Here is a 72,089-nt window from a genome sequence, read left to right on the forward strand (position 1 = left end):
AAAAATAATAATTAGGAGTCATTAACCAAGGATTTACTACATCAAGTAACTATTCAAAATGTTATTTATGTAATGAATGAAAATTTCATTATTATTTAAAATCTTTACCTATATTACTTACTGATTTAAAGAAGGGGACATGAGAGAGGGGTAAGAGACAAAAAAAATTTCTTTGAAATACTAAGGAATTAATATATAGGAAACTTTTTCAGTGATGTAACTGAAGCACTTGGTCATTCCAACAAGATTAAAATTACTTTACAATCCTTATTCATGATGTGAATAGCATTCACTCAGGAAATTCTATTAATTCAGTGATACTTCTTCAGTGTTAAGTACCAGCATAGATTGCAGTTTCGTGCCTTAAATGAAAAACTGAAGTGAGCTGTCATTCATTTATTCATTTGAAATACAATCCAGTGCACTGTACATTCTGTGGCCAAATAGAATTTGGTTTTGATATGTCAGGCTTTCTGTGTTGTTTTTTTGGTGGGGTTTTTAGTTGATTTTTTTTTTTTTTTTGGAGGGGGGAGTGTAGTAACTCTGTGGCTGAGATAATAAAAGAAAAATAAATTTTTCAGGCAGTTCAACACACACTTTTCTGGCCATTGCTTCCTTTTAAGCTCTCTGTTCCTCTGTTCACCTAAAACAGAGACTCACACCCTAAGTTCAAATGTGCTAAGAGCTTTAATGTACTTCACTCAAGTAAAAGGAAATTATTATCTCTATGGCAAGGGCAAGCAATCTTGAACATCCATGGAAGCCCTGGGTCACAGAAAGATTTAAGCACCTTTAGTAAGTTGAGTCTTTTAACCAGATCCTCTAGATGTGCTCTTTTATAACTAGAAAAGTAATTATGGACATTTTATATACTCCATTCTTTGTCAATAGTAGAATGAACAGGTATTTTTTTGTATTATTTCTCTGTACAAATATGTGTGCATAATTCTCTGATGCTTTTTGGTTTACACCACCCAATTTACCAGATGCAAAATATACATGAACCAATATTTACATTCAAGTTTACTTAAATCTTTCTACTATTGAGGACATAAGTATTGATAAAATGCAATCCTTCCACTCCACAAGCTATGAATCTGCTTGTATTCTCTCTTATATACATTCTTGATGTATGACCACCTTCTGCTTCCTATATGTGGGCAAAAAAAAGAACCAACATCCAAAACCTGTGCCAGGAACTGCAGATGGAAATGGTAGACTCAGAAAATCTCATCAGAGATGTTGTCCAGAATTGTGCAAGGCACAATGGTAGGGAAGTAAATTCAAATATGATAAATATGGAATAAATGCTTCCAAATCCTCAGATACAAGTATTATAGAGAATAATGTAAGATGGTGCTCACACTCCATGTACCCTTCTACAAGTTTTACATCTACTTCAGGACTTGGTCAGGAAATTAACTCTTTCTTTTCTGCATGCTGAAAAACCCTCATTTACTGAAGTCTTGTTAAAATCAATTATCATCAATTAGTGGAGCAAAACTTCAAACAAAATTTTAAGACTTTAAAACATTAATATGAAAAAGTCTTATTATTTGGTGATTTGCTAAAGGATATATATCTAATCAGAATTGTGATGTTCATCCCAAGAATGGAATAAATAGACCTATAATGCTGTTGAAAATCACAGTGGCAACTAATTGAGTCCTTTTGTTTTGATTAGGATATGGCTAACAGACCAGTGCTAATATTATTTGATAGCATGCCTCATTCCTACAATTAACTTGTAACTGACCAAACAAGTCATATGACTGTTTAGTCCATAATATACTGAAATATATCTATTTATTTGGCAGAATGTCTCCAATTATTATTTTCTTTATTACTAATTTAGCTACTCAAATTTACATGCTACCAGACTATCGATTTTCTAGTGAAGACTTACTTAAAAAACAACTTCCTCCATCACAGTCCTCAGGATCTGTAGGGTTTCCAGAAGTCTGCTTTTTCCACCTTTTCACAGAGAGGTAATGGACTCCAAGAAAGTATGCCTCAAAGTGCAGCTAGTTTTATTTCTGAAACACTAGATTTCTGTTCACTTTCTCCCATGCTTTTTTTCACCAGAAAAAAGTAACAAAGATTGAGAGGAACTATCAGTAATTGAACAACTATTATCCTTTTTTTCTGTGGTGTGTGTGTGGGGGGGGTTGTATTTCTGTGTTTGTTTTACTTTAGGTATCACCTGTGAAGCTGTAATGCAGATTAAACCAGCTAGGAGAAAATAGAAATACAAGTCGTCAGGATCTTACTGCATTTTTCTACTGTCTCAGTTTCTTATTTTTGATTCTGACAAGGAAAACAACTGACTGTTTCAATTTAACATAAATTTCACAATTAGTTCTTCTTTTACCTTACTTTGGGTTACAAAGACATCGAAGACAATTAAGAGGAGCCGTTCTAGAGAAACTTGTGTTTGCATTCTCAGTGACCTCTGCAGGGTGCATTTTTTCTGTTTGTATAAGCCTGACTGCTTCTAAACATGAGCTGATACAAATCTGTTTTGCAATAATCCGACATTTGAAAATCCAAATAAATTTATCTCTGTGAGCAACAAACCACAAGCTCTTTGGGATTTTTCCTTTCAAATGACAGAAAAAAAAATTTAAAAAATGAAGTAATTTATTTTGCCTCTATGTATAAAGTATATTTTAAGGTAAGATGAGGTTATATTTTCCAGAAATTTAGAAAACCCATGTAATTTTATTCACTTCATGCAAGCAAGTAGTAGTACTAAATTTGGTGTGATTTCTTTTAAAAAAGTGAATCAGAACAATGGGAGAAAGAAGAAAAGGGTAAAGTATCTCATCTAAATTATATTCATTTAGTATCTAAATTATATTCATTAAAATAGAAATAGTGATATCAGTGATGTCAAAATCTTCTCTGACACATGAAAGCCTAAAAAGAAATGTTTTTTAAAAAAATTTATATTACCTATGTGTCATATACCTATTTATTAGTTTATGACTGCTCTTCTTTGATATACATACAGATTTTTTACCTGTCAGCATCCATGTACTTACAACTTCATTTGTTCTCTAATTTTGATTACTTGTATTTTTCCCCTGTGTTGACCTATTAAATTTGAAATCTCTCTATCTAACTAATTTTTAACCACAACGAGAGTTGCACTTTTGTAATCCTACTTGCTCGTTCCTTCACCTAAAATTTTTTGTTAGGGTCATTGTCCATCAGTACAAGTTATTTGGACAGGATGATTCACTTAGCAGCCATTGATTTGCACATCTAATTTTGCATGTGTTCAGAATACTCTATGAGAACACAGAACCATACAGTGTTGTCATGTGAATGTCAACAAATCTTCCAACTCTTCCAGTTTATTAAAGGGAAAAAAAAACCCACCAAAAAAACCCAATGCACATAATAAAACCCCTCTGAGACCTAAAAATATATCCTTTTCTTTTTTTCGGTCATTTCTTTTGCCTTCTTTTGTAAATTGAACTAGTTTGATCCTGAGATAATACATGAAACAGAAAAAAACTATTTTAGTCCTAAAAGTCAGTCAGAACAGAAAAAAACCCAGTACCATCAGGTGGAAGCAACTCTGTAATGAAGTACTGAACATGCACATTCAAAATTCTATGCCAAAAATAATATAACCCATTTTGTAAATTAAATGAATCTTATTTCCCTCCAATTCACTTTTTAAAATTCTAATATATATTTCCCCTTTTATAAACATTCATTGTAAAAACATTTCATTTTAAAAAGTACTGAGGACAAACGAGTTACTGTGAAAAGCTTCCTATACCTTAAATATATTAAACAATATTAAATAAAAAATGGCTAGAATTCTGGGCTTTGTTTTGTTTTGTTTGTTTTGTTTCATGTAGAATTTGTTTTTCTGTGGGTTGTGTTTGTTTGGTTTGTTTTAAATCTTTTGCATTTCTCAGGTTTGTTGTTTTACCAGTGGACCAGCACCCGACTGGCACTGTCCACTTTAGCAAAGCCTCCATTGCTTTAGAATTATCAGATTATGAAAACTGTGTGGGTTGCTGTGCTGTTGTGCAGCTGTTTTGCAGCCAGAAATGATGATGTGGATGGAGGCCCAGGCAGCTGAAGGGCTGTCCAGCTTTGCCCAGATCCTATGGGAGCACAAGCTACCCCTGTAGAGCTAATGCAGCTGCCAGGATATCCCGGTACAGAGAGCTGTGATCTCTCAGCTGTGGATCTCAGTGTGGCAACACTCATGGCTCTTCTGCCCCCTCTGCTGAACAGCCCCAGCTCTTTCTCTGACTACCTGAAGATATTAGTTTGCATATTCCCATTGTATATTCCCATACTCCCTTTGGTTTGCATGTCCCTTGAGGACTTGACATTCCTGGAAAAAAATTAAGGGCATGATTTAGTTAAGGGTAGGAATGCCACAGAGGAGATAAACATTTAACTTGTCAGACAGGGTGTGAAGCAAAAAGTAAGATGGACAGAAATGTAACAATTTATAACCAAGAAGATTTAGTTAAAAAAAGTTAATTGATTCATTGATACACCTGCGATATCATGGAAATCACTTTTCCTGGTAAGTTACTCTTTTTTATTGCAGACTCTGGTAAAAGTTCTCTACTCTGGGGTGGAAAGACAAATACAGGAGAATCTTATTCAAATCACCATTTAGGTTACATGCACCATCATTATTAGAGAGGTCAGAAAGAGTCTATAAAATGGGTTGTCATGAGATTAATTTAGGAAGATGAGTAAAGGAATGAACTGATGAAACAGTACTATAAGACTGGGACTGAGTTATGGAGCAACTGAGAGATGTGCCAGATTTCTCCCACAGAGAGTATAGTACAAGGCTGCCAAAAAGTGTGTGGAAGCCAGTGGCTTCCTGCTGACTTCAAAGGCTTTAGATCAAATTCTGGACTCCATTCAAAGCTACTTTGGTTTTGCCTCACATTCCTCTTTCTGAACAATTATTACATTAAATTTTCTCATTATCAAATATTTAGTCAATTAATTTTTCCTCATTATTTATTATTAATTCATTTTTGCCAGTGTTTAGAAAACTCTTGCTCATTCATTTTCATAGAGATGTATATATATATATATATATATCAATCATTGTCACTTGAAAATTCAGTGTTCTATTTCCTTTCTTATTTTTAGGCATGCTGCTGACATATTTCCTTTATTCTTCTACAGCCTAAGGTCAAATTCTGTTCTTGAACTAATTACAAACTAGTTCATCTTTAGAACCAGTGCAAATAATATTGTCAGCAACACTTGATGACTTATTGTCATCATAAAAAACATAACAAAGAGCAGAAGTGGGGTTTTTTTGCCTATAAATTCAAGGACAGCATTGGTATCAAAATCTGTTCTGTCTCCTTTTTCTAGGATTTTTTAAGTTATTTTAATAATATTTTGTTGATATTTATTGCCATTCAAACCAGACTTTATTTTCTATGGATACATTGACGTTAGCAGCCTGCGCCAGTAATGCATGCCAGAAGAAAGTTCCACACATCCACACAGAGCAAAGAGCACGGTGGAACAGGAGCCATTCTGTGAAACTGGTTGCTGAGGACCCAACACAGTACAAACTGACCTTGAAATAGCTCTAGTCTGTTCTGAAGTTGCTATCTGTAAAGCACTTTTCAATTTAGTTTCATCTAAAAGGATACATTTTCTGCTTTCTAAGATTTCCCTGCAATAAGAAGAAAAGAGCAATGAGGGAAAGAGCAGGGGAATATTCATGCAAATTTATACCTGATCGGAAGGAAGATGTAGGTGTGATCTGTTGAGTTTTCATTCACATTATGGTGTGGTCTTAGACTATATTACCTGGAGGCTTTTCAACAGCAAATCTTCTGCAAAGTGTAATTTGGGATCTTGCCTGGTATGCTCAAAACAATTGCTAAAGGAAATTTTGACCATCAGCCCAGAAGTATTCTAAAGTAAAAAAAAAAACAACACATATAGACAGGGAGTTGTCAGGTCCTCAGCACTGCTTATTTGTCTCAACAGATCAACAAGCAATTCCCTGTGCTACCTGCTGATATGGGCATAGGCCACAGCACTGCAGTGGGCTATATCCCTTCTCATTTTATCTGTGATCTCTCTCTCTTCTCATTTTATTTTTAGTCTTGGATTTTATTTACTTAATTGACTCTTATCCAAATATTTTCCTGTTACCCACATCCTACATCCTTCTCCCTAAACTGGGGAGATTTGATAAGGGGACTATTAGATGGATAAGAAAGTGGTTGGATGGCCATATCCAGAGAGAAATGGTCAATGTCTCAGAGTCCAGATAGACAAGTGGTGTCCCTCAGGGGTCTGTATTGGGACCAGTATTATTTGTTGCCTTCATTAATTATGTAGATGAAGGAATTGATTGGGCCCTCAGCAAATTTGCAGATGACACCAAGCTGAGTGGTGCAGCTGACACAGCTGAAGGACAGGATGCCATCCAGAGGGACCTGGACAAGCTCAAGGAGTGGGCCCTTGGGAATCCCATGAAATTTAACAAGACCAAGTACAAGGTGCTGTACCTGGGTTGGGGCTTTCCCCTGCAGCAAGACTGGGAATCAACAGATCAAAAGCAGCCCTGCCAAGAAGGACTTGAGGGTGCTGATGGGTGAGAGGCAGGACATGAACTGGCCATGGGCACTCACAGCCCAGAAAGACAAACATGTCCTGGACTGCATCCAAAGCAGCAGGGCCAGGGAGGGGATTCTGCCCCTCTTCACTGCTGTGCTGAGACCCCACCTGCAGTGCTGCATCAGCTCTGGGGTCCCTAGAACAGGAATGACATGGACCTGTTGGAGAAAGTCCAGAGGAAAGGCACCATGATGATCAGAGGACTGGAGCACCTCTCCTGTGAGGAGAAGCAAAAATTATGTTTTCTCAGCTGGAGAGGAGAAGGCTCCGGAGTGACCTAATAGCAGCCTTCCAGTACCTAAAGGGAGCCTATAGGAAAGATGAAGTGGCACTTCTTACAAGAGCATGCAATTCTTTGAGGAAAGGAATATATCTGTATCTATAGGAATATATAGGACTGCACAAGCATGTATTTCTTGCAATATGTGTGTGTATGTATGCATATACAATTTTATTTTTTCTGTATTTGTATGAAGTGACCATGAGTGTATTCATCAATATCTAATAAGAGTACTTAAGGGCAGATAAGTAGGAGATGAGAGCACCAGATTTTTCTGTCTCCAAAATATATTCTTATATTTATCTTGGGACCAAAACAAGGAATATACATCCTCTTCCATAAGGACCTAACCCCCTAACCCTTCATTTCTCACCATCGGTTTTGGTGGATGCTTTTTATAGCAGGGAAAAAATCTTTATCCATCTCTCCAACACAAAATGCAGAGTGTAAAACAGTCACAGTACAGACTCTAAATAATTTTCACTTTAAGAACATTTTGTGTTCTAGCATCCAAGTCCCCAAAGAATACTAAATTTCATGTATCAAAATAATGAACATTTTCTTCAAATGATAAAGTTATATGTAGTCTGTGTATTAAATGAAGATAACTTTTCTATTCTGTTTCTATTTTCCCTTTGAGTTAAAACATATCCCAAACAAGATACTGAGATGTTACACAAAAAAAAGTGCAGTTGAAATGCACAGTGATAGTTCAAAGCAAGTTATAAAGTGGATGTAATTTCAGGAAAGTTAACAATATTTTCTGTACTCACTAGTTATTACTGGACAACATAAGCCACACAATTGAAGAATGAATATCTCAAATACATTTAAAGCCCCATGAAAGCGTTCAATGACTGTTGCATTAAGACTCAGCAAAATATGAGAAGGATTCTAATGGTGTGCTCAGAAACTGCCATTCCATGTAAATCCCTGAGTGGGCTGCATATTTCTTCTGACCTGCTTCCAACAACACCTTCTTAAGTTATGAAGGAACTCGAATGCATGTATCACACTTAGGAACATGAATATTCTGTACGGTTTTTTTAATTTACTTTTTTTAAAAAATATTATTAACATTAAGTTCATGGTACAATGTCTCTTCTGCAGAAAAAAAGGGATTTTTTAAAATTCTTTATTCATACAAAATAATACTTTAAAGTCTATGATTCTTGATACATGAAAATTTTAATTGCTCTCTATTAGACTTTAAGGTTCATGTTATCCAATGAATGAAGTATGATAACTTCACTCTCTCTACATAGTAACTCAAATATCAACAAGTTCAGATTTTACTCAGCAGTTAGCGTGACCATACCTTGATTTACTCTATCCTTTTTCTGCCAAATAAATTTTACAGGACTCAAATCTGAAAGAAAAAAGCATCAAAAACACTGCAGATTCAATCATAGCTCATCTTAAGATAATATTTTGTCTTAATATTGCTTCACTGATAAAGAAAGTTGCAAACTTAACTGAAGAAAACCCCAACAACAAACTAAATGGATAGTAATTTCAAATGTGATTGTCAATATTCTGCTATGCATTAATATACATATATATGCATTATATCTTACAATCAGTTATGTATTATCTATTCTATTTTATGTAAACCTTGGAGCAGACAAATAAATTACAAATATAGGTCTCATGTCAGGAAACATGCCCACAGTAAGTGCATCTATCTATTTTTTTCAAAATATTTTGGGTATTGATCTTTATCTTCTAAATATTGGAAAGAGATTTTAATTTATTTTTATAATCACTTTTAAGGAGATAAGGTCAAATGTTATGTTCCAGCTGATTCAAAATGTATCACAGCTGTTTAAAGTCTTTTAACTAGGAGAAATAATAAGATATTGAAAATAATCTCACTGGTCAAAAGGAAGAACATTCCAATTTCTTCTCTTTTATCATAACATTTTATAGAAAATGTGAGGTTTTGAATAGCACTTGAGAATTGTGTTATCTCACAGTAATTAATAAAAGTTATCCTGACGACTGTGGTGTGAGAACACTGTGTCAGCCCCACACTCTCCTACAGCCTCACAAGACTGTTTATAATGATCCCTATGATTTGGTGCTGTCAAGTGAGTTCTTCTAACAGCCTGATATTGTATCAACAAGGAGAGCAAATACTGTTTGTCAACAGTGGTCCTGAAAAACGACAGGTACCTCGAGGCACATTTGTCCTCTACAGTGGAGAACAGGGGTATTTAACACTCAGACTAACACAGAGTAAAGTCTTACTCATTCTAAGAAGGCCACACAGAAATCCAAGCTAGGAAGCACTGTACTTTTCAGCCTTTCCTGGTCAGGTCTGGTAGCTGGGTAATCAGCACAAAGTCCATGCAAAAGTACTGCAAGAGGTGGCTGTGTTGTTGCCTGTCATCACTGGCTACTTGTCTTTAAGCTCTGTGTTCTGTTCATTCCCCTCCTAGCTCAGCATGAGATGAGCTAGCTGAGGTGGCTCCATGTTACAGTGTACTTTAGCCAGGCTGACGGACATAATGCCATGAATTTTGCAAATATCCACCTTGGTCTGTCAGCTGGAAGAGAAAAAAAGCCAAAAACATCTTGCCAGCCAAAATTTCATCCTAGCAGCTGAAGTTTTGGTGCTCCCCAAATTGGTTTCTGTTTGGCCAGTTGATATCAAGACTCATAAACTCCATAGAATAAGATGTAGGCTCCATAAAGTATGAATCTCTATAATGTGATTATTATGGCAAGGCACCAAGTGATTCTAAAGCAAAATCAACATCTTTATACATTTCTGTGAACAAGAACCATTAAGACAAAACTTTAATTTTAGATTACAGTCACCACATGTCTACCCTTCACATGGGTGTAAGTGAGTTTTTACCAGTGCTGACCACTTTTTTGCTTTTCCTCAATCTCAAAAGGACTCCTTTGGACCCTGCAAGCCTCTCTGAGGCTATGGTGTCTCACACTGAATCAATTGCACAGCCAGGTCAAACATGAGAAAGCTTTGTCACAAAAAGATTCTGATAATATAAAACACAACAAAAACTTGGTTACTTTGTTTAGTTTTCTTCATATTAATGCCTTAGTTTGTGATTCTTTTGTCACGTACTAATTTTGCATGCAACACTTAATAATTGAAACTTTGCTAATAGTGTTTACTTTGTCTTAGCTATCTTACTGTCAGCCACCTGCAACCAATATGTCTATTGTATTCTCCAATTATGTATGGGTAATTATATGCCACTTTTCTTCAGTTTCTTTTCTCTGAGTCGTAAATTGTATTTTTTAAAAGAATAATTTCTATTATTTCAGACTGCAGCCAGGAATAACAAGTAACCGAAATTGAAAGAAAAAAAAAGTTAAGTCAACGTCTCAAAACCCCTATTTAAACACATGCGAGCACATTGTTTCTGTGGGAGTGATGAGGAAATGTTCCTTTTCATTTGGACAATGTACATATCATTAGTGATTTTGTGATTTCACAATTTTACAGCACTTTAGGAACTTCTAAAAGTATAAAGGAAGAAGCTATTTGCCTTCCTCATGGTGGTAAAAAATACATGCAGCTGTAACGACTACCATGTTGACACTTTCCCTGAAGAAGCAATTAGATGAAGTTACCTTGTAACATACCAGTGCAGGACTAATTACTTTATAAAGGCAAATCCTAAATTCTACTACCCAACACATGCCTTACTTGAGTGGAGAATGAACACGTTTTCCATATATGCTCCCATCTCACTTTCCACAGTACATGAGTTCATGAACTGAACACAACTTGACCAGCAGCCACCTCCCTGGGGACTCCAAGCTCCCATAAGGAAGCACCATCTTCAGCCCCCAGGGAGGGCACTAGTGCTGCCTGATGATTCTGCAGCAACCAGCTTGGTGTGGTCTCCATTCAGAGATGACTCGAGCACTCCCATGTGCCAGATGGCCTTTGGGAAGGGAGGGTTAAAAGCCTAAATTGTCTCTGTCAACATTGTACTGTCACTGATTTCCATGCAAAAGGATGTTAATAGTTGTGTTTTAAGCACAGCAACCTTTACCAATTAATTTCTCACATTTTTTTCAGAAATTTGCTGTTTTTACATGGAGTTCCATAAACTCTCTTTTCTTTCTAACCATGGTACATTTTATGTGAACAGAAAGAATCGGGAAAAAAGGTGTAAAATGTAAAATGTACTATTCTGCAGTGTCTTCAGGATTTATGATATGCAGATGCAGGTCTAATTTTTCAACAACTTTGGATGATCCAGGAAAGTTGAGTTTCCATTTCTACACAGCCTCGGTCTTCATTCAGCATAAAGCTCATGGCATCCCTAGTATTTACTGAACCACTATGGTTATCAGCAATGCAAATAAAGGTATTTTCTTCTTAAGCTTTCCTGAATCCTTATATATTTTTCTATATCCAAAAGCCACATATTGTCATGTAGCTATGCAATGGATGATAGCTTTGAATTTGCTACTCACCCCTATATAAGAGATTTTATTTCCAGTAATGAAAATATTTTGTTTTATTTGAGCTTGGCAATGTTTTTTGCTCAGGGGATATCTCTGTATATATCTTTACCATTTTGCTTAGCATGCAATGATGTTTGTAGAACGAACATTTCTGTAGCTTTACATACAATTTATCAATATTAGAAAATCAGAGACAGCAATTAACATGTAGTAAAAATATCTTGTTCTGGTCTGTTTCAAAAAGAAAATATTTTTACAAACTAGTAATGCCCTCTAATGTTACTTGTAATGTTCCCTAAACTATTTTTATTTGTCTAAAATTATTCTGAGAAAAAATCCTCCTAGGAGTTTCATCAAACCACACAACTTCCATTAAGTGGTTTTATGGCACTTTAAATAAAACAAACTTATAAAATCTGAGACATTTTGAAAACCAAATTTAGCTTATAATGTATTTACCAATGTATTTTGATGACTTTGTTGTAACCATTAATGCTTTCTTTCACAGTTCATATAATACTAATCTATTGGATAATTTTGGTCTACCTTTCTGTAAAACCATCTCTAGAACTTTAAAGTAGTGATTAATCCATAGTTATCAACATGTGAATTATTAAAACCAATAATAATATCTTTAGGGATGTATTAATGTATTGGCCATGGCTTAATTATATGTAGTGTGATTCATCAGACATGTAAAGTATTTAGAAATTTTCTGCTCAGAAGGACTCAGATGTATGCTTCAGCAATTTGCTATTGACCTCCATGGGATTCTTCTTATTTTCACCTTTTGAAATTTAACTCTTTGTTCTCTCATATCATTCATTAATGCATACAGTCATGTACACATTCACTCAAGGAAAACCAAAGTGTCAGCTCATGGAAAGCTGTATACCACTGCCCTGCCATATTCAAAAGGAGAAAAAAAATTCTAATCTCAGCATAGATATATCAGTTATTTGCTCTGTTTTCACACTTCGTTGGTAAATTTGCACTAAACGAAGATGTACCAAAAATATGTGAAGTGGTCATGTTAAAAATAAAGCTGTTTGGATGTGTCAGGCTTATTTCAACAAGTAATTTTTCATACAGGGAAGAAAATTGCTCTTAATCTTAAACTACATCACTAAAATATTTTAGAACACATTCAGATGTACTTAATATAATTTGGGAAAATGTGTGAGAGGGATACAGAGGTATAAACAATGATAGTATAATATATCTATATATAATTATATAGATACATATAAAAAAATCTGAGAGCTGGTATCTACTTTGCCCCTTAGGTGACAGGTACAATGCCAGAGAGATCCTTTCATTGCCCTTTCATTCATTGAACCATTCCACTGAGATTTAACATTTGTTAAATACATAGGAGAACCTCCTAGGACCAACAGAAACAAAGGAAAAAAAGAAAGGAAAGAAAAAGAAGTCCAACAAAGAAATCCAACAAAAAAACCCAACCCACCTTATCTTCTCTGATGCTGCATTAAAGAACAGTGTGCCAGTAGTTATTAACTACTCTCCATTCCACATAGCTTTCCTTTTAAAAAGCAGTTGCTTGAGAAAATCTTTTCTGTTCCACTGGATTGACTTTTTTTTTTCTTTTTTTTTTTCAGATCATTAACAATACTTTCTGACTTCTGAGTCTGGGATATTGATATTTGCAACTTTTTGACACTTTATTAGTAAAATACAACTAGTTTCTTTCTCACACTACTCTTGGAGTTGCAAATTTCATTGCCATTAAACAAGAGTTAACACAGCAATTTCATTCTGCTGCTGCCATCCCAAAAGGAGCAGTACTGGTAGGTGATGGAAGTTCCATCCTCACACTGTTGAGCCCAGGTGAGATGGGACTTGCATGCACTGCTGTGTGAGCATTGGCAGCTGTGCCTTCCCAGTCTGCACCAACAGAACGACTACTGTCAGTGCTGGAAGATGTAAAGTATTAATACTGACATGGCCTTCAATGTGCATGAGATAAAGCCAAAACTAATTAAGAAATATCAATAGAATAAAAGTTTACAACCTGGAATAGAACCAAAATGAAAGCTGAGCTCAGCTTATTGAATAGATTTCTAATAGGCCATCTTCTTCTAGATTTTCTCAAAACTCTCTTCAGCAAAGAGGACATAAGTTAAAACATTGATGAAACACACACTTTGAGGTGGTATTTCAAATGTTAAGACAAGTTTCATTTTAGCATCAATAGAGGCTCCTTTTGAGGCACATTACAATGAAAGGTTTAGGTGCTGTAAATCTTTTATTGGCCACAGAAGGAACCTAGTAGATCAGCCCACATCAGGTAATATTAACCCTTAATCTAGTGAAGTCTTAGCCATTTTATCTATTTTGCATGAACAAGCAGTTTGGGTTTAACAAGCATTTTTTAAAATCTTTTGGCTTTTTTAATGACAGTGATTCCATATGAAAACATGCTTAGTTAAATGTATCCTAGCATTATAGAGATCAAATCTGTACTATCATTCTAGTGTCTGTCAGCACAGGATTCCACTCTGCACTGTGGCTTTAGGAGAATTGAATACAGCAGGCAAACAATTGGCTGATTTTACACTTTCTTTTCAGTCCCTATTACATATCTAGAGATTGTGTTCACCTTCTAAACTGACTTATCTGATAAGACATTTATTGCAAATTAATTGTTTTTTTGGTAACAATGGCATTCCAAAGGCCTCAAAATACACAGCCAGATTAAAAAAAAAAAGAGAAGGAGAAAAATATTATTCTTTGCTGCAGCACCCATATCTTTTTGCAGTTGAAAACTACTGTATTTCTTACCTAATTTTCCTGATAAATATCAGCCAGAAACCATTTTAACAGTTTCAGTCCTCAAATTTCTGCAGCTGCAGTAAACATATCACCTGTAGTTTTTCCTCTCCTAGGATCCAGATGTCTATTTTCAGAAATCAATCACTAAATTCTCAAAAATCTGTTATGATAAAGCCATTTTATTGTTTAAATTTCCTCCTAGAAGGGCAGATACTTCATAAAAAGTGGTCTATTTTGCTACTAGATGCAGTAAAAAGGGAGATATTGCTTTCAAACATGACCAGTTTGCCCACAGTCATGGATAATTGGATGTGTAAAGTAAACACTTGTCTAAACACAGCTGGATTACAAGGACAGGTGTGCTGTCAACAGAAGTCTGTGATGTCACCTATTAATACTCAGTTCCTGTGTATTACAAAGAGGAGGAGACCCTCTTCTCTGTTCTCTCATATTAATGTGAGAAATCCTTCCTATGAATGCTGTCCAAGACAAAAGTGATGGATAATTTTAATGATTCATCCATTGTGTTCACAGTGGCTGTTATAGCACATGGTACTGATATTTTTCTGATATTCTTGATAGGTACATGAGTAGTTTGAGAGACAGGGGTAAGAAAGAGGGAAGAAAAGGGAAACAAAAATGTTCCTCAGGTAAAAATCACCATTTTCCATTTAAAAAGTCTTTAGTTTACCCAGAAGAACTAATTATCACTACATTTAACTTCTTATTATTGACATTTACCTATCTTTACAGTTCTGCCTAGAAAAGTAGTTGTCAGAATCCTCCACTAAGGTATTCTCTGACAAAAAGAACACACAGCATCTAACATCAGAGACAAGCTCTCAGAGCCATTTAGTGAAATAGAAAGTATTGTCACATCCTAATGAAGTTTCATGCATGATATGCAATGAGTTTTGTACATAGAATATATCAGTTCATTTTTGTTCCAGTTTCTTCTATGATGCAGACTTAGACCCCATGAGCATGATATCATAGAATCATGGAATGGTTTGGGTTGAAATTTGTACCATTTAGGCATACAAAGCATTTTTTTTTCGTTAATATATCCAATAGCCAGGACAAATGGTATGCTGAGTTTAACATTACATGTTCCCCATACCTGATGAAGACCCATAACTTCATAAATCTTTGCAAGCCAACCACTTTCCAGTCTGGTGGGGACAGATCAGCCCCTACTGATCCTTGGAGTATCTGACCTTTGAGATTTCTGGTCTACCATCTTCTTTATAACTTTGCAATGCAGAGCTTCTCCATCTTTGGTCCAGCTTTCCCTTCCACACAAGAGGGTGTGCTTCTTTTTGGGTTCTTAGCTGTCTTGCATTGATTGACCTCACATTTACCCCACATTTATTTCTCAAAAAATAAAAATATCCTCAGTGAAACTGAGCCAAGTGTGAACAGTCCTGTGGTACCTTGTGCCTGACCCTGAGGGTTCCCTGACAACTCTCTGTCCTTGTACACCCTCAGAGTTCCATGACACCTCTTTGTCCTTGCACACCCTCAGAGTTCTCCATACCCCAAGCACCCTGTGAGAGATCTAGAATTGTTCATTGGATGCAATGGCCCCTCAAGAAGCCAGTCAAAATACTTCCATTACCTTAAAGTATGATGAGTTCTTCATTGCATGTGGAATGATTTCCTAAACCTTTAAATGTCAGACACACAGGGGTGTATGGTAAATGAGGACATTCCTCAGAAACATTTTTGTCTAGCAGACGAGAAGCATCGAAAGCCCTGAGACAAAGAAGCATTTAAATTGTGTAATCAATACCCTGAGAGAAATCAATACCAAATGAAAACAATGATACCTCATGGTTAAGAGGAAAGAGCAAAATAATACACAAACAAATGCCAGCTGTCCCAAAATGGTAGGAGTACAAATGTATAAACATTTTCCTTCTGATAAAATTGATGCTATTTCTTTCTCTTACCTATAGTTTTATGATTCTGACTTAGAGTACAAGGAAGATGAAACTGTTCTGAATGTGCACTGCGCACAGCTCAGGCTCATCCTTATGTCCCCTTGGAACAGACACAAAAGGCTAAATAAAAGGTTTTATCTACACAATGAGCAAAAAAAGTTTAGAAACACCTCCTATTCCATATTTTAAAGCTTATTATTTTTGAGAAGGGTTAGAACTTTGATTCAACAGCTTATGGAAGGTTTTATCGCTTTTTATTTTAAAAAGCATATTTTTTTAAGGCAAAATATTACAAAATAAGAGAGAATAAATAAAATATTTGTTCCTGCCAGTGTGAAAATCAAAATAAAATTAAATTAAATTGAATCAAATTAATAAAAAGCTTTCCTGAATTTTCAACTCATCTATTCACAAAAAAAAGTCCATTATTCTCTTGGCTCTAATTAAGACCACATTTATATTTATGTCAGCATGTTTCCTGCTGGCTTGAACTCAAGGTTGCTCTTTGGTTTTAGAAAATGTTAAATGGACGTGGTAAGTGAGATCGTGGCCCTGATGAAGGCAGAGGAAGCTCTAATACTTGCTTTGATCAAGTCAAGGCTTCAATTTATGGGAATTATTTTTTTACCTTTTTTTCTGCCCATAATTTTTCTATTAAATGTTCCCATTCTCATCTGCCTTCAAAACTCATTAGTCCGTCAGAACATTACCTCATTTTTTGCATCTGTAGCTCACACATCCTTGCAATCTTGAAGTAAGACAAAGAACAAATCACATATTACACTGACATTAAACAATACTGGAAGGGGTAAGGATAGGAACTGGATAATGATAACGGAAAAAAGAATTTAGAATATGCTGTGATAACTTAGGGAGCAAATGAAATCCATGAAATACAATCAACGACGTGTTTTGAACTTAATGGAGTGGGAAAGCAGTAATTGCTTCACATGACTTTAGTTGTATACACTGCACTGGGTGAAAATTATTGCAGGAAGCTATAGGATGAGGCCACCTCTCTGCTTGACTTTCCATTTCACTTAGAAATCCTAACCAAAATAGTATTATTGAAACAAATAATGCAAAATTCTATCCTATTCTGACATCCATGCTTTAACTGAACTGCAATAATCAGAAAAAAAAGGACTCAAAAATAGCTACAAAATGCAGGAAAATTCATAGAACAATCCAGGTAGCTACATCTATTTTCATGAATTAAATTTGACACCTAGCACAGAATGGATTTGGTCTTTATGTTTAAAAAATTTTACAATCCAAAATTGAAAGTCTTAGGACAGTACAACATTCCTGTTGGGAATGGTACCAAGTTCATGCAAATTTTCAAATTATACAAGGGTATTAATTTGGAGCTTGATAATTTAAAAAGGATAGAATCATGTTTGGAATATATTTAACAAATAAAATGTAAACAGGTGAGTTCCAGTTCCTAATGGCATTTTATCACACTCATGAGTACATATGTAGCTAATGAAGCCTAAAGAGCTTTAGCTCATAAGACTTAAGGTGATTTGTTCAAGATCTGGAGAAGAAGCTTTAAGAATAGATTTTTGCATAAATGAAAAAAAAAGATTTTAATTTCTCATCAAAAAATTTCAAAAGTCGCTGTTAAATTGCAACACTGTTTGCTGCATGTTCAATAACCTGTGAGAGATGCAGGGATTGTTTCAGTTGCAATTCTGCACTGGACTACTCCTAAAAATTATAAACTTTTCTAAAAATCTCAGACTACTAATGTTCTGGACTAATAAGAATATTTCCAAAGGAAGGGCAGCACTCTATATTACAGAGACAAAGAATTTTATTAAAAAAATACAATGCAATAACGATTCCTAAAGTCACATACTTTCAAGAAACTAGTTCACCATCTTTTTTTCCACCACCTTTTCCTTCCCCTGGGTGAGAAACCCACTGGTTTTCATGATCCAAATCCAATTTGTGTCCTGTTTCAAATTGGCTATGGCATGAAGCACTAAATAATTTTTTTAAGGAAACATTTATTAGTTACATATAAGTATGTATCCCTGAAATTCAGTTTCTTTAGGGAAGAAAATTAAGGTTGCCCTTTTTTATATATAATTATCTCTGCTTTTCATCTCATGAAAAATTCTGTAGTGTGAATAAATCTTCCACTATTATGAACACTGAGTTATGATTCATTTTAGAAAACATTCATATTACAGTAAAATCAGGTTTGAAGATCCTTATTTTCTGCATTTCATCTAAGCGCCAATTTTTTTTTTCCATTAGTAATTGCAGAGGGTATTTATTTGGGTAGTATTCTGAAATAATTTTCTCTGATCTCTCCTGAAATTATAATTCCTTAAATTCTTAAAAAGGAAAGTACAGAACAGATGAAAGAGCAAGAAAGAACTAACTAATCCACAATATCTAAATATATGTAGTAACTTCTAAATCCTTTTATTTTCTCAGTTGATGAAATTGGTCTCTGTTTAAATAATATAATATATTCTTTATGGAAAAACAAAGAAATAAACAGAGAAGATCAGTAAAACTGTCAGATTAACAGTACTGGACTGTCAGGTGGCAAATGCATGTCAGAATTTCTAGCAGCACAAAAGCTTCAGTGCACATTATGATGATTCTTGTGTCAAGATGGAGTTGGGTCAGGACCAGAGACGCAGCAAATTAGTGTTAAAATGAAAGAAAAGTAGGTTTATAAATAATATGAACTGTAAATGCATATTAATATAAAAGCATAAATACATATCCATATAAAAGTATTCAATATACAGTAGATAATCATCTCAGTTAATTTATTATGTGGTGGGCTTCTCAATTGCTGATGCAATTCAAATAAATGGGTCATAACAGAAGCCCATTCTGAATTAGCTAGGTAGTTTTTTTTTTTTGATAAATAATTCTTATGTACTGTGATAAAACACAGTCAGTTCTTATTTATATGGCAATGACTATTGAATTGAAGAGACAAGAAACACAAAGAGGCTAATAATTATAACCGCAGGAAATAAGATTTTTTTTTCCAGGTCTACATCCTCATCAGAGTCAGTTTGATCTTATGGAAAAAAAAGGTCAGAATTTGCACATGTCAGCTTGTCCTACCATCACTTTCAGGAAACAAGTACAGTTTCTTGGTGTATGAATTAATTTTATTATTTTGCCAAAAAAATTGCAATTCCTGATCATTTAATAAACAACAAATTGTCAAAAATAATTTAACCTGGCTACTGGTGCGTAAGACTATTAAAATGTTTCTGTAAATGCATTAGCAACAAAAGGATGGCTAAGAACAATCTCCATCCTTTACTGGATGCAGAGGGGAAACACAGTGACTAAGAATGAGGAAAAGGCTGAGCTACTGACTGCTGCCTTACCTCATTTTTCTGGAGTAAGAACATGATCTTCAGGTTCTCACACCTCTGAGTTGGAAGACAGGGACAAAGAGAAGAATAAACCCCCTATAATCCAAGGGGAAATGGTTAACATTGTTCTATACTACTTAGTCCTACCATTTTTACAGATTCAAAATAACAAATGCTGGCTACTGAAAGCCAATGTTTTTCTAGATGACATCACAATGTTTTAAATTGAAAGATCAATTCAAAGACAAATATAATTTTCCTAATGTTACCTTCTTTGTTAAAATGCACACTTTATCTTAGAGAAAAAAACACCTTATATCAATCGTAATCAACCTCAAATCAAAATTTTTCACAGAAAAATTAATTTGATGCATTGCAATATATGACTACAGTGATATGGTTTTGTTTCTGAGGAAGATTTAAAATAAACAAGATACAAGAATACAAGATACAATAGGCTTATTTATTGCAACAACAGTAGCAGTGTGTCACTTTGCAAACCTCTATAGAAATAACCTAAAATCTGCAAAAAACAGAAGAGGAGAAAACATTGGCCATTGTTAATTTTCTCAGGGCCCTGCTGTGTCAGGCTTGGCTCTGTGGGTGAGCAATTTTGCATGTAAATCACCCTCTCTTTGTACACTTTTGTTATTTATATTGTTGCTGTTACTGTTCATTTCTTATCTCATGACTGTTTCCAGAAAATTGTTCTTATCTCAGCCTGCAATTTTCACCTTTTTGTTCCTTCAGTTCTCAGCTCCATTCCCAGAGTCAGAACGGGAGGAGTAATCAGAGTCTGTTTTTGGACTGCCACAGGGGGAAAGGGAGAGGGGCAGAAAAAAGGGGATGAGAGTACTAAATTGAAGGTATTAAATTGCCATTCCTAAACCACGGGCAAGGACATCTTGGTACCAGAACATGTATGGTCTCTACATAATTATGTCCCACAAAATGTAAATTAAAAATTGATTTCATTGCAAAATATTTAGCAATGAAAGTATCTAATTTCAGAAATAGAGTGCCTAATTGGCGCAGGAGGATAAGTTTTGAATAAAAGTAGTCCAAAATATAGTGTCCTTCACTTCTAAAGGTATATGCAACTTGTTCTGACACCAGAAGTAGCTGTGATAAAGTTGATTGTACAAAGTTGTCATTTATTGATTATAGCAATATTGACAACCTTCTCTACAAAGAGAATGAAAAATGCATTTCAGGTCTCACAGTTCAGCTTCAAGATGTTATTTTGGTTATTTCTGTGGTTTAAAGGGATTGTCTGTAGAATCATTTCAGATGATTCAAAGACAGGTTTCAGCTCCAGGCTGAAACATCATGGCTCATAACACAGTTAAAGGGAGCAACACACATAAACACATTCACTTCAAACAGTAAAATCCCCCGAGCTAATTAGATATTCAATAGAATTTTCATCTTTTATACAACAACAAACTTTTTTTTCAAATCCCAGAGTTAATACTTGATGTTTTTTTGCTTTTTTAGCATTATTTATTACCTGTATAGACTCGTTAAATTCTGCTGAAAATATGGCTAGCATGTATTAGGCTAGAATGTCTTTTTTTCCCCGTATGTAGAAAAAAACCTAAACAGACTATGTACCTAAATTGAAAAAAAAAAAAAAGAAAATCTTAAATATCAGAACTGAGATGCAAAGTCATTTTTTTTTTTTTTCTGTAAATTTTAATTTGTGGATGTTTACTAATCTCAATGGACAGAAGCTGCCATTCCATTACTGGAACAGTCATCATAATAGTTATTTGGCTATAGCTGCAGCATTTCTATAGTTATATATGTATTAAGACTTGGATATGGAAAGATGGAATTTGAAATAATTTTTTATATTATTATTTGAAAATTACTGGATACATAAGATCTGAAGAGTGAAATCTGTCTACTTATGGAAGTTAATTGTTCAATGAGAGATTTTTTCCCATGCCCTTTACTCCCTTCATTATAATATAATTCCAACCAAGGATCAATTTAGATGATCATGGGAAGCAGCTTAAAAATTATAATAACATTTTACATTAAAACCAAAGGCAATTGATAACACCAAAATCATCCTTTGGAGTCCTTTTTTTTTCAATTTAATATGTCTTATGACCAAAGTTCCAAAAATATTCTTTAGCTTATGATCTAAGCTAAAATATTCTTCTTAATTCTCAGTTAAGCATTATTTTTTGTTTTTGCAAAATAGAAATATTTGCCCTTAGCTTATTTGTAAGGACTCCTGTCCTTCAGCCTGGACAAAATGAATTTTCCTGGTTAAAACAAACTTTTTAATGGTAGAAAGTGTATTTTCCCCATCACTAGAAATATACAAAGTCAGATGGGATGGGCATTGAATAACCTGATCTAGTAAAATGTGTCCTTGCCCGTATTTGGAGTTTGGAGTTTGGGTTTGGAGTAGATGGTCTTTAAAAGAAGATTCCTTCCAGCCCAAACCATTTTATGATCTTATTAATTCAGTAATCATCTCAGCACAGGCTTTATTTTGTTGGACTATATTTTTTGATACTTATATAATTCACTATAATCATAGAGTCATTCCAATAAAGTTCCATTGGGGAAAGCATTCAAAATAGTTTTTAAACTTTTTTTCAGAAAATATAGGAGTTCATTATTCATTGCTTCTTGGTTATTCTTCATTTTCTCATTTATAAGCATTTCCTGCAAAGAGAAGCACAAACCTGTTTTTTACCTAGCTTTGGGTTTGTGTCTCTTTCTCATTGCTTTTAATATTTTCTGACAAAAAAAGCACTGGTCAGTTATAAGTAGAAAAAATATAGAATCATGAAATGTGCTTGGCTGGGAGGAACTTTAAAGATAATCTAGTACACCCACTCTGACAATGGATGTGGACACCTTTCACTAGATCAAGTTTTCAAAGTCCCATCCCACTTGGCCTTGAACGCTCCCAGGAATGGGCATCCACAGCTTCGCTGGGCAACCTGTTCTGATGTTCAACCTAACTACAGAGGAGAGATGCTCAAGACATCTGATAATTTTCATGGCACTTTAACAGTGCCCATGTCCTTCTTGCACTGGGGACCCCAGAGCTGGGCACAGTTCTCTACATGGTCTCATAAAATCAGAGTAGAGGGGCAGAATCATCTCCCTTGACCTGCTGGCCAAGCTTTTTTATGCAACCTAAGATACAATTGACTTTCCCAGCTGCAAGTGCACAACGTTTTCTCCTCTAGGAAGAGAAATAAAATACTGAACATAGAATATAATTAACTAAAAAGCAAAGCTTTTAGGCACTACAATTAATTTTTTGAAAGACTTACCTTATGAATATGACATTGTCACTCTTTTAACACAAGTGTTACATATTCATTACAAATATTTCATATATGATCCATGTGATTCTTTGTCTCAATTAATAAACAAACAAATAAATAGTTTTTAAGTGACCACTTGGATAATTATTTTTTTCCTTCAAACTGCTTACTCTTGAACAAGTTCAGTGTCTGCTATGGGCATAAGCAGGATGTTTAATCAAATTTGAAAGGAAATCCACTTAAATACATTCAACAAAAAATATGTATTTTTATAGTTTATGACAAAAATTGTTTTAATAATAATCTCTATATACTGTGAGCCTCTTCCATCCCATTGCTTCCTTCAGCCACATTTGTGGTAAGATTTTTTGGTACATGAGATTCTGAAAGCAATTAGCACACCCTTCTACACTGACACAAATCATGATAGTTTAAATTTATTTTCTACAGCAGACAAATAAATTTAAATATTTCTATTTTAACAACTCAGCATTCATTTATTTACGTAAGTACTGAGTTTGTCATACATATCGTACATGTCAAAAGCCTATCTATTTAAAACATTTCAGTCTGTCATTTGCTCATATTTCAGCTCTTTAGGATATCTGTTTGAGGATAATGTGCTAAGATTAGCAGGTCAAATACTAGCTCTGTGTAAAAACACTAAAGACATTTAGATTTTTTTTTCAGTCAAGACACTGGGGAAAATAAATTGAAAAGCAGCCAGTTGCTTGATTTAATTTCATAGTTTCTATCAGGAGCAGTCCAGCAAACTCCTAATAACTCCCATTTTTCACAAAATGACATGGCTTTCCTTCTAAACAAAACTAATGGGCAGTGGAAACATTCATGCATGGACCAAAATTTAAATGAATAATGTCATTATAAAAAATGTTGAAATGCTGAGTCCATAAATACCTATTATGAAATTAATGGTGGACGCTATATTTACTTAATTTTAATAATCAGTATAACTCCTTAAAGATATTATTTCTCTTTCATGCTATTATACAGCGGAATTTGCATCTGATTCTAATCATAAATGCATATTCTAGCCCTACATAATTATACTACTTTGTTGCTTGTTATGCTTCACCTACATTTTTCATATATTCCTCTAATTATAGTATCAATTTATTTAAGTGAATGTTCAGATTTTTGTGTTATATTAAAAATGATGCAAAGGGCTGCCCATATAGTGAAAAAATATATTCAACCATTATCCACCCGGCCAAAAATTTCAGAGCTTCAGAAAGTAGGTCATACCATAATAGTGACATTGAACTTTTCAACTGGGAGTAATTAGGTTTTATTTTCAGTGCTCAGTGACCTACTCTGAAAAATAAGATAATACAAGAAGGGTTCAGCTTTTTCTTTTCTTTTTTTTTTTTTTTCCTACTGTATGTACCTTAAGAATCCATAATTGTTACCTATCCAGAAAATAGTAGTTGACAGCTGTGCAGGGTATTTCTGCTGTTTAATATGTCATAAAGAATCTGTTGCAAGCAATGATGTTATCATTAGGGAACAAAGATAGCGTCTATTATTTCAGAAGCAAATAATTCAGCATTAAATCATTTCAACTGCAGTGTCACTTGCAGGGAAGAGAAAGCAGAAAAGTTGCCGTGTATGAAACAAGCTTTGCAGTAGTACCTACAGCACAGAGGGCATTTGAAGCACACTTCCATGTGTATTCCCTCTAGGGCACTTTAGAAAGCTTTGCTTTTTTTTAATGGCTGCTTCCTAATGCAAAGAGACATAATAAAATGCACTTGCATCTGTTAGCTCAGATAACAAGATACATTTTCCCTTTTTGGGGTTGGGGTGTTCTAAGAGCCTTTTGACACAATTCAGGCTACTGTGTTGTAACATGAACTTAATACTTCCCAAGAGTCTTAAATTTTTTATTTGTTACTGATGTCATTACAAGAAGAAATACCCTCCCAGCCCTTACTTTGCTCATGAATTTGTCTGTGTATCAGTGTGTGCGGCGGCCTTCTGCATCACGCCAATGCGTAGTGTAATGCAACGAGAAGTGTAACTTTGATAGAGTGTGTCAGATGCTAAACAACATGAAAAGGCACGCATGAAACTTTCACAGACAAGGGGCTGTGCTTGTTCAGAGGCAGACTGTTTCTCTGCCTCTTGCATAGCTGTGAACTGGGGGTGGGAAGTCTGCAATGCCTCTATCCTGTTACATGGAGCATACAAAGGACACTTTTTAACATAGTAAACCTGTTTCAGGCAGTGTTCCCTATTTTACTAAATATTACTATCCCCAGTGGGTGCAGAGATTACCAAGTGTAGTAGTAGATGTTCACCAAAGAGGAACAGAGTATCGTGCACCCAAGAACTACAAATTACTTTTAATTTTCTTTTTTTGCAGTCATTATATTTTTTCAGAGAGAAAAGTATTTTTAATTGGTATTTTAAAACATCATCTCCTTGAAATTCACAACACAAGACAAGTTATCAGTGGCAGAGTTTAGACTTGACCATTTTATCTCTGACTGTTTCCTGAAAAAATGTATTTTTTTTTTTTTCCAGAACCTTAGATTTCATCTTTTTTTTTCTATATATGAACATGAAAATAGTTCAAACTTTGCCAATTACCTAAGAGCACCCTCAGCTTCATATTCATTTAAGAACCTAGTTTAAAATATATGTTAATTGAAAAATTCTCTGCTGTTTGGTTACTGATGAAATTATAACAAAAAAAATATATATACAGTACCTTCATGCTCTGACAATATTTGTGACAAAACAGATCAAGTATCTTCAATGTACAAACAGGCAGCAACAGCTCAAATACCACCTCAATAATCTTCAATAAAACAGGGTCTGTATTCAGGAAAATAAGCTTTTTTATTTTTACAAGTTTTCAGAAAATTCAGTGGCAACTGACTGATTTTTATAATGTTGATACTTATTACCCAATATTTTTAAATAGATTAATTGTGAGTTGTGCTTCTGTAGGGGAGGTGGGGGGAATATGATGAAAACATTCCTATTGCTTCTTGAACCCTAGGTCATGTTTTTCCAAAAATTTTCAGTTTTATTGAATTGGGTGGAAAAAGAGATATTACTGGTCTTTTTGTCTAATTGCTACACTGTCCTGCTCTATTAGGCAGAAGAGTGGTAAGTTTTTTGCTTTAATTTCTCTGATATATCAAGAGAAACATGCATTTCAAATCAAAACCAACCAGCAGGTCATAAGAGTTTTGAGGCAGTAGGAGGAATTCTCCCTTACACTTCACTAATTTCTCATGCATTTGAGTTTATACCCATTCAGCAGAGTAAAGAATGCTATTAGGTATTTCAATGACTAACGACCTACAGGAACATACATAAAACAACATTTGGAAAAATCCTACGTGTTCAAATACAATGCTTAGGATTTTTTTGCAAGAAAATTGGTGAGTTTCTGTATTCCTGTCTAGCAATTTTTGTGGAAATGTGTCGGGTACCTACTGTGAATAATATTCTACAATAGCAAGTATTTTTTCATTTCAAGGCAGGTACGACAAAATTCTACCATTTTGATTTCAGTTCTGGCAAAAGATACAATTAACTCTGAAGGAGGAATTGTGTACAAGTTCCAGAAGAAACTGTTCTAGGAAGAGAACAGAGACCAAACCAACAGATGATATTTTACAATGGAAGTTTCTTTTTGTTTCTGTGAGAATGAACATATGCAGAATTTTGCAAGTGTCAAAGTTTTTATTTTGAAGAATGGCAGTACATGGAGTATATAATATTTTCTACTTAATTTGCAAGACCACAAAAGTCTGAGAGAAAAATCAGATATGAAAGGAATGTTAGAGTTAGGCTAAACTAAAACATGCATGAATTAAAACTCCTTTTTTTGACATTTAAAAATTATACAAAATTTCCCTTAAAATATTTCTGATTTAGGATTCAAGGACATCAGATAGCTATTTTCCATTATAAAAAGAAATTCTGTCACTTTTAAACAGGGAAATACTTTTAATGCTGAGTTTAGTAGCAGTTCACAGTATTCAGTAGCAATTACACAGGTGGTGAGGAGTCCACAACAGTCTGATACACCTTACAGAGAAGTATAAGTTTCAGCTTTAATGTACTTTAAAAGCATCCGTTAATCAGAGAACAAGCTATAAACAGACACCAAAGAGAGAATTAACACCACAGCCTGTACTTTATCAATACAAATCAATAGTCTTTGAGCTGAATAAAAAAGAATTTCATACCACAAAAGACATTGTCAGTTTAAATGCCTATTAAAACATATCCTTATACTGCACAACACGTGTCACACTTAAACAAGTTTTTGCAGCCATACTCTGAATAATATTTACTTGTATGAAACCCTTACTAGTATGAGCAGGACTAAGGATCAGGTAAGACATTGTGAGTGTAGGAAGGGAAGAAACAGTAGACACGATTTTAAGATGAAAAGCACTTTTAAAAAACAAATTACAGTGAGTTAAAAGTGTCCCCAGTAAAAATCTTGTAAATAACCACTCTTTTTAAAAACTGAAGTTGGGCTTTCTTGGAAAAATGTTAAGTTTACACTGCATAACAATGCAACATAACACATCATTTATTCACTATATATTCCATGGAGGAATGTACAATAATTATTGACTGATCTGACATAGTAACAGCAAAACACCTCAATACCAAATATGTATACCACAGATTTTAGAGGAGTTGCTTTGGAAACAAGGCTGCATAAGGGACATGATTCATGATACAAACTCCACTCCCAGTATTTGCATCCTTGTTATTACTTCTTCTTGAAGTAAGCAATGAACAGCTGTCATCAGTATACCTAACAAGTATTTGCAAATTAACGCATTATGGTTGTGTCTCTGACTAAAGGTCATGCATGTACTCACAGAAACGTATAACATTTTGAGAAAACACATTTTAAAATGCATCATTCCTAACCAATCCATTCAAAGGACACCAGTGAAAGACACAGCAGTGAATTATCTCAGTCAGTAACTTCCTTTTAGCTGAGCTGAAGTTGGAAAAGAGGAGTTTAAATATTCAGTGGAAAGCCAACTAACTTTTGCGTTCAGTTTTTCAGAGATACTTTTCTGTCTACTCTCCTGTGTCAAGATGGAATTGAATTGTATCAAATAATATTTGCTCTGCTCTCCATGGCTTGTCTCAGACAAAATCCTTTCTAGTTCTCTGGAGCTCAAATCTGTTCTGTCCACTGCTGTTTCAGACATTTGGGGTTTGTTTAGATAATTTTAATGACATTTTTTATTTCATTCATAACTGAAATACTATGTGAAAAATTTGTAAGTGGATAATGTCTGTGTCCAGACTATCTACCCACAGAAGTTTGTTGACACTATTACAGGGATAAGGAAATGAACACTTTGTCACTGGTGTAAAATGAATTTTATCTGCCTTTATTTTTTTGTAAGCTATTTAAAATAAAAAATAAATTTAAAAATAACAATAAGAAGGTAGTTGGATTTTTTTTATCATCCAACAGAAAGTTGCAATAGGTCAAGTAGCTACCAGGAAGAAGAGTAGATAAATAATAAAAAATATTCTCTTTGAGAATGTAGCCCTGTTGGTGATCTTCTATCCCTCACATTAGCTGTGAAAGAACAGAATATGGTGTTGAATACAATGTACAGGAATATTAAAGGTAGTATAAAAAGGACAGCATTTGTTTGTCTGCTCGGTTCTTCTGCATATTTGTGGAAACATTGTGATAAAGTTCAAGTGCACTATCACCAGTCAAAATGCATTTGCATCAGTGTTAATGGGTGACACATTGTTGACACTGCTGCGTTGCATGTATTATTCTTTGAATCACAGGATGCACATAACCTAGAGCTTGAAATCATTGGGGGTTTTTTGCCACTGTTCATATTTGAATATTTTAAATTAATAATTTTGGTTTTTTTAAATTGCAAAGCAGAGCTTTATGCTGAAATAGTTAATTGGACCTATTGCCAAATTTGTGTAGCCAAAGAAAATGAGTATTTAAAATAATTACCAAAAATTTTCCTAACTGAGACACTGCAGTTTGTGTGATTCATTTTAACCTTCTCTGAATCTTGAGACTTCCTAGAAATGCTTAATGATTAATTACAAGTTATTTTGAAAATCTGAAACTCTTTCAATCAAGACAGTTTTCAGGTATTTTTTATTCTTATAATCATTATCAGAAAATGTAGTGCTTACAAATTATCACTGATGGCAGAATTAAAAACGTAATTTTCAGGTTCTGAATGTCTGAATACTTATTTCCCTAGGAAAAAAATGCAACATGTTAATAGTATTTTAAATATACATAAAAACATCTCTTCATATTCTTAAGTCCTGTGAACTGCTAAAGCATATATCTTAATTTTGTAACCTAGTAACTTGTTTCTAGGGCAATATTGCAGAGTTGCTAAAGAAATGCCAAGATTAAAAAGGAAGAGAAACCCTAAGAGGTATTGATAATAATCTAGTGCTACAATGATAATTGTTATGCAAAACTGGAACAAAATAGTATTGCTCAGAGTCTACAATTACTTTTTTTCTTTAAAAGACAGCTCTGCTCTAAATAAGGCATCTGACAAATACCAGCGCAAGATAGATCCTCAGAAGAGATCTTATATGCTGGGAGACCACCAAATACCTCCTAACTTCACAAGAATGCTGACAGTCAAAGTTTCACACAGAACTAGCATTCGTAGCAAGTTAGCCAAGAATGTCAATGTTTTTCAAAATCCCACATTTCTTGTGTAATGATGCATGGAATGGCAGACATACCAAGAGAATAATTTATCTTAAGTGTTCCCTTTTATTGGTAAAATAGAAAACCATGAGTGACCAATATAAAATTTTCTATAATTTGTATTTTTATTTTTTGAGGCTTTCAAGAGATTTTTTCTTCTCTCTCTCTGAAGGTGCTTTAAATGCCAGCTTTGCTTCTGAGTCTTTCTCAGGTTGATGTATATTAGGTATCACTCTCTCCATATTGGTGTGTGCACAACGGAGACTTTTCGCCTTTCTTCAGGGTGCTCAAAATAAATTGAGTTCCAAGCTGGCAGCAAAATGCCAGGTTAGCAAAAATAAGCAGTCAGAACAATCCTTGAAGAAATAGAGATGTTTGATTAATTGGATTGATCTTTAGCATAACCTGCGTGTTAGTGAAAATTGGCAGCTTGGTCTTCCTTCAAGTAGTCAATGGAACAAGTTTTCTTGTGAACAAATTATACTGTCTAAGATGAGGTAATGAGATACCTCTGTAAGAATCTAAAATATGTAGCTTTGAATAATTAATCTGAATTCTAAATTTTATGGGACTAAGTCAAGTCAGATCAAATCGTCTCACGGTGTTCACAGAAGAAACTATTTTAGGAAAAATCTATAATTATTAGTAAGGTAACAAGCACAAAACCATTTTTTCTTGTGGCCCAGACTCTTCAAGTTCTTTAGATTTTCTGTATTTTTACACAGATGCTAGGGAACTCAATAGCAAATAGTTACATCACCACATTACCCTCAGAAATATTTAATGAGGTGATCAGGTAGGATAGTAGGTTGTGAGTGAGAGAGTCTAATACAAGGCAAATGAGAATCCAAATTTTATGTGTGCCCAGATTTGGCATTCCACAACAGTGTTTACTGTATTGATAAAACTTTGTTACACACTTCCTATACGGACTTGAACCTTATATTAAACTCTCAGGAATTCCGATTCTGGTTTTGGTTACTTCTTAGTCTGGAGTGAGATATGTTGCACTTCTCTGGCATTGTTAATTAAGGTATTTGTAATTTAATGAGCTATGCTACATAATAAAATTAACGCATTGGGTTTTGGTGTTAAAAGCCTTCATAAATTTAAAACAAAAAAAAAAGCCAAACCAACCAACAAAAATACCCTAAAAAATCCCAAACTGACAAAAAAAGGCCTGAAAGTAATTCAAGAAAAAAAAAATCAAATATTTAATGTTTAATGTTTAGAGGATCACAAGTTTTACCATCCCAGACGTCTAAGGGCTTAATAGCAACACCTACTGAAAACTCAATTGTACCAGATTGCGGTTTCTGCTGACTAGATGGGAATTTTCTACTCTGTTGAACCAAAGCTTTACACTTTCATTAGCTCACGTTCGCTGCCGTGACACCAGTGCCCTCTCATCAGATCGAAGGCTGAGCTGAGTGGTACGGACAGAGGGAGGCAGATAAAAGGAAACTGATGAAAGTGCGAAATGTTTTCCTTCTGAGTAAAAGCTGCACGTGGCTTTGCTGACCGCTGATTTCCTCTATCTTGTCCCAAGAAACGGGAGTGTGTCTCGTGTTCAGTGCATATATAACAATAGCTTCAATTTAAACCAAATTTGATTTTTAATTTGTTTTCAGACAGCACATTTTTTCTTGAAATCCAAAGGGAAAAAATTGCTTTCTTTCACAAAAATCAACCAGAATTCTGAATTTAAAAGATTAAAGGTGGAAACTCTGACTGTGTAATTGAATTTTCAAGTTCTTTACCACAGTCAGTCAAACATCATTTACTGAAATTTGTAAGAATCATTTGATTTCCGAATAAGCAAGGAAGCTTGATCAAGTATGCAGAAAGATATTTATTTTAATAACAGTTGAATTTATAGTCTATTCATGTTTCTGAAATTTGGTTCGGACTCAAACCTGACCAGAATGAATTCAAGCTGAACTGGTGAATTATATCTGAGAATATCAATAATTTGAATAACTGTTTGTTTGTGAAGCCTAGTGCAAGAATCAAAAAGTCAAAATACTATAATCAGCACTGGTCTGATCTGAGAGATTCACATTTGAAATCCCTATTTCATCTCCAGATGTATAAGTATTGGCAATCCTCTCAGTAATCCATTTCTTGTTAAAACTAAAGCCTCAGTTTGATCACTAAATCAGATAAGTATAAAAAAAAAAAAGAACAAGTAATATAATCATATAATAAAAACCTCTGCGTAATTTTGTAAATCTAAAACCCAAAATTATTCTGATTCATTGAAATATACTAAAAATCCGTTAGACTGTAAAATTCATTAAGACCATAAAAATTGTTCTTTCTGGTAATAGTTACACAAACAGAAAAAATTACTGAATAATATCTTAGTATTAGAAATCTATGACAGAAAAATATAAATCAAATACATTATAAAACAGTAAAAAATACTATGTTTATAATATTTTGGAACAAAAATAAGACAGCATCTGTTTATCAATATAACAATATTCACTGTTCACATAATCATAATTTTTAGAGTAATTTCCTGTTTTCAGAATAATATTTAAAATATAAATTATGAAAGTAGAATTATTAACACACAATGCACAATGCTAACAGATATAGGACATTTTAAGTTTCTTTTTCTTATTTTAATCTGTGTTACACATAGCTATTCAGAGCTGAATTCAAGTCAAGCAGGAAGACATGAGGGCAAGCATTCAACTTGGCAAATTATTTTCAGCTTTGAAACTCTTGGAGATACACACATTCACAGCAGGAACATATCAAGCCAGCAGAGTTTTGAGAACAGTTTCAGAGAGCCAGACTTTAGAGTTACTTCTCATCTGAAGAGTGGTGGTCATGGCGCAGACCTGGCATAGAAAAAACTGTCTAATCCAAGTTTTCCTATTGCCAGCTACCATCTGTCTACAAATATGTGACTTCAGAGATTTAATACAGTTTATTATCCATTTTTAAAAAAATATGTACTTAATAAAGAATGTTGTCAGATTAATTAGCTATGAAAGACAAGTGATTTTCTATGTTTATGTGCATAGTATTACATGCTGGTTTGAAAGGTTGATATTTCAGAAACTTACCAAAACACTGCAGTAACTTCAATTAAGCTTTTCTATAGGTTTTCTGCATTCCCTTGTTTTCCTCTGTATGCAGAAATGACACCTTGGTTCTTAAAATAAAGGTATTTGAATCCTGGGAAACATTGTATCTATATCATAGAAAATAGAAGGACATTGCCATTTCAAGCATTATTCAGGATGTATTCTATTCTCTTACCTCATAATGTAAGGCAGAACATGAGAAAAATCCATAGCTCCAACAGACAGCATACATATTTTAGGTGATATTTTTAGAATGCAAAAAAAGTTAATGTTGCTTCTATCGGTTTCTGAAAGTCTGTTCTTGATTTTATCCAAAATTATCTCATTCATCTAAGAAGAGGAGATCCAGCTGTAACATTTTCATCTGACTTAATATACTTCTAAGATTATGCATTTCTTCATATTGCTATGCATATTACGTTGTTGACTTTTTCTTATGAGTTTTCTTTTCCAAATATTATATTCAGAAAAATATAATTGCTTTATGAAAATTTAGAATATTGACAGAGCATAAGAGCAAGTGCATTTTATTAATTCTGTCAGGAATCTTGTAAAATCGGTTGTAAAATCAATAAGTTTAAATGTGTTAAATTCTAAAGGCGCCAAATGAAATTTAAATTCCATAATATAAAAATACACATAGATAAAAATTACATAGGTAATGGGTGAAAAAGAAACAAGTCTCATACTGTTACTAATGTGTTGTGTATATTCTGCTGGTTGACAGTGCTCTTAATATTCCCATTATACCCATTTATTTTTTTTAAACAAAAAAGGATAAATAAAACTAATACTCAAATTTTTCCACTGGTCAAGTGCTTTTTAAAAAAGCTTCTGATAAACAAGATTTATGAGACTGGACATGATTTGCCCTAATTTTGTAATGTTTTGTTTCAGTATAGTAATTTCATTCACTGGTGTCTCTGGTCTTCCTCACCCCTTGAACTTTTTACCGTTTAATCAGGCAAATGCTGGCTTAGAGTATGTTCAAATTTCTTTGTTCTACATCTTTGTTCTACATTTAAATCTGAAGTTTGAAAGGAACAAGGCTGATTATTGTTTCTCTTCATACATAGCCCTGAGATTGAGTTAGTTGTCTCTTTACCTCTTAATCTTCAATTCAAATGTCTGGAAATGGGAGGTTAGGCAGAAGAGGGAAGAAAGTGAAGTGATGTAGACCTAACATTTGGCAAGCTGTTCACTTCAAATATGGCCACAAAAACACAGAGGAAAACAAAGCCACCCACAATTTTCAAGGTTCTACCATCTGCAAAATGTAAGTATTTTTGTTTCTTCTTGAATTTTAACATCAGAGTTATTTGCTCTTTCCAAAGGCTCACAATAAACCCGCAAGCCATCAAATTGCATATTTCACTGAAGTGCAGCCATCTTGAATATATTGTAGCCCAGGGATGTCAATAAAATGAATGTAAGACACTGCATTTACTCTATTTCATGTGAAAATGTTTTAAAAACAAATCTATTTCAGAAGAATGGTTCTTCGTTCACTTTGGGCATTACGAAATTAACTCACATGTCATTTTAGGTTTTTTGCAAAGAGTAAAATCTAATGTTGGGGTGTGCGTGAGTGCTGTAAGTGCTGCCATTTTCCGAATTTGATATTATTAATCGGGACTGTCAAGTTTAGGTCAAGCGTTTATACACATTGTGCCTCAGTACTTCCAGTGTTTCAAACATATCTGTCATGCACAGCAAATGCACAGTGCAGCACAATCCGTGGCACTGAGAGGCAAACATGAAATCTTTTAGCAGAAATGAGCCAATGCTTTTACCTCATTTATCTGAGCTGTTGCTTTTACCTCATTTATTTGACCTGACACCATTTTTAATCACAATTTCATTTATTTGACAGCTGCATACACTTTCTAAATAAGTAATTTCCTTGAATTTGCTGATTTGCAACACTTTTTAAAATTGTGGGGTTTTTTTTTAATTTTGTTTTCCTTTTCATTTTTTTAACACCTTTTATATTACATAGAGACAGGGGAGAGAAGAACCATGTTGTAAAGTATAGGTATGTATTTTTTAAAGAAAATATATCTTTAAAATGTACACTATCTTTAACGCTAAATTAAAAATATTGCTGGAATAGTGTTATAGTAACCTTTGGGCATATGTGATTTCAGCATTCACTTAACTCTGGAGTCGTCCTGTAAATGGGACTTATGTGTCTGTGTAAAGTTCAAGGCAGCCAGGCTGAATCCATACAAGAAAACTGCTTGGAGGGGCTGATGTCCTAGAGAAGTAAGTCTGCCCTATCTGAGGCAGACAGACTTTATCACATGGCTACATGTACTAAATTAAGAAGTGGGGAAGTTCATCCAAAGTGCACAGATTAAAATTTGCAATAGGCCTAAAAATGACTCTAAGGCATGAATGAGCCTGTCACTTTTTCTCTGCCTCTTCAGCAAATGATGGATTCACTATATGCCCATAACATAACCCATGAGATATGCCTGGCTTCATTGGTTATTCTCCATTCTCAGTCAAGCTGAAATAGAGGCTGTGGTTAAACAAATCTGCTTTTATGGAGCAAAGCACTGTGAAACGGAGCTGATTATGGCCTGACACATTGAATTAGACTGTTGTGTAAAGCAGTGCTGATGATTCTATTGTTTCAGGGTCCTATTGGTCTGCCTGAGCCTTTCCTTCTCTCTCGAGCCACACACATTTCTTTTTCCCTTAGCTTTAAAATCTTTCTTTTACTCTATTTACTGTTTGCAACTGACTCCACAGTAGAATGTAATTTAAAAGATCTACTTAATAAGAAGTTTAGTGATGAATACCTTAGGGTAAGAGTATCACACATTTCTCTATCACTATTCTCAAGGACATATTGCATTATAAAAATATCACAATGACATATAATCACCTTTAATTTCACTTATAAAAAGTATAAGTGTTGGCTAATTAAGGTCACTGGCTAGCAACATCTACTACCACGTGCCAACAATCAGAGGCCAAGATATACTGAGTTCCAAGACCTCATGTTACTGAACATCTCCTCTTATTCTGAAGAAACATGAAACACTTAAGCTTTCTACTTAATTTTCCATCTTTTAAGCCATTGGTCTTGATTGAACTTGGTAATGAATTCCTTGATTTATTTCCTGTGTTTGAATCTGTTGGCTACTCTTTCTCTATTGTTCCAGTTGGACCATGAAAAAGAATAAATAACAGAGTCATTTTAAAAATAAAGAATTTATTAATTTATAACAATTTATTAATTTATAACCAATATTATTAATTTTATTAATTTATAACCAATATAAATAGCCAGTTTATTAATTTATGAAAAATATCCCACCTTCTGTGTCTCCATACACCTTAGAAACATCAGTTGTTTGTTATTTGCTTAGTTTTTATCACTCCCAGTACATTTCATCTAAAATCCTCTTAACCCTTCTAGGAAAAGTTTTTTGTATAAGATGCCCAGGACTGCTTAGTCTCTGAAATGAGAGAATTGCATGCCAAGGCTGCAGGCACTGAGTCACTGCAAGACTCATCCAAGATAAAAAATTGATTTCCTTTGGCTGCCATGACTAATTGATGTTAGTAGTCAAGTTAACTAGTTTAAACCTATCTTGAATATATCTGTGATCTATTGCAGTCACTACTGTTATAGTGAAGATGCAGATAACACCATAGACCTACAGTGAGGTTTAATACCTAAAATATATGTAATTCTTTGTTTCTATACACATTTGCAGATTCAGGTGTATTGACTGCCATACTCACCACAATGCATTATGGCAATGTTTTTACTGAGCTAGTCATAGGCATTCAGACATTTCAGCTCCCTCCATAATTTCATTGTCAATGCATATCTGGTATAAGAAGAACCTATGCTTAAATCAGTTCAGATTTTGAGTACTGAATAATAATTTATGGTGTACACAGTTTTGTAAACTCTTCAGGTTTCAAAAGAAGCTTTGAGTAGACCAAATTTTTGGTATTTTTCCTACATGCAAACCAGAAATTTATTTCTAGTCATTGCCTGTTTATGTAGGATTCACATCTTATAAAGCTTGCACGGGCTGTTCACCTCAATTTAAACACTGCTCAAAAGTATGAGTAAATTATCTTAAAATGGTGCAAAATAATGAAAATAATGAAAGAGGTGAAAAAAATTTTTCTCTTTCTAGAAGAGACTGGTAGGCTTTTAGTCCTATACAGAAGATAAGACTGGGGCCAGTGTAGAGTTAACAGCTCATACTGATGGATCAAAAGTTGCTGCACTATTCAAATGTATCCCATTCACCTGATGGAAGGTTCTGACTCCACAGCAGTGGAGGCAGGGAAGGTGGGATGTGCTCAAAGCCAGAGTGAATATAGATTTGATGCACACTGTGACAGTCCCCACAGCTTAATGGCACTGAGTGAAGTAGATTCCTACATGCTGTCCCTTTGGTACCATTTCCATGGTTTCTGTGAAAAGAGACTCCAATTTTATTTTTTTTTTAATTTAATCCAGAATAAAGCGAGCTTTTTTTAATAAGAAAATGGAAACAGCATTAAGCATGGAGATATAAGCCCTTCCACAAGAAAAAGAAGGATCAATACAATAAAGATCCACTATTCAATAAATGCAAATGAAATTATAGAGAAATTGACAGAACTTCTGGAGTTTATTTCTCTTTAATTTATTTAATCTTTTATTCTTAGCTTTTATTTATTTTATCTTGACTGCATTATATTGTTCTATATCATCTGCAAGCTTTTCTATTCTCTCTTTACATTTTTTCCTGCTATTCATTTGCTGTGTCTATGTTCTATGAGGGCTACCTTACCAACAAACAGCTGCTTACTTGGCTTGGCAGGAATCTCCTGTTGGCAGCATGAAAATTCTGCATTACTGAAAGCCAGAGTGAAGCCAATTTGTTCAAAGCTTCTCAACAAGCAAAGAAAACTAATCTTGTCTCTCTAATATAGTTTCAAGTGTAGTGGATTTTTCCAGTAAATAAGTAAATTGCTTCTCAGTTGAGTCAAGAGACTGGTCAAAGAAAACCTCCACAAGGAAAATACTCATTTCATCTCTTGACTTGCAGAGGAGGAACTTTTTTCTTTTTTATTTTAAGAACTTATTCTTACAAAAATATATACTGGTAGCAAAGAAGACTAGTGTTCTCTCTTCATAAATAGTGTGGGCAACAGATGAATTATGTAAGTTTTCACAAGTTAATAATTCTTAAATAATCCATACTGAGTTTAGAAATCCAGTTTTCATATATTCAATATAAAGTTTTTACTGAAGTCTGTGTGTAGGAGAAAGGCTTTAGCCATATATTTGAATTATGAGACTTTGCTTGCTCTTCTGCAACAGATTGAATAATTTTAACATTATGAACCCTTGTGCTGGATAGAAACACTGAATTTAATTTGCTGAAAATCAATTTTGTTCTGGAATTCTTTGACTCCCCTAGTAAAACTAGTCTTTGTGTATACCTCTTATTCCAAGGTTTAAGTTAAGTTCCAAATAAACTCTTACCATGTGGTCAAGTATTTATTATGACAAGCAAGTGCAAAAAAGTCATATTACTCTGAAAAATGCTATTAGGTAATATTTTAATTTACTTTATTCAACGGGCCCATTGTATTAAGCATCTATTTTAAGCCATAAAACAGATTAGCTTTGAGCTGCAGTTGCTGTTTCTATAAGTTCAATGCACGTGCAAGTGGCAGGATAATTAGTTACATACATTTTGGCAGCTTCATTATATGTTGCAATATTGTGTAGCAATTTCATTATGCTATAACAGTGCAGGTGATCAAAGAGTCAAAATAATTATTGGATTTCAAGATAAACAGGAAAGGAAAGTCACATGGATATATGGAGTCACAATGTTGACTGATAATCTGATCTTTCAGCAGTCTGGAAGTACAGAGGAGTTCTGGAATTCCTTTAGGATTTTGTATCTAATGTCAGTTACGGGAGATCAGTAGAATCTGATCCTACTGAAGCAGGATCAGGCTCCAAATACTATGATGGAATGAAGTTCATAGTACAGTTTTTATTTTATTTCAGCATCAATGCATTAAAAAGACTTCAGGGAGAAGGGATGGGGAGAACGGAAAAAGGTAAAGAGCTTATCTCTGAACTGCTGGACTAAAAATATGTTCTGATATGTTAAATATATTTATATTCTGGTCCCATGTGCACATGTTTTCAATTTCAACAGTAATTATTTATATGAAGCTTTTAAATAATTAAGTACCAACTGAGACTTATCTATCCTTGATACTAAATTCATGCAGTCAAATTCAGAGCAACCTCTTTACCTTCAATCTACTTTATGGAAACTCATTGTGAAGACTGCTAAATGGGATTCCACCTTTGCTAGTTACACATTTCTTATACTCATTATCATTAATAGCTTAACAGCCTCCAAACTGTTACCTTAATCTTTTTTATGTCAATGAGATATTCTCCAACTGTCAACATTTTACAACCATTATACACATTAGAAATCACTATATTTTGAATCATGTCCAATTAATGGAAGAAATAATTACAACATTACCTTTAATTGACTGGAAAATGTTGACCAGGTTTCTTCTATTTTTCCTTTGGATGACATTTATATTAGAAGTTCTCTACACAAACACACAGGTTTAATGTAATGCATCATCATAAAAATATTTAATCGTCCTAATGAAATCTTCAGATTAATTTTCATTTTTTGCTGTTTTCAGTATTCATTCTACATTATATGCACTTATTAGAAAATGGGATACCTTGCTGTGCTGGAAACAGCATGGGATTTCAGGAAACAAAACTTCATATGTGTTTGCTACTCATGTCCTCCATATTAGAATCTAACAGCACACACATACAAAAAGGTACTCTGTTCCTTTTGAGAGATCCACTTCTCTGCATTTAGCACAATTACGCCTTCATATTTGAAATGATACTGCACAATGGAATTAATCCTTCCACACTGGTTTGACTGCAAATAGAGGATATTCTAAGATGCCCCCCAAAAGGCAAAAAAAATCTGTAAAAGATGTGACTTTTATAATACATTGAATTATTTTATTAAAAAGTTGAGATAGAAGTGCGATTTAAATATGCACTTCAATATACAAGGTAAGGGTAGTGACTTGACCAACACAGACAGTATTTCAAGTGTGAGAAACTGTGAAAGGAACCAGACATCTGAAGGCATTTAGAATTAAAGATTTCAAATCAACTTAGAGAAAGGACAAACTGAAATTTGTGATTTAGGTTTTCTAAGATTATTCACTTCTCTGAGACAGTTAAATAATATTATGAAGTATAAGATTGCCTAAATTTCTTGGAAAACAGCAGGAAAGGATCGTTGAAGCTATTTCTGCACAGCCCCCTTCTGACCAAGTTTAAACATGAGTTTAAAGGTGATGAGAAGGAGTCTGCATGGCTAAAGGCAAGATCAGAGTTCATCAGAGGTTCAAGTGCTGATGAACAAGCCCTATAGCCCTCTAAGATTCACTTGTTAAAGCCAGAAAAAGTCACCTGACATTTGAGCTATACCTGTAATGCCTGCCAGAATTTCCTTCCAAATTCTATTTGCTTTAATATTTTCACACTGAAGCTAGGAAAACTGAGATTGGAGCACACATGTGAAAGCCACTGAGACCTAGGTGAAATATCATTCAGAAATGTGTTTATCTGATAGTGAAGCCTGACAGGAAATTAGAAAAAGATGATCCAAGCTAATGAGAAATTCAAGGAACTGCCCAATAAATAAACTTCTTTTTTACATAATTTTTTTCCCATAATGTTAATTGGCTAAGCTAGTGGATCTCATAAAGTTTAGGAGAGTTTGCTGATCACTTGCATGCAGTTAAATTTTAATGACTTTCTGTGAAATCTCTACCAGCTAACTGGCTACATCATCAGAGATAAAATAAAATACTTAAAAGTGAACACACAATTGATGTCACTTCATATAATAAACAGGTACATCTAACAAGTCATTAGTATGGCTTTTTTTCTCTTATTACTATGTAGAAAGGATTTCAGTGTTCCTTCTGTGTGATGCTAATTCAAATATTAGGAATACTCAACATGTTTGAAAGTAAACTAACATTAATGAAGTGTAATTGTAATTAAAATAACAACAGCATTTTCAGAAATGTTATTTTCAGATTTATGCTTTGAAGATCTCTTATGCTAATAAAGCTTTCCAACCTCATTACTTTCTTTTGCCACCAATAGGATTATTAAAGAAAAAAATGTAAGGACTGATCTCAAAAGGAAAATTAAAATGTAAAACATTTGCTAACCTAAAGGAAAAAAAAAAGAAAAAAGGAAAAAATAATGGAAGACCTAAAAAATTTCTGGTTTTCTGTACATTAAACAAGAGCTTCTTCTTTGGCTCTCTGTCTCCCCCCTTATTATTATTCTTTTTTTTTTTTAATACCATTTCGTCTCTAGGTCAAATCAAGTTCATCTATGTCCACTAGATTATTCCAGTTAAAAGGAAAGACAAAGATTAAAGAGTATAGTAAAATACCTTCCAATCTGCCATGGATGCAGTGTTTAATATTAAAGTCAGGTGACAGGACTGCATCTAGGCTGTGGTAGCTAACCTAGAGACCTCCGGGTGTTGAGCTGGAAGAGATGAAGTCTGATTTTGACTTCATCGTATAAACAGAATGTCATCCACCCATCAAAATTCCACCCACAGTGAACCCCCAGCATGGTTAATGATTATAATCCTCACATTTAATCATGGGAACACAGTGACAGGCAAACAAAGGTTAGCTAAACTGACAGTGCAGGCTGCTTGAATGGAAAAGGGGGACTTCACAGGTTTTATTTTAAAATGTGTATCCTCTTTCAACTGTACTTTTCAGCTTTACACCAGAATAGTGTACAAAGCCTGGCTGCTTGCAGGCATGGGCAGTGTGCATAATTAACCTTTAAACTGCAGAAAGACTGGAAACTTTGATGCTTTCTTTAAAAGTGTTGCTATGCCAATACTACTTTCAAGGTTAAATTATGCTAAGGGCACTTAAAGGGTAAAGGAAGGATAACTGCACCAGCATGTCAAAGTGTCAGACAGAAAAGATGTCATTTTAGAAAAGACAGTTATTTTTTAGAGATGCTCTTTTTTACCTACATTAAAGGACAGTGACAAGTTACTTAGAACAGTATTTCAAGGTACACTTCTCTGTACAGTTTGTTGCTCATAAAACTGTGTGGATTCTGCCATGCCCTTTCATCTTCCTACGGTCATGTCCAGACTTCTGAGCAAATGCATGTACTTCAAACTTTCTTTTATTAAAAGTATATATTCATCAGTCTTTTAGGCGTGCATGCAGTATAGGTACACAGTTTTTGTATGGAATAATGAATAAAAGCATAGCAATTGATCTTTACAGAAAAAATGAACCTAATTTAATCCCTGCAGAAAAAAAAAAAGGAAGTGATTTTTACATTAGATTGAACTATTCAGCATAAACTAAGCATTTAAACAAGTACTCAGTTGCTCTTTAAGTCATTCAGCTATTGTATTGTTTTTGATGTTATTCAGGGGGCACTATTTCATATGTACTATTAATACAAAAAAATCAATGCAATAAATTCACACTAAGATGATAATACAGTTTGTATGCAACTCTCACTACTTTTGCAAAATGTTCAGGTGAATTTTTCAAGTACAAATACTATATCAAAGGAGCAACAAGACACTCAAAACATGAAAGATTGAGCTCACCTGCTTCAGGTGAGCTCCAAAGTGCTTTTCACGGCCCAGGACTTGGGATCTTTCAAGTCTCAGGGGGTCTCCAGCCTGCAAGACCCTCTGTCTCACATGCTTTCTTTGCCACTGGTAGTGCACTGTGTTGAAGGCCAACATCTACTTATGCTTTCCAGTCAGACACACAGAGAAGGATGAATGCATCACTTGTCACACATCTGTGTCACTGATGCCTGTGCAATGTTAAAATATTGAACCTCCTAAACCTGCCAGGAAAACAGGCAGGGGAGGAAATTATGGTTGGAATTTGAATAATTATGGCCTATCTAAACAAGTTCTAACAGGTAAGAAGTGGCTTTCTGCAACACCAAGGCAGGAAAAGTAAGGAAAGTCATTAAGAGAAGGATAGGAACAGATTGTTTTGAAGTGAACTTGAATGCATTCCAGCTGAATCTTAGAAGTTTTCTAGTCATAAACATGGTAAGGAACAGGAATACCGTTCTAGATTTTAAAAAAAAGTAAACAAAATAATATAAAATACTTGATAGTTTATTTTTTGAAAGTATAACTGTGAATGGCAGTAATATCTGGGAGTAAAGAGTATGACCAAGGTCCCTTAGATCCCTTTTTTCCTATGCAATGAAATAGCAGTTCAAGTCTAGTTGACGACTCTCACCACTGGTTGTAACTATGCTCAATGAATCCAATACATAATAAATTGGTTTCATTTATCTTTTGTCAATTTAAACTGCTAAAATATAAGATTGAATTCTTTATTGAATGTCTGTTTCTGCCATGAGTTCACAGAAAAAAAAAGTAAAGATCTATAGAAAACACAAGCAGAATTTTTATGTCCTCCGTCACAGAAGATTTGCTCTGCTAACACAAATTTAAATTCTCCTTATATACTGATGCTGACTTCCATGGTGACTAATTTAAAGCCCAATATTAGAAGTCTATGTTCTCATTTCTATATTTCATTTCAGATACTCTTCGTGTTGTGGTTTTATCTCTCAACACTTTTTTTTCTCCTCTGGAGGAAGAAAGGCTTTTTGAGAATACAGTGAGTAACATCGTTCTCTAAAAATAGTTTCTTCCAAGCTTCCATATTTTCCTGTTTGTTTTGTAACCTTTTTTATGGTTGGAAAGAAACTATTTCCACAGTTTACACCCTCAAAATAGCAGAGAGCAGCCTACCCTACATCTCAGTTATAGGGAATGCATACACTCATTGAAGTAGAGACGACAAATATAAATATGCAGTCATCCCTCGCAGGCTCCTAACAATGTATTACATTCTGAATAGAATACAAAATACCTGAAGATTGGATTTACATGTTGGAACTGTGGGGTGATTTGTCACACAGTTGAAAGCCAAAAAAGGAAAATGGAACTAAACATTAAAAAATTTGCCATTTCAAACTTAGCTCCTTTCCATTCAAACTAGTACATTTTTAGTTCACTTGCTCATTTAAAGTATTCTAGAATTTATAGGCATAAAGATAGAGTTCTCACGAGAACTATTTTTCATGGTTATCTGCTAAACCCTTGCTCTGAGAAGGAGCAATAAAGCCCCCATTTGCTTTACAAGATAAATGTTGGTCTCTTTTTCAATTGCAGTGTCAGCTCAGAGCCAGGGACCACCCCACTGCTTCAAATGGTAACCACTTTCTTATTCTCATTAAACTTCCTAGCACAGATCTGACGACTGACCCCTTGAATCTTGTCTATCATTATTGTGCCTCCAAGAGAGACAATTTACGAAAACTCACCACGCTTTTTTTTTTTAACTTAACTGCATCCAGTTATGGCCTTCTTTAGAGGTTTTTACCCACTGTACAGCTGAACACAGATGCAATTGTGCTTGCTTACATACATCTTAAGCACCACTATAACATTACAGTGTTGACTTCAGTGAATACGAACACACCACAAAAAAAGATCTCAGATTTAATTTTTTTAAGCACTGAGAAGACAAATAGCTATTCAGCAGAGAAATCAACAGGAAAACAAACACAGAAAGACTAAACCAGAAAGAAGCAGGAGACACAGTAAAGGGAACTGTGTGAGGCAAAAGGTTTTGGTCCTCACCAGTCTTCTCTTAGACATAAAATGCATTTCAGATTCATGAATACTTTCTCCTTTTCACTCTAATAACTGAACATTGTCTGATCTAAGCACAACATGAAATGTATTGATTGTGCTGTGAGAGATGTCTGACACAGGGAGAAACATTTGCTACAGCTGTGGTCTGATCAACTAAAAAAAGAGAAAGCGCAATGAGGGAGAACAGCTACTTAAATTCATCCCAGTAACAATGAGGGCACCACCAAACTGTATTCATTCTGACCTAATTAATCCAGGTTTGTCTGCAAACAACATTTTTATTCAGATTAACAAATCTTTGGGTAAATTCAGACCACAGAATAGGTTGCAGTTTAAATTCTTAATGTAACAAGAACATAGATAAATGTAACAGAACATAGATAAACCAAGAATGAATTAACCATCTTGGACTGTAAATCAAGGAAATAATGTTTATTAATCAGACAAGATCAGCCTATAATGCACTAATGTTTTGGGCTGGATCAGAGTACTAAAAATATAGAAGGTTTTATCCCTTTTACACATATAGATGTGAGAAAATTCATGTGTTGTGTACTGTATACAACACAATCAGAATGCAAAATTTTTTTTTTCAGTTTCCATTTCCCAGTGATTTTACACTAAGAAGGAGCCCTCAAGAGCTATTCTGTTCCTCTTTACTTTTTCTAGAAGAAAATTATTTGAGGATAGGTATTATAGGCACTTCATTTTTCCTCCTTCAGCATTTCTCTCCTCAGTTTTACTTGCAGCCAGATTAATATATATTATATATATACACACAGAAAATATAAGAATTTGCTTTATTTGCAAAAGTATAGAATATTTTCAGAAGAAAATAGATACTAACAATCAGCAGACAGCTGAGTGTAAAGGAGAATATTCATAACTTGAAGATAGGACTTCTGCAAGTGATTCTAGACTTAGAAAAACTCATGAGAACTCAAAGCATCAGGATGGCAAGAAAGTCATAGATGAACTGTGAGTAAGGAGCTTGCTTTCTATATAGTTGAGAAAGCACAGGAAGAATTAGCAAAGCACAGTTACTTGGCTCCTACCTACACCTACTGTTAGAAGGTGTAAGAGCAAAGTAGTCTTGTCCTGTTGACAATTCTTTATCCTTTACCCTTTGTCTAAGGCTGTCTTCCTTCTTTCTATTAAAAGTGGGGAAAAAAAGAAAAAAAGAATAAAGAAAAGCTTTACAAAGTTTTGACAGGCATCTCAAGAGACTCCAGAATATCTTAGAACCTGGGTGTTGAGTAGCTCTCCAGGAGAAAACAGTCAATTGAGAGAAGATCTCCAGAAAATCATTTCAGAACTATGTGATTTTTAATTGCGAGGTTCACCTGCCCTTTGGGATGGTGACAACTAAGGTGACATCTATGAGAGACCCTCATAGGCAATGTGAAGCTCTTTGAGTTTTCTTTACTTCTAAGTAATGATAAAATCTTTTTGAAGTGGCCCCTCATGCACAGAATTGCTAAGATGGTGAAAACACTGTGACCTTAACCCACAAAAATCTTGTTGTCTGGTCTTACATTCATCTTCATCAACAAGAATGCTTTTTGTCTGCTGATACAACAACTGCAGCACATGGAAAGAAAAAGAAAAAAAAAAGCTCAATTCTTCTTTCAATTGAAGATGTATGGTTTTAGGGTGAAACTGAGCCTACACCAAAACCTGAACTGGAACTCCTGCAAGAGAGAATTTCAGCAAATTTAGTGCTCTGAAGCTTTGCTGCACGTTTGCCACCACACTTGTAAAGTGTAATGAAGCAAGAACCAGGACACAAAAATTAAAGCTCATCAAAGAGAAGCAAAGGAACAATATTGTCATAGTATGCATTCAAATCCATAAATAGGCCTGGATGTTGAGGGGAAAGTTTGCCGTCAAAAAGTTCTGTAATCCTCCTCCCAATCACTTTGAAAAAAATTAAGGTTGAACTGGATACCGAAGAGAAGCAGAGTGTACTTTCATTCATAGCTACAGTTTCATGGGCAAAATACAAATCAGTGGAACTACATTCTATGAAATTTTGACAGCAAGTACAAAGAAATCAGTGGATGAGCCCTGAAAGTCTGCCTATATGTAGTTTTCCTTCCAAGTATGAACTTGTCAAAGAGCACCTTTTTTGTGCATTTTTTAGCAGCACATCCTACACAAATTACCTTATTTAGTTTCCTGTAGAACTTGGATCTGTATATCTTCTGGAGGCTTCCTCCTTCAAACTGGGATCTGCCACTGCAGATCTCTATCTGAAAACCTTGGTACTTTTTTATAAAATGCACTGAAATGCTTTGGAGTATTTTACTCATTTTGTGATTCCTTTCAATGACTAAGTAAAGACTGTTATATTAAGGAAAAAAAAGTGGATTTGGGATTAATTAAGAAACTTTCCACCAAATGCACAAGTCCTAGCAAGGCATAAAACATTGAAGATCACAAAGGGAGAATGAGAGAAAAATGGAAATAACTGCCAGTCTAAATCCATCCTTAAGAAGAGAACTGAGAAGGATCAACTCAAAAAGTCAAGATCTCACATAAAACATGATTCAGAAATTCTCTCATTTTATGAATTACAGATCTTCTTTAAGAAGAAACGGTATTAAATCTGTCATTTTTTTAATCAAAAAGCCCGTTACAGTAGAAAACCCACCATTATCAGAGACAATATGAGCCTTATAGAGCTAATTTAGAACGCAATACGTTTTAGTCCTTTCTGTGTAACATCATCACACAAATATACACAACAAGTGGAAATAATAGGAGCACTCAATAGATCTGTGATATCTCCCTGAAGATACTGGGCTCACAGAAACAAAAATTGAGGTTTGTTGAGAAATAGCTAAAGTATTAGAAAACTACTTAGCATTAATGTAAGTTTTTCTGCTTACCTCTAACTATATAAGGCTGACTACTTCAATCATATATTTTATGTGGATTTACACACTTGTGGAAGGCTGAAGGCTAAGAAAGATTCCTGAGAGAAATTACCCTAAATTCTGAAGCACTTAAAGGCTGGCCATAACACTCTCAGAAAATTCAATCTCTTCATATGGCTGAATAGCCCCTGGAAAATTAAACCATTGTTGATTTTTTTTTTTTTTTTAATGCCAAACACTCTCTATTCTGCTTTCTCAAATGATTTAGTATTTCTATTCTTTATTAAAGCTACTTTTTCAAGATGTTGGACTTGTTTCCATTTCTAATTATCAAAGTTCCTCAGTTGTTGTAAAAAGTCACATAATATCTTAAATATTCCTTTCTGTAACTTTCAAAGATATTTAAATATGTTAACACATAAATCAAAATAATATGATTCACTTTTTTAATATTTATTTCACATAAGAAGATGATTTTTTGTGATTGTTAGTGAAAATTGTATTTTTAAAGCAAATATTCTTAAAATATTGTAAAGAGTGTTGGTTGGTTGTTTTTTTTTTCAAAACTAAAAAAATATATACAGAAAAACAAATAAATTTTTGTTTCATTTTTTTTATTTTCATTGTTTATCCACTAAGGACACAATTTTCAAGACCAGAATAAAACCCTGCCAGCTTCATCTTCACCTTCTTTACCAATTTTTTTAAATCTTATATTTTCCCAAGTCATTTCTCTGACTGTGGTTGTTTCTTCAACTTTTACAGCTTTCAAGGAATAATTCAAGTTCAATAAAACAACAGGTTACACATTTGATATTGTTTCTCTCTCTCACTTCCCCCAAGAAGGCTAGGTTGTGAAACAGGACTGATATGTCATCCAATTTTTACTTAATTCCACAATTACATGAGTAATTGTAATCCATTTGAAGCTAAAACTTTTAAAAAAGGTTACAGGTCTTACATTAGGAGCCACTATGAAACACAGAATAGCTTTGCTTGAATTGTCCAGACCAAGAAAATAAAGAGCTCATTATGTTGAGAAATAAAAATTAGGTACTGGTTGCATCATTGCCTGCTACAATTTGGATCTGTATGTAAGCAATAATTTTTTCCAATTGCCACATTAACTGCCATGAATGATGGTGACAGAGGAGGAAAATGAGCTTTTATGTTGTACTTAGATTTGTTTTGTAGCACAAAGGAGCTAAAGTATTAAAATTTATTTTTTATAAAAAAGAGAAAGTGTTATTCATTCTATATGAGAACTTACCCCATAGACTGGAAAAACTCATAGGAAAGATGTTTACAAAAGTAACGGGAAATAACAGGAAGATAATCAGAATGCTGACATTTTAACCAGATGCACAGCCAGTTTCTAGCTCTGAACAATATCACCTCAGTATGAAAACAGTAATAAGCCTTTTTTTGATGCATTCTGGCAATTTAAATGTAGAGCCAAGAACAAAATAGTTTCAAAAATACAATCAGGCTGTACCTGAAAAGTAGGAGTAACACATAGTAGCACAGATCAGTAATAGAATCCTGATGAGCACTGGTTTGTCATTTTCAACTGTGGAACTTACATTTAGCCAAATCAGAGCTTTCCTTAGTTTTTCAATTTTCAAAATTAATATAAACACCACCTTCCTAGCATGATCATTTATAAAACGGGTGCTTAATTATATTACAATTTTTTCAGAAAATGCTGTATAAGCTTTCACTGAATCACAGATCTTTTGGGGCTGGAAGGGACCTCTGGAGATCATCCAACCCGCCTCCCCTGCCATAGCAGTCACCTGAAACAGGTGACACAAGAACATATCCAGGTGGGTTTTGACTGTCTCTGGAGAGGGACACTCCATGACCTCCCTAGGCAGCCTATTCCAGTGCTCTGCCATACACAATGTAAAGAAATTCCTCCTTATCTTGAGTTGAAACTTCTTGTGTTTTATTTTATGACCATAAATATTAATTATTATTAAACATATTACAGCTTGATGATGTTAGATGACGAGACAAATGCTCCATTACTGATAATGTCCTTTGTACTTCATGCTATATCAGAAGCCAATCTAGATAACTGGACAATTAAAAATGCTTTATCCAGGGATATTTGTATTTTTATAGGAGAAAAACACAGGAATCTTAAAGCTTGTTACTGTCACAACAGACATTAACAAAAATATCAAAATCTCAGTGAGGCTGAGATAAAGTGGAAAGAATAGGGTGTATCTAACAAACAATATCACAACCATATATATGACAGAGGCTGAGACTCAGGATTTTCCAGCAGTCAGTAGTAATTGCAATAAACACAGACTTCTACAATTAGGGAGAGATGATGGAAATAATTCATCCACAATTAAAAGCATGCAGACTGGCAGAGGCAATTATAATAATACATATACAGTCAATATATTCACTAATTAAAAAGGCAAGATGGAATATGGATGTATTGGGAAATAACAGGGAAATGCATCCTATTCAAATGTAATTCAGTATTTGAGATATAATTCTTTGGAAGACTCCCCAGTTGGCAGCAATAGCCTAGAAATTATGCTGTATATTATATATAAACCACCCTCTGAGTGAATACTTGTATAACAGCACCAGTAATCTCAGTCCCAGTTCAGAAGAACATAAATAGTTTGGCCTAGTTCCAAAAATATGGAGTATGTTTCTGATTTTCCTCTCATTGAGCATCTGTACAATTCTCATCAGGAATTTCCACTCTGGGGCATTCTAAAAGCACAAGAGACAGATTTTCTGATTTGAATAATTGCCCTTTAATGAGCGAAATAGTATCTTGTGGTAGCATTTGCCTGCTGCAGATTAGGAAAAGACAATGGCAACAGTGCTGTGCCATTACACTGTTCATTCAAAGTCAAAATAAGAATTATATCACACACCAATCCTCAAGATAGGTTCTGCTTGAAATCCCTGACCTGTGTTAGTATTTATTAAAATTCCTGGATTCCTGGGTTTCATTGATGCATAAGCATTGCAGAAACAATGTTCTTGATGTTATTGGTGTTAAGGTCCAGTACAAGCAGATAAGAGGTGCATGAAAGACAGGATTAAAAAAAAAAATAAAAAAAAAGAAAAGTAAGATTCCTTGACCAGTATTTTCAAAAACTTTAGAAAGGACATACAGAACTTGCAACATCATAAATACTGGTGACTATCTTTTAGCAATCTGAATCTTTAATTTATTTTTCAAGTTTAAAAACACCAGCTTTGGTATTTCCTGTCTGTTGGTGAACCTGTGTCACTTAAACTCTCCAAGAATCAGTTTATCCAGTGAAATGCTCCTGAAAATATAACACACTTTCATCTCACAGGCATTTTCAAGTGGTTTTAAAGTGATGATTGCATGAGATCATGAAGAGATAGAAAATTATCATCATTCAGCTGTAGGAGTCATGCAGCAGCTGTACCTCCCAAACACATAAAGGATGAAAGGAGGCAGGGGATCCCACCAAGTCATGGAAAACATGACAAGATCTATCCATGCTTAAATCTCAGCTTTCACTCAATTTGCCACATTGCCTTACCCAGCTGTATCACTCAGGGTGTTGGGCAACTCTAACACAGTAGAAACAATAATTACAAAGAAGACCTAACACAGCATGGAGAGGAGAAAAAGAGCAGGATATGCTGAAGAAGAATGTTGAATGCTATCTATATAGCTGGAAACTGAAGCTGGAAAATCTTGTTCTTCATCAGTTTCAGCAGAAACTTCTTTCTATGAGACTGAGTCAGAATTATGGATCAGGTTACATAAAAAATTCTGGTCTTCTGATAACACACAAAATGCTTTAGGAAAATCTCTGTAAAGATTAACACTTATCAAAGCAGCAGGTATAACATGGAAGCACATCTTAACAAATCTTATTGTCAGAAAAGAAGTGATAGCATGAAGAGCAGAATTCTTCAGGAAGTTCTGAGTGACCTATTAAATAGAGTATATGTAATAAATGCACATCTGTGCCTTTTCAAAGTTGTATCCTGGTCTTCACACTCCATGACCTCCTAAGTCAGAACTTGGGGTTTTTTGGCTTAACCTCCCCATTTTAGTTTTAAAAACCGTCCTTCTCCCCAAAGAATTAGTCAGACATATACGTCTTATGATTTAGTGAGGAAAAAAGCCCCAAAAACATGATGAGTAATAGTAACTCCTAAATTAATTCTTCAGAAAATCTCCTGATTTCAGTGTGTCTTTTCCAAGCAAGCTAACTATATAAATAGGACTGGCAGTGTCAGAACTGTCTTTTGGAGTTTCTTAAGTACTTTAATTCTCAGTGTCTGTGAATTAAAGAAATTTTTGTCTGAGATATTTCTCTGATACATTTGAGAAGACTTTACTGGAAAGTTTACAAAGAAAACAGTTCTTCCTTATTTGAGAATAGAACAGCTATAACCATGGGGGAAATAAAGGAGTGAATTTAGTAAATCCATAAACCAGAATTCAAAATGAGCAAATAAAGGTACAATAGCTGGCAAATGTTTGGAATTTCCAAGGTAAAAAAAAGGTGGAGGATGAGAGTTTTCAACTGATCTAAATCACCTTGCTTCTGCATGCTTGAGATGAACCATGTCCATTATCATGCAAGAATCTAGTCCAACTTTTTTTTTAATAATCTCTTTTTAAAATAATTAATTTGAAATAATGTAAGAAATTCTACAATGAGATAACATTTTAGGATAAAGAAATATTTGGCCTATCTCTTGCAGTAGTGAATGGAGGATGCCCAGAAAAACAACAAAAACATCCACATTTAGACAGAAATTTGAGCTGTTTTTTATTACTAGGAGGTTCTGGTATTTCCTGACCTGTATTGCAATACAAACAAGTACATTTTCTGTTTATTCGTTGTTGTTTTCCTGAAAGTATCCTAGTACACATGTTGAATTATTGTTGAATACTCACATGATATTTTCAGAGATTACAGTTAGTAAAAATTATTTTCCTGAAAAAAAATCACTGAATCTCTGAATATTTAAATATTTTGCTTCCTTCATATACATTATTTTGCTTTTACTGTCATTTAATTTCATCTCTCATTTTAATCACTCAGTCACTCTGGATAGACCCTTATGTAACTCTCCAGAGTTAGGATCAGATTTGATTATCCCAAATAATATTGTATTATTTAAAACTCTTGTCAAGTCAACATTCATTCCTTTTCATTTCATGAGAAAAATAACAACAGTTTGGCTGTCAAAATTGGTAACTTTCTTATTCCTACAATTTAAAAATTATCATCATGTACTCCTACCTTGTTTATCTACCTGTTAAACATTTATTAATCCATAACAGATACATAGCATCTCGGTGTCCTTTGGTAAGAAACAGCATGTAAAGGAAAGTAACTAATGTACCTTAGTAGACTATAGACAGGATCCGTCCAGAAAGACACTGTTTTTCTACATTACATTAGATAATTTGTTAGAATAAATATAAATTCAGTCACATAGGAAGATTTCTGTAAATCTGAAAGCTTTTCCAACTTTTTCACCTATAAAAATTAGACTAATAAAAGAATGCCACTATTCCATTCAAATATTAACCTCTTAAGCTACTATGGCAACAGCTTCTACTGCAATAATACTTATCCAAAGCAGAAGTGTAATACATTTCTCAACCTTAATTTTGTAATAGTTTTCTTAGAAACTATAGCAGAGTTTAAATATGTGGTTGCACAAAATCTATAAAATCTAATCACTTGGTAGAAAATAAAAAACAGAAAATATATTATATGTTTTGAATCAATAAGAATTGTTATACTTAGTTTTTCACTTGCTAACTAATTTTCACATTTAAATTACAGAAAACCAAGAAAATGTCAGCCAAAAATGTCAGAAGTACAATAAAACCAAACAGATGTTCTAAGAAAATGATTGTCAGGTTGAAAGGAAAATCATGTAACTTCCTGATGAATATATTCCTTAGTCTGCAGCCATTTCTGCAAAGAGCTGAAAGCACTGTTTTAAGGCATTGTAAATGAGGGTGGTAAAGAGAGAAGTTCTTTGCTAGATTCATGTTGGGCATTCATCCATAGCTGGCTGTGAAGCACTGCCACCAAGATGCATTACAGCACAATAAGTTTTGAAGCCAAATCTGTTTTATGAACCTATTTTTCCTAAGGCACTTTCATTTCCTAATTTATATATTCTATTTAAAATTATGTAAGATGCTAAACAAACACCTTTCCCTTGTCCTTCCTGCCACACTGACAGGAGAGTCCCACCCACAAACCACAGGACAAGGTGCACCATGCTGTAGTGTTGGGAGGCTGGAATAATGTCAGCAGTTTCTGCTCTACTTCTAATAACTCTTGTTGATTCAAGGGGGGTTTTTTTGTTCAGTTTTCTTTTGTTTTGACAACTTTATACTATTATTTTTTGAGGGTTTTTTCTGCCTGCAAAGAGCTGAACAAAACCAGCTCCTGGGTGTCTGGATGTTAATATTATTTTGCTAATCAAGAAAAACAGACTGCTCATTTTCTCTAGAAAAGATTATTTGCTTATTTTTTTTATTCTAAACAAAACTTAAGCTTTATAAGGAGTCATTAATTAATAACACAAAACCAAAAGTTTTTATTGTAGCAATGCATACATTTTCCAAGCCTCATGGAATTTTTTTCCACTATCTCTTCTCCATAGAGTTCCTGACACCAGCACCAGCCAGGTTGTGTGCCCTTTCACACCAGGGACAGGACTGTCAAGACAGCTTAGTTTCTTCATGGGCACCACAGTAACTGTCCATGCATTCACAAACACTCACAGCTTAGCACCTCCAGTATGCCTCCAAAGACCATGTTTTTCACAGAGACTCAGCACTCAAAAAGCCAAGCTCCTGAAACCATTAAATTTGATGCTCCAATAATATCTGAACTTTTCAGAAGTTCTGGCTGAATAAATCATAAATCCTGAATATGTCACTAGCTCCTTCATTCTTTCACTGTTCAAGTACTGCTGTTTGCTGTTCTTTCCACTTCTGCTCTCACTCTCCATGGAAAAAAATAAATAAATTTTAAAAATTGTCTTATTTGAAAAACTGAAAGAATAAAAGAATGAACTCAGTGAGACTTCCTCAACTGCAATAAACTGGGACCACCTCTTTTCCCTTTCCTTGTTGGAAACATAAGAGATAAAATAAGCAAGCAACTTTCTGAGTATATCTTTTTTTGTTTCCTTTTCACACCAAGAATGTTTCTAAAGATCTTGTTCTGATTTTACAGCTTAGAAAATGTAGAAATGCTGAGGGAGTTAAAGAAGAAATAAAAAAACACTATTTAAATAAAATAGTATGGGTAAAAAAATTAGCACTGAAAGCCTAAAGTATGCATTATCAATTGCACAGCTTTTCAGAATGTATTTTATGAAACCATTAATATTTAACTCTTTTGGTTAAAGGTCCAATACTAAAATAAATCAAAATCATGTGTTCTATAATTGTAGTATAAAATATGCTCACTTGCATCTCTCTGGTTAAGTGTCAGAACACAACCTGCTTCTTCCATGAAACATATGTTATGGTTCTCATCAGCAACACCCCACATGAGCATCACACTGCAGTTGCCAAGGAATAATCAATTGAAATTACACATATACTCTGAGCACTGGAATAGTGCCTGGCACACACTGACTACCAACAGGGAAGACACCGCAGTAAGTTCTGCTTTGGTGCATTTATCATAAAACATAGTGGTGGTGGCTTCTGCTAATCTATTAAGACACAGAAAGATTTTTTAGAAAAATTTGCATGATTAGATCATTTAAGGAGTGGGTTTTTTACAACCTGAATAGTCAACATTTGTTGTAGTTGCAAGAGTAAAGTAAACATTTCTGAGATATTTTGTAATCCCAGACATTCTCCATGTGCAATTAAATTACTTGCATAGATAGTAATATTTTTTGCATGCTCAGAGGCCCATCACTTCACAGCATGCCAAGTAACACCCAGATTTATCCAAAGTGATAACATTCTTGGCATTCATGTATATCTCAGAATTTGCTATTACCACTGCCTGTCTACAGCTGTGGTCTATCCATGAAAATAATAGGTCCCTTGCAATGACTATCAAGGGATGGATGACTGAAGGAAAAGATAATAACATATGTCTAGCTGGACCATCTCCTTGGAGTTTTCCTTCCCTCACTCTTTTCTCTCCAAATTCTCATATTTGGTGTCATATTTTACAAGCAATTATGAATCTGTCCTCCCTTAGATCATTCATCTGTACCCTGCATTGCCCTCTAAGCAATTACATAGCACAAAAAAATAAGTGCTTGCTTTAACCACATTTTTCTAAAATTATTGAATGACCACTGTCTCTTAATTTGGAAAGATGAATTACTGTTTTCTTTCACCCTTCTCCAAATCTCTTTTGATTTCAGAGCCTGTCTGGATTAACTTCCTTGGTCCCTTCTTTTCCATCTGGTCGATCTGGTTCACTCAAACAACCTGGTAAGTGAGTAATGAGATCTGTGCATTTTAAATATATTTTAAATAAATTATTTTTAAAAAGCACTCACACTGCTTTTAAAGGAAATAAACTCTGCAGGTAAAGCTTATCATACGGTTAAGTACCCATTGATTTCATATAACCTGCAATTCAATAGAAGACATTTTAATAACAATTTCAGAGCAATGCATGGCTCCAGATACTCGAGACACGCACTGATCTAATTGCAGAAGCTGTTATCTGCAGCTCTATTCAGCTTGCAAGCAGCCATTCACTGCCTGCAGAATTACGGCCCCACTTATGCTGAACTTCAATCTTTCTTTTCTCATAGCAAATGTTTTGAAAGTGAAACCCACTTGACTAAATTAAGAAGACATATTTAGCAAACCGTCTTAATTAATAATCAGTCTGTAGTTTTACCCACTTGTGCTTACTCTGTGTAATAAACATTTATTAAGCTTTTCTTTTTTATATCATGAATGCTGCTAATGCGCTTTGAAATTCTCAGAGAAAATCCCATGTAACTTTTGGCTCCAAATTGCAAAAATCTAGATCTGGAGGTTCTGTGTTGCAGGTTCTTTGCCTCCCTTCCCACCAAAACATTCTGAATCCACTTGTTAATTTCTTTTGGTTATCAGCCTATTCATATAATTTAAATACTACGATTTTAAAAATTACATCTCAGAAATCCCTCACTTATTTAAGTAATTATGTATGTGAGTCATAATAAAATATATTTGTAAGCATGTTATTTTGATGTTCATAATTTATTTTATTATATACATAACTAAAAAACAATATTTACCAATATATTGCAAAAGCAGCAAGTTCATACTGTGTTTATTTACTGAACAGCTGAATGGTTACTAGACATACAAAACAATGAATAAGTTAGCTTTTTTTTTCTGTTTGTAACTTATCAGGAAATGTATTTCAATTTATATAAAGTATATTAATTATTGAAAGAAATTAGGCATAGTCTCATTGTCTCCTACCCACTTTCACTCAAATTCTAATACATTAGTTTAACCCATTTCAGTTAATATTAGTCTAAAATTTTTTTTTTAATTAAAATCAGGAATTTTATTGAAATACTTTAAACACTGCCTTATTTTTATTTGAATTTAATAACACTTTCCATTGTATAGTATTTCTATGAGTTAAAAATCAAAATACTCCAGTTCATAAAAAAAACCAGATATATTCTGGACAAAAAGTTGATGGCAATACTTTAATTTCCTTTGTCCTTTCTGCATTTTTTTTTTTCCTATTCACAATATAGAGAATTAAAACTTTTTACTAACCATGTGTCATGTGCTTTCAGTTCTCACTTCATCCCTGAGGAGCCCCTAAATGCATCTGGGTCTCTTCCCTGAACTGTGACAGCCTGGCTAATCAGTGGGGACTTCTCAGGCTGTAATGTAATGCTCACTTATATCAACCATAGCTCTTATTAACTACTAGGGACAGCAAATCTATCCCTAACCTTCACATTGCAAATATTTATTAAAAAAATTCACAGGACTACATCTCCATTATTTACAATCATATGAAATCATGAGCGGCAATAAAATAGTTTGTACAAAATATTGAAGTACAAAACATAGAAAATAAGTGAGAAGTTTTGTCAGTGCTCCATTATGTTCACATATTTCTTTGGGGTGCTCTGTGTATCCACCCTCTGTGCTGGGCAAATTGATTATCTAAAAAAAAACCAGAGGCTCAAAACCTCTTTTATCAGCTGGACATAATTCAGTTAAAGAACGAAGCCTGATGCCCTTGTACAAAAGTAGGTATTGATTACTCGATTAGACAAAGCCTCCAAAACTAAATGAATGTCCTGTGGTTTTGAGAAGTGAGCCTACATGGCAACTGGACAATAAATGCTGTGCAACCAATTAGTATCTTTTAAATGGGCATTCCTAGTCCAGCAGAATCCTAACTGATAGAAGGAACTTCGTGATCTCCCTGAAACCTCGGACCCACAAAATTATGTAACCCAAAAAAGGACAAAAAATTTGACATTTTTGACTTACAGTGAGATATATCCACAGTGCGATTATTTTTCTATCAGGCCGTAAAAGAACCAATAATATGTAGCCATATTTACCTAGGTGAGTCAGTGAAGCTTGTTTTTGCTTTTGGTTGAGCATCATAATTTGTCCTGGGTTACAATATAAAGACGTATTCTACTCCCATCCTCAAGAACTGCTGAAACCAGGAGAGGCATTGTTTCTTCCTTGTCTCCTGTTAATGGGCCCATCAATGCCTTGCCACATGACTCAGAGGTAACTCCCTTCAGGAGCCATTTCTGTTTAATAGGCAATCAAGGACCCACCACATGACTCACAGAATGATTTCAGCCCATTGTGAGATGCTCTGCCCAGGGGAGAGGAGCTAAGCATGCCCACCTAGATGTAATCTGGGTTTTGGGGCAGAGCAGTCAGTCTTTCCACTAGATGCCCAGAGGAATGTTTGTCTTTTCCACTGGATCTGCAAAGTATGACTACATCCTTTCTACAGGATCACTGCTCCAACAGAACCACATTTGAACTGCAGTCACCAATCCAACTGAACTGCTACCAACACCCTGACCAACAGAATGTCAGGTTGTATTCAGATTTTGTCAGGGGTTTTTCTTTTGTATTATTGCATGTATTTTGGTTTTCCTTTTCCCTTCTCCTAATAAATTTTATTTCTGACTTGGGATCTCTTACTGGCTTTGCTTTCAAACCAGAACATCATTACAAGTGATTATCTCAGTTGACCAGGTATAAAGGAAAGACATCTCACGACTTTCCCTTCAACACATTCAACCAAGCCAATGTTAGTCTATGAAAATTCTTTGGACAAAATAAATCTCTGAGCATTTGTAAGTCCATCTCAAATTCCAGTTAAACTCAACAAAATATAACAGAAAATATATTTGAAGATGTAGGCAGCACAGGAGTGTTAAAAATACTTTTTTAGTACATTATTACCTATAACTTGATATTATTCTCCTCTTTATGAAAGGAAATATTGTACTGTGGAAGTTTTATGAACCCTTCTAACTCAAGTTTCAACTATATAACAAGGCAAATAAAAATACTGCATTTTAAATTGAAAATTGGAATAATGCAAAGCAAAAATACTTTGTACTTTCATTTTCAATGCCTACTTCAAATGGTACATTTGGCACATTATATGAAAAAATAATTTCCATTTTTTCCAAAGTAAGTATATATGTATTTATTTTCTTTTAAGAAATGTATTCTCTAAATATGTTTATACTGTCCCAAAGTTGCTACAAATCATTTTAAGATACAAAAAAAAGGTGTTTTAAAGACCTAATAATTACAGATGGAAATGGATATCAGGAAAATATAAAGAGCAGTTGAGACAATTTTTAGCATAAGTTAGAAGTTGAAGAGTCTGGGATTTTCCTCTTGATTGATCTACAGACCCCTCTCCTCCCTCCCTGATCTTACACTACTTTTCACCCATTCTCTACCTCCAATTTATTTTATGGGTTTAGAAAAAAAATCAATAAAGGTATTGATACTCCATTTAAGTTTAATTTAATTTCATAGAGTAAGGAGCAAAATATGTATTAAAAATATGGCGAATATATAAATTATCCTGATTTTATGAATATAAAAATCAGGAGTGTTTTTTGTTTAGTTGGGTTTTTTTTTCTCTGCTTTTAACATGTTTTTCAAGTCTGCATCACACAAAACTGTTATGCTGTACCCATATTGCTGAGTATTTGAATACTATTTTGGGTATGTGAAACCTTCCTTGAACTTGTAATTAAGCATGCATATTCATGGCTGAGATGTAGGTTTCAGAGAAAATATGTCACAAAATGGATAAGATTTTCTTTAAGATCCACGTAAGCACAAAAGTTCTCATAAAAGAACATGACCAACATTTCACAATATTTTTAATGTACAACCATTTTTGAAGCTCTTACAATTAACATTTCTACTATCTTACTAAAAGTTGAGACTTCAGCCTTCTGGTTATGCTTGCTTTATTCTTGCTTCAACCCTTGGACTTCGGAGGCAGATTTAGATTGAATTCATGAAGATTTCAAGCCCAGGACAAGGTACTCATATTTAAAAGAGAGAGAACTGAAAACACTGGAGCAGAGACTAAAGCCACCACTTTTCATTTTTTAGATGTTTCAAGGCAGTAGTATTTGCAGAGTCCCATCATATTCTTACCCCATTCCTGTCTTCATCCTAATCCATGCTGACTTTCTTCATTAGAAGTTTTACAAGCTACTTGTCTTACTGCAATACTACCTCTAAAACAGTTAACTTCTTCATCTTTATAGTACTTACTAGTCTTTAGTCCTTGAACTTGTTTCCTAAATTTTAAGCATTTAAGTTTTATTGCTACCTGGAAAGGCCTGCTGCTACTTTTATTTGATCACACAGAAGTCCAGAGAGGAGAAAGTCAGTAAAGAGGATCTTTACACTTTCCTGCAGTTAAAATTTAAGTTGCTCCCCAGAGACAATGACTTATAGAATTGTACTTCAGAATGGTACTTATCTTCTTTTTTTATAATATGATTAAAATACTTCTTCCTATCAATTAATGAGACAGATTAAAAAAAAAAAAAGGAATCTGGCAGCTACAATTTAGGTTGTGCAAAAGCTAACTTTCAGCCATTTGTTCCAGATGGATTCCACAAGTGTGTGTTAGGTGTCTGGGAGTCTAAAAATCAGTATGTTCTCTGGTGAATTAAAGGCATATTTTGGCTCTGATCTGGGTGCCATCTGGGTGCCAGTTACCAGAAAGGTGATAACCGTTGTTTGAATGCAAACCTATGGCTTTTAGAGGGAAAATAACACTGTCCAGTGTTTCAGTGTTTTCTAGTTCCAGTTAAAATTCACTTTCATCTCTACCTTCATCTGTCATGGTGCATTGATGATGTCCTGGGAGCTGAAGCTTTGAGCCCCCAGGAAAGGAATGTGGGATATCTTACCACCACAATGGGTTGGTGGTAGCAGTGCATGCACTAAATTCTGTAAAAGTCACATGCATCATCATCAATGCAGCTCTGTCTCATGTAGCTCTGCCCTGAACACAAAAATACTTATCATCTTCACCATTCTATTTGATTTTTCTCTAATAAGAAGCACATTCTGGTACCTCCATTCTTTTCTTAGTAAAAAAAAACCAAACACAAATCTTATTCTATGTAGTAATTTCTTTTGTCTAAAGATGTCTGCATAGTGAAATCAACATGAACTGACAACCATCAATATCAGTTGGTCTGAGCTGGAGTCAGATCAAGTGTAAATATAAGCTCTATAAATATGACAAAAAAAAGTGCACAATGAAAAACAAATATATGCATTCATAGACCAGACAAAGAAGACAAAACCCAATAACATTACATTTAATATAAGGGAGGAGAAGCTTGCAGTATAAATGAATGATCAAAGAATAAGGATTTGATTTGTCTCAGAAAAAAAAAAAGCACAAACAAAAAACCAAAACCAACAGACATCTCAAGTCAACAGTTCACATGATGAGAAATTTGTGTAGTGGGTCAAGAGATACAGTGCTTTAAAATATCTTATCTCCGTTTATTGAACACACGGACTATGCAACAGCTCTCTAGAATATAAAATTCTGTATTTTTAATTTTGTCTAGTATTTGTACTTTGGTGCCAGAACCTGACTGTGGAGAAGGGTGAGGAAAAAGGACACCAAATTTTTCAAATTTTCTGATTAATTATAGACCCCTTATTTTTAGGTAAAATTTTATTTCTACGGGGAAAAAATTTGAACTTTTGTTAAAAGTTAACTAAAATAATCAGGTGATTATTTGTTTAACTTAAATAAAACTTATAAAATTAATTAAACAAGTTAGCCAACCTAATTGTTCATAAATGACTAAATAGACACTGACACAAGACCACACATAGTCACGTGTCATATTGGAAGTAAATGGAGCATGCTAGGCATTGGACATGTCTATGTCAAAATGAAAGTAACACTTTTCACACTAAATTAAAACTAGAACTTATAATCACTTCCATTATTTCCAACATTTAAGCCAACAGTAATTTTGAAGGACTTCTGCAGGAAAAAAAAATACAGACTATATGAAACATGTAATTTCACAGAAGAAAGTACACTCATCAAGCAGCAAGGATGGAGGGCTCTGTGGAGGAGAGGATAGTGGCAGTCAAGACATCAATGAGAAGTACTACTTTCAAAGAAAGAAGCAAGAAAGTGTCTACTGGGACATGACAAAAATTCCTCTCTAGTATACTTTCTGGAAGAAACTGAAAGTTCTAAATTTGATTTTGATAGTTTAGGTGGTGAATCAATTCTAATGTTCCTGCACATGCCTTTTGTTTAACCCATGCTCAGTCTTTTTTATTTTCTATTTTACTTGGTATAATTTTTACCCTACTTCTGTTTATTCTTCTTAGTTGCATATCACAGTATTTAAAAAGAAAAATCTTTTCAGACACATATAGGACCTTTTTTACACATACCTACTCAGATCTAGCCTGATGACCTTAGAACTGAGACATTGCTCAGCACTGAATGCAATAAAGTAATTCAGAATTTAAGGCAAATTTAGATTCCATCTTATGTATAACAAGCAACTCTTCTGCTTGAAGTGGAAACAGCAAAATAGCCACATATATTTGAAAGAACTGTACTTAAAAATCACTAGACTGAGCAGTGAGATATTAGTGTCATTACTTTTGTCTGGAAACTTCCTGAACATCTGACCAATATAATTAAACCAAAAGGGTTAATCTGTTTCAAGCACTGGATCCAACAAACATTTGGATAAATCAAATTTCAATGCACTAGTATTTACTCTGGATCATACAATTTTAATTAATGAGTAGGTTTCATGGACAGGCCTTTAATAATGGATCATGGCTGTAAACCATGGTTATAAGATCTAACTAATGAATATGATGGCCTGACATCATTTGAGTTTAGCTGACTTCAAGGTTCAGAATATCAAGATTGCATGCAAGCCAAGATGCTGACCACAGCAAAAGTGCCCCTGAGCAGCAAAATGCACTAAGGAGAAATGACATCTAAACAGCCGTTGGCTGAAGCGCCTCTGCCAAAAGGCCTGACTAATTAGAAATTGGGAATAGCTGCTTGCTCAAGTATTTATTTACAGTACTTGAGAAATAAGTTCTTTATGAGAGAGACTGGTGTCTGATGTTTAATTACCCAAGTGATTGAAATCTGCATTTGTAGAGATCCTGGTGCACTAGCAGTCTACAAACTCTATATTCCAGTATTATTTTATTTTTTTCATTCAGTATTTCCTTGAAGGACTATAGACTGTCAATTTCCATCAAGATTAATTAATTAAGAGAGCTTTTTCATAATGCATTAGCTTTACAAGCAATATTTAGTGGTTACAAGTGATCATCAGAAAAAAATATGAATCATAGCTTCAGGTTCAAGCATGGTTTCTATGCTAGGACTCAGAAAGAGGCTCCCCTATCAATTCTGAATATGTTTCAAGAAATTTTAAAGTGAATTATATTCTCATTTTTTTCACCCAAAGTTACAGAAGCCCAGTAACTTATTAAGAAATGTATGGACTTCACTGAAACAGACCAGAAACAGCATAAAAATATGGCTTATGATTTATTAAACTTCCTAAAATCTTCATAACTATTTTGTATAGATCTAGATATAAAGCTAAAATTTTGCTGTCCTAGAAAGCACCAGGTATAAGGATGCACTTTCTTACAGAATTAACCAAATAAAATTTGTTTTAAGTTTTCAATTTTATCCAAAACATTTGCAAATTCCCTAACACCTAGCCAGCACATATTTTCAAATCATGGTGTTTATTTAACCTCATGCTTTTTTCCAAAGTAATGTAGGCATTACTTAATATTTAATACTCTTAATACTTGAACAACTTTCCTTTAGATAATTTAGACTATTTCTTTTCCTAATAGGCACAGTGTAACCATATTGCTTACTACTAAAAATCATGGACAGTGAGACTGAAATGTTTAGCAATTTTGTACACCCAATCTTTGTACTGACCCTTTTTAGAATAATAACATATTTTCAGGAGCTATTGATTAGTTTTCTTATCAGAAATGCTTCAACTGTCTTACTGTCAGTTACAGAAAAGATTGTTGAAAAGAGACAACCTGCTACATTTAGAAAGACCTTGAACAAAGTTATCATTCAAATAAAATTTCACAAAGAAATCCTTAGGATTCCCACAGAAATTTTTTATGATTGTCCTGTTTTTTTCATGACTTCACATAATTCTACAAAGATAATGAATGCACTCTGGATATTTGTTGCACCATCACTATAAAACCATCTCTAATTATGAACAGAAAATGTCATCACTCTGAGATAGGTGTAACTAATTCAACTAATACTGAAAGTTTTGACTGCCTGATTTTCATACTGTCCAATTTCCCATTTTTTAATTCTGTTCACCTGGCATTCTTTCTATCATCCTACAATCTTGTGTCATACCCATAAAGGAATCTATTAGCATAAAATAATTTTTAACAGATCCATCCAAAAAAATCTTTTATATAGAAATTACATTATACTTTGAAGGTCATTACAGTGTACATTCCCTTGTATAAATGTACATCCATCAAGAGACCTTTTCTGTTTTCTCTGCACATGCAACAGCAGCAAATTCTAGTCACTACTTAGACTTTTTATTTTTAGAAAAACTTTATGATGTGAACATGTGAAATATTCATTATTAATCTACAGGCACACATGATGTTCTAAAGTACAGAGTTCATTTAAAGTTCTCAAAATTAATTTTTCATTGCATCTTCAATTTCAATTTCATTTTATTATATCATTTGATATCTTTCTGTCCTTGAGACTTATAGGACAGGTTGACTGATAAGACAGATATAAAATAATTTATTTAATTCTCCTGCCATCCTCACATTTGGGTTCCTGAATTCCTCTCATCATTTTTTAATCCCTTAAAAATAATTAATAATCTGTGATTAGTGCCAGCTTTGGATCTGTCCAAAAATTTCACGTAGAAAATCGGTGACAGATGCATTTTGATTCATGATGTTACCCAATTATAAGGCTACTTGTCACTCTTCCATCTACATCATCTACATTTGCAGCATTTCTTTAGCACACAGTTCCTAGAAAAGATCTCTACTCAATCACTACCAGGAATCATTGTGGAACACATAGTAATTTTACTCTACTCTAATGGTAAAACACAACTGAAAAAGCTGCTCTCCAAAGCTGCATGCTCTACTTTTGTAGAAACAGCTTTAACCTTTTAGAATTGTCTTAACATTGTGCTTTCAAGAGATAATTTACTCAGAAATATTTGAGGAACTGAGAGACAGGCTGACGTGATGACTAAAAGACCAGTACAGTCACAGAGCAATGCTTAAAAGGGGTATAGAAATTATGTTTCTGGTGATAATCTTGCTTCAGGATGACATTTTTTTCCCTACTCTGATTCAAAGTATTGAGAGAAAAAGGAAAATTGTTGTAATAGAATACATGTATCTTGAGAAAAAAATAGGGTTTTTGGACAATTTAAGAAAGTCACTAGTCAGAATAGACATAGTGAGCAGTGGCATAGAAAGAATTAAAAACCTGTAATCCAGGTTTTTCTGAGTGTTTAGAGCTTTTCCAGTGGCTATTGATAGATTTCCACCTATTCCAAATATTCTTCATATTTTTTACTTCTCATTTACCTTATCTTAACAAAGAAATGAATCATAACATCTGTGTTGATAGAGAATTTGGTTTTGCAGATAAATTCTAAGAGCAAAGTCCTGAGTAGGCTGGTTAAGATGGATGATAATTACAAGAAAAAGTCAGATCTAGAAACCTGGCTGAGTCAAACAGCTGAAATTAGGAGCAGAATTCAAATCCCTGACTCAATTCCATGCAGAGAGTGTTGCATAGATTGGCTTTAATAAATCCAAAATATATACCAAGATAATTTGAATTAAAGGTATTGCCCTATATGAGAACGTAGAGTATATTTAAATTGCATATAAAAATATAAAAGCAGCATACCAGTGAAAAACTGGACAAGAAAACAGCTTATGTAGAATTCAACAACATCACCAGCATATGTCTGTCTGGTTCTCTGACATATACTAGCATCAACATTCTCATTATGGCAGAGTTCTCAGTTGTTAGCAGTTTCTTCGGGACAGTATAGCTCTGATAGTGAGAAACAATGGACTTAAAAGGTTCTCTCTTTATGTAAACCTAACATAAGATGCAGTACAGAGAGGAAATGAAAGCTGAAAAATTAAGCTTAAAACTTTGAGAAGTCATAGTTACATGGGATTACTAGATGCATAAGTTCAAGATTTAGAACACAAAAAAATAAAAAGCTAGCATTAATGATGGCAGAATTCAACAATAGCCATCTGTCTGCTATTGTTAGTTGGCATTTTCTGTAGTTTCATAGTAAAAGAAACCTTGAGATTAATGCCACCTGCTTGTGGGTCCTTAAGACCACAATACCTGAGCTGACTACTTATTTCAGGATGAATGTGACATTACTGACTTAGGATCATTTTTCAATTTAAATTCAGGAAATTTTATTTCTGACCAACTACTTAGTACAGGATAAAGAAGAAAACTAGTAGGAATCAGGAAGAAAAGGTTAGGACAAAACAGAGAAGGATTAAAAATAGTTTTAAATATGGACATAATTGATAATACAAATGTAAACTATTAATAAAGGATCACATCAGAATCTCTTAGTTATTTCTTTTATTTCAATCCAATAGAACTAAGGCTTAAATAGCAAGAACCCTCAATATGTGAAGCTTTTGTCAGTGGGACTGTAAAACATGGTGCCTCAGAGTAGCTAAGTCTCTATCTTAAGTACACTTCTTCATATGTTAATTAGGGAAGAAGAAAAGTTATGTCAGATAAGTGCTTTTCAATCTTCCATTCCAAAAGACTGAGGGAAAAAAATAAAGGAAAAAAGAATGTCACAATTTCAAATGACCATTCATCAGTACATTGTAGAAGTTTTGTATTTGGCATGTGAGTAAACTGCCAGGTGTAGTTCTAAAAAGTTTACTGGACACAGTTCATAGTTAATTTCACTAGTCTCATTAACAGCTTGGAGTTTCAAGAAATTATTTTGTCTAACTATTTTATTATAATTTTGGCCAAACACAATACCTAATAGGTCTATAGGACATGTCACTAAAAGACACAAAAGAACACCAGAAATCTACACGTTTCATTATCATAATGGTGAGATGAAGATATTATATCAATATTCTAATCTAGTAAGTGGGAATAAGAATTTGGAGAGGGACATTACTTTTCCCTTGGTCATGTATACTTCATACAGGTGGTATCAAAACAAAATGCACCAAAGAAGGGCAAAGTTAATAAGTATCTTGTCCTAATCAGTTGGCTCAATTTTTCATGTCAATTCGTCATTCAGACTACACTCACTCATCTCTCTTTGGGCTTTGGCAGAGAGTAAGGTATTTTTTCAAATTCTGTGTCTCCTGCCAGAATGTCTCTGAATGTTTCAGGCAATTGTCAGATTCAATTTTTGTTTAAAACAGCAGTGCAGTGTGGGCTCTTTGAAGTAGGCCCACATCTAAGAAAACCTCAATTCAACTGTATCTTACATTCCAGTATAGCCTAAAGAAACTTGAAAATGAATTTGCATCATGTTTAAAATACACATCTATATTAAAATTCGACTGATTTATAAAGCATGACAGTACACTATACAGAGTAAAGAGAGGATCATTTTATTTTGATCCTTTCAAACTGTTACAGAATGTAATGGCATTTTCCATTTCCTATTTTTAAAAAGCAATAATTGCTATCTCAATATAAGAAATTAGGAAATAGGTGTTCTTAATTTTATTAATGAAAAATCATACATGATAGATTATGATGTGGGGATATCAATGTCTAATAACCATTACAGCTACAATATTTAATACAGAAAAACAGCTGCTACTACAAATATGCTCACGACTCAAGTTCTTTGGGTGATTTATACTTCCATATACAGAGTATAACTGGTACACTTCGTTCACTATCAAAGTAAATGAACATCAAGGCTGCTTCAGACATAATTGCTAATTCTTGTCATCCTCTTCTCTCTCTTTTTGGTCCCAGAAAAATACTTTTCTTATACTTTTCTCTGGTGCAAGATGTTCCTTAATAGTAAACTGTTGGAGGTTGTGAGAATATTAAATTTCTGTTGTATTTCAAGCTCTCCCATGCATCATGAAGAGTAGATTTGGCAGAAAGCTTGAAACCCATGTAATGCCTTGGAATAATATATATAGTGGTCTATATAATGAACAGAAGATGGGTAAAACTTTGGTCTTATGCTAAATCCCTGATCTTCTTGGTAGAACTTGTTGACATAACAGTGACATTTGGAATTCACCTGGAAAGGGACATTCACCAAGAAGGGAGAAAGTTTAGTGCTCATTCTTTTTACACATAGACAAAGCTTTTCGAAACGTGCTTCTTTGCCTCCACAACTTAGAAAATATTTAGAATATGAAAAAACAGAATTTCTATTTCAAATTTTGGACATAAATTGAAACATGGCAACTAGGAAAATACTGATTGGTAAGAGAAAATGTAATTAATCTCCTGCCTGTGTACATATGTAACTCATATGTCAGACACAGACTGCACTGATTTTGGACAAGGCCCCTAATTTCTCAAAGCTACACTTGCATACACTCTGTTAGACAGTCAGGGTACTGTTCTAAATAACATTATATAATCTGCCAGACTTTCAACTTGTACCTTTCCTCAACTCCACAGCCTAAGACATAGGCAAAACTCCATCTTTAGGAAAGCTTGGACATACCATGCCCCACACATACATAAATTTAAACTCCCCAAAGAAATACTCCTGTGAGCAGAACCATGCATTTCTCTGCCATGAAAAAAAATCAGACGCCACCAACCTCTGCAGAGCATCCTGCAAGCCATGTCTTTCTCTGCCAAACCACACTGGCTCCTTTCACAAGGAGTCACTGTGCATTCAAATGAAAGCAAAAATATTTTTCACTTTGTTTTGTAGCATTTGTGATTTTGCTCTCCATATATTTGCTGTATCTCAGCATATAGTAACTCTGGTGACTGTACCCTCCATATGTCTTTGATAATGACAAATGACAATAAATCTACTTTTTACATATATAAATATAAACTCTCATTCTAAAAATAAGCTGTATAATAAGTAAAGGTATCAAAACCATCAACAGTCATTGAACATTTGAGGATCACTGAAAACCTTCTTGCTCCTGTTTTTATCAGTTTTCTGGGAACAAAAGCATAGATCCTTGAGCACACTTTGAATCTTTTTTAAAATATTTTTCAGTTTAATTGAGATCAATGCTAAGCAATCAGATTCATAATATCTGTACCTTTTCTTGTTCTAGGCTTGTTTGCCTTTTTTTCATCTGAGCCATCAACATCTTAACTAAAACAGACAGATCTCAAATAATTGAAAATTTTGCTTTGCTTGGATTCCATGTCTTTGGTACACATGAAAAAATAAAAGTATAAACACCCTACTGCTGGTTTAGGTGGAATTTTACCTGGATTTAAATGGGAACGGAAGAGCATAATGGTCTCATTGTGACTTCATGTTATCATAGGCTTCTTTTATGTACTTAGAGACCTTGTTATGCTGCTGGTGACTTTTGACACATTCCTAGCTAAACAAACTTTTAAAAAAATTAATGCACATTTCAAAACAGCAGGAGATAATTAGTAGCATTAATGAGGCTACTCATTGGATTCTACAACAATATCTTTCACAGCAGGAGAATTAGACTATGTGTGTGTCAGGGACACTTACCCTTGACATTTTCTAATTACTTTTTGTAGGTTTCCTTAACTCACCTTAACTACCAGGAGACATTGACATTGAAGCTGACCATGGTGGTCACTGTGCTCAATCAGTTACAGGACAGCAAGGTTGTGAGGCTGTCAGACACAAAACGTCTTATTACTGACCGAGGGTCAGTGCTGATCTTAAGAGAATCTATGTTCTGGGCTTAAGAAATTAAGAGCTATGCCATTATATAAAAATCTATTTGATTTAAACTCTGATTTATATCAATAGCCTAGAAGAAATATACATCGAGATGCTTATTTTAAGCAAGTACAACTGTGCCATGCAGCCACTACACGGTTTCTCTCAAAAAATGAATAAATATTTGAATTATAATCAATCTTAAGTACTTTTTGAAGATTTTTGTAGGTCCTACAAAATATTATAAAAATAAGCAAATTATTTTTTAATTATTCACCCTTGACCTAGCTCAGCTTCTTTCAAATTTGATAGGAGTTTTATCCTTTACTTCAAACAAAAGTCAATTAAGGTTTCATTGAGTACTCCTAAAAACTCTGTCCGAGTCAGCATAACTGAGATACCTTAAATTTCAAAAAATCATGTATCTTCATGTAATTAAATAAGAAATATTGAAAGCAAAATTCTCATAGCTACATTTTCATTTGACTTCTCACTCCCTGAAGGAAAAGCGAATGACATGTCAAGTAGCAAGAAGAGGTTTTCTTCTGCTATCATGTGCCTCCCCCCCTTTTCTCTGCTTTCTATATACAGTGCTATTAAAATTAACATCCTGCATCTACCTCTTGGCTTTAAAGCTGTTGCATTTTAAATTTTCTTCTCATTGTCACATTATTAGCTATTTTTGAAACATCTGGAAAACATCCTTTTTCCATGGGGATTTGTCTCTGATACCTGCTGAACACACTGGGAGATTTTAAGACAGATAAAATACAGTCAGTAATAAAATAGTGAAAGTAATTATAAAGTATTTAATAATAATGGTAATTTTTTTTTTCCTTGGGTACAATTCTTGCTTTATTTGAGATATTTATAATTAAATTTTCTCCCTAATAAACTGGTGGATTGCTTTTAAATTTTCCATTTTCTGTTCACATGTAAGCAAAAATACAGGTGCAGAAAATGCCAGGAGGGACAGGAGAAAGTTAGATAACAGGATAGGATAGGTAGCATTTACACTGTTTTCAATCTTTTAGGGCATTTAGGGTTCCTTTTTACCTCTGTGAAACAGAAAATTAATTATGCTCTTCTTCTGATCAAGCTGCTACAATCCAGAAATATTTTCCTTCCCGGGCTTCCCTAGACAATTATCCACCCCAAAAGACCCTGAAGGATACAGTATAGACACAACATACACATTGCTTGACTGAGAAAGTAGCACTGCTATTCTTCAGTACTCCCACCAAAATTCCTAACAGCTCATGCATACTAAAATAACAGGTAAAAATTTCCCACTCTCATCTTGTGTGAGCAGGAAGTGAGGTGGTTTTTTTTCTGTTTTTCAGCCACTAATATAAAAGTATTCACCGATAAAAAGTTTTTAAAGTACAAAAATTTAAAGAACGGGATTTCTGGCACATTTTCTGTTGTGTCTCTTATCTTTAATAAGTACAAGTTCTTTGATTGAGCAGGTCACTTGAAAAGATTTTCCATGACTGTTTATCTTTCTATTTAATTCTAAATTATTGCAGTTATCTAATGATCTGAAACACTTTTTTGCCTTTGCAAGGGAAATAAAACAGTAGAATATAATGAAGTGTATCATAGTATCCAAGATTAGTGTCCTCTACAGATTTTGTACCCAGCTTTATTAGTGCATCTGATTTTGTAGCTAATTGAATAAGAGCAATTCTACCAAGAAAGAAAAAAAAAAAAGAAAGATTAAATGACTTCTACACACTAAGGAATTGGTGCAATAAAAGAGAAGGCCACTTTTCAAAGGCTTGTCCTATAACCTATTTCTATTATAGGAGCCCTGCCATTCTTATCATGAACACTTGAAAACTGATTTAATTAACTTCTGAATTTCATCTGACTGGCACATGGCTGTTACATGTACCCTGCCTGTTAAAAACAGTCTCATGGAAAACATTTCTTCCCAATTCAGCAGGCATATAAACAGCAGGAAATTTACTTTCCAAAGTCATATTATCCCTCCATGAGGCACTTGTGCCATATTGAAAAATTTACATTCCATTGAATGGACATTTGTTTAATTTTTCAGTTTCTCAGAATACAGACTGCTTCCTGAAAAAGTCAAAACTCAGACTGATCCCTAAAGGTCAGTGGAAGTTTGTGTGATGTTTTTCATTGCTGTTGTTAGTTTTTTTTTTTCTTTCCAAATAATGCAATCTTGTCTCTAGCACAGCAAGTGAAGGGATATCAGACAAATGGATTTCAAGGATGACAGTCAACACATGCATTTTTAGTATTTGGTTTGGCTTCAACCCT

This window comes from Agelaius phoeniceus, chromosome 2 (genome assembly GCF_051311805.1).
Source record: "Agelaius phoeniceus isolate bAgePho1 chromosome 2, bAgePho1.hap1, whole genome shotgun sequence".
NCBI classification, from domain to species: domain Eukaryota; kingdom Metazoa; phylum Chordata; class Aves; order Passeriformes; family Icteridae; genus Agelaius; species Agelaius phoeniceus.